Source organism: Rutidosis leptorrhynchoides, chromosome 2 (assembly GCF_046630445.1).
Source record: "Rutidosis leptorrhynchoides isolate AG116_Rl617_1_P2 chromosome 2, CSIRO_AGI_Rlap_v1, whole genome shotgun sequence".
Lineage (NCBI taxonomy): Eukaryota > Viridiplantae > Streptophyta > Magnoliopsida > Asterales > Asteraceae > Rutidosis > Rutidosis leptorrhynchoides.
This window is the reverse complement of record NC_092334.1, coordinates 65,238,433-65,310,521: the sequence shown is the minus strand read 5'-3', so window position 1 is coordinate 65,310,521 and position 72,089 is coordinate 65,238,433.

Here is a 72,089-nt window from a genome sequence, read left to right as displayed (position 1 = left end):
CAATACAAAGGTTGGTCAGTTCAGAGTTTTAATATTGCGCATAATCTGTATATAAAGGTGGACCACAAGACTTCAGTTGTTTCATCCAAAATATTCTACGAAATTGAGCACCTTGGCAACTAAACTTAACGTATATATAATAAATACCCCTGTTTTAACATACATGCAACCAACATGTACAATACACGCAAACCAACGTGTACTAAACTCAAATAGCATACATCCGCTTTATATTTCAGGCTAGGGTCTCTATACCTGGAACGGACGGGGATGTCAAACCCTATGGATCCATATACAACTATTCGCGCCCACTAGTCCTTATAACCGGCAGCTACTAGTTACCAAAGCTAAAGGATTTTCGGTTCAAACTCAATGTAGAATTTAGTATGTACTTGTGTACATTGCGTTTAAAATAAAGTGCATGTATTCTCAGCCCAAAAATATAAATTGCAAAAACATTTAGTAAAAGGGGATCAAATGAACTCACATTTCAATATTGTGGTTCAATATTGCAGGAAAATACGCAGACGCACCGGAAATGATAAACGCTAAGTTGGCCTCACGAACAATACTCATATTTTCCTTAGTTTCAATCGATTTGAAACCCGTATTAGAAACACTCTTGTATAACCCGTTTATAGAATATAACTACTAATCTTGAAGTTCATCTTGATATTAATAATAATAATAATAATAATAATAATAATAATAATAATAATAATAATAATAATAATAATAATAATAATAATAGTAATAATAATAATAATAATAATAATAATAACAATAATAATAATAATAATAATAATAAAAATTGATACGGAGTGTAACTGGAATGTATGTGTGCATCTGGTGTCGACCACAAAGAGAGATATATATAGACTTAATAAATGAATATAATAATATGATAATTTTAATATAATAATACAATAATATAATATAATAATGTATAAAATAAAATAAAGAAAAAAAACGTGGTAAATGGATCTAGACATCACCTTTATAATCTTGTGAGTTTTTGTCTACTTTATTTTTTATATTTTTTTTAATAATTAAGATAAATATAATATTATAATAATTATAATAAATAAATTATAATTAATTAAAAACGTGGTAAAAGCTATGACTTGCCACAATCCTATTTTTAATCCGTGACATCTTTATCTTGTGAATTATTTTTATCCCCATGTTTTCATGAATTGGTATTTCGTGCTCTGTTGGCAATAATTGACGGGTAAAAATCTAAAAATATGTGTATATTTATTTTTAGGTTTAAGTTTTATAAAAGGACTCATAAAAAGGTTTGTCCATCCCATGTCTTCCGTCCCAATTAAAATATACATAGTTCTTTTTAAAATGTAATATATATATATATATATATATATATATATATATATATATATATATATATATATATATATATATATATATATATATATATATATATATATATATATATATATATATAATTTTATTAGTTTAAAAGTTTCATAATTTTTACTAACTTCCGTCCTATATAAAAAGAAAATATTATAAATTTGTTATTGTATATATATAATCAATAGAAAACATGTAGTTACCGTTCACGTTATTATTTTATCTACCCACGTCTTAATGTGGTTGCATAATTTATTTAACTTGTCAGTTGAAAAATGAAATGTTGCCTCACTGGTCGTGCGTGCCATTTGTGTCTCGATCACCAAGAGTTCGAGCCCCATATATAACCTTTATTCTTATTTTTATTTTTAATTTTTTTTAAAAAAATGGGACAATATTTACATATATATTTTATTATAATTTATTGTTCATGAATCTTCATAAATAGTCGAAGTTAAATGAATGCATGAAAACATTTCAAAATTTTTGAGACTCAACATAATAGACTTTGCTTATTGTTTCGGAAATATTAAATCATTTAGACTTTTGATTTGAAAATAAGTTGAAATTTTCCGGGTTCTTACAGATAGGTTTCCTGTTCCAACAATAGATGAACTCATTAATGAGTTACATGGAGCTGCATATTTCACTAAATTGGATTTGAGGGATGGATATCACCAAATCAGAATGCAAGAAGAATATGTGCATAAAACTGCTTTTAGAACTCATTCAGGTCACTATGAGTTTAAGGTGATGCGATTTAGTTTGACTAATGCCCCATCCACTTCTCAAGCTACTATGAACACCATCTTTACTAGACTTTTGAGGAAATGTGTAATTGTGTTTTTTGATGACATATTGGTGTATAGTAAAAGTCTAGAAGCTCATGCACAACACTTACAAGAAGTATTGGAGATTTTGAGAAAACATACTTTTATGTAAAAGCAGAAAGCAAGTAAGTGTAGCTATGCAGTAGCTAAGATTGAATATTTAGGGAATATTATTGATTCCCAAGGTGTGTCTCATGATCCAACAAAGATTCAAGCAATGGTTGAATGGACAAGTCCTCAAAACACAAAACAATTAAAAGGGTTCTTGGGCTTAACAAGGTACTACAGGAAATTCATCAAAGGATATGCCACTATTGCTGGGCCTATGACAGACCTACTTAAAAAAAATGCTTTCATTTGGACCAAAGAAGCAGAGGTGTCATTTCAAGCATTAAAGGCTAGTATGGTCACTATACCAGTTTTGGCATTACCTAATTTTGAGAAACCATTTAAAATTGATACGGATGCCAGTGGTATAGCAATTGGGGAAGTTTTGATGCAAGAAAAGCACCCAATAGCATACTTTAGTAAGAAAATGAGTCTCAAGTTGCAGAGATCATCAACATATATCAGAGAATTATATGTTATGACTTCAGCAATTGCCAAGTGGAGACAATATTTGCTAGGAGGTACATTCACTATCTTGACTGACCACAAAAGTTTAAAAAATTTAATGGAACAGATAGTACAAACACCACAGCAGCAAAACTATCCGACAAAGCTCATGGGTTATCAATATCAAATAGTGTACAAACCTGGCAATACTAATTCTGCAACTGATGCCTTATCAAGGTCACCTGCTCAAACAAGTTCTTTTTTAGTCTTGAGTACTGTGCAATTTGTTTTCATTAAGGAATTGAAGCAGTTTATTAGTCAAGATGAAAAAACCCAAAAGATTATCATTGGACTATCAACTTTGAGTTTTCAAGATAACAATTGGAAATTGGTGAATGGATTACTCTACTACAAGCACAAATTATATATTCCTGAAATCAAGACATTAAGGAATAAACTAATGGAAGAATTCCACTCTAGTCTAATTGGTGGTCATGCTGTAATACAAAGGAGTTTCTTGAGAATAGCTACAAATTTTATTAGAAACGGATGAAGCAAGACATGGAGAATTATGTCAGGAATTGTGTAATATGCCAACAAGTTAAGACACTGAATATTGCTCCTTATGGCTTATTACAGCCTTTGAATGTGCCTGGAAAAGTGTGGGAGGATTTGGGCATGGACTTTATCACTGGGTTACCTAAATTAAATGGTTATACAGTGATTTATGTGGTGGTTGATAGGTTATCAAAAGGTGTTTCTTTTGGTAGACTTACTACTAGATATACAGCAACTGCAGTGACAAATTTATTCTTTGAAATTTTATTTAAATACCTTGGTATGCCAAGGTCCATAGTATTTGATAGAGATATAGTTTTGTGAGTAGATTCTGGACTGAATCATCTCAAATCAGTCAAACAAATATGAGGATGTCATCTGCTTACCATCCTCAGTTGGATGGCCAAACTGAGGTTATAAACAGGTGCTTTGAACAATATCTGAAATGTTTTGTCGCTGAATGCCCAAAGTTATGGTACAAATTCTTATCACTAGCTGAGTACCATTACAATACAGCAGTCCACACATCAATTAGGTTGAGTCCATTTGAGGTGGCGTTTGGTAGATCACCTCCAGTAATATCAGATTACTTGAATGATGCTACTATATTGGATGCTTTGGACAACTTGATGCACGAACGACATGAAAAATTGAAGCTTTTAAAAATGGTATTAGCACAAGCAAATGAAAAAAATGAAGCTTGTAGCTGATAGACATCGTATAAAGCATGCTTTAAAAGAAGGTGATATGGTGTAGGTTAAGCTACATCCATATAGGCAAATTTCAGTGGTCAAAAAGATCAATCAAAATTTAAGTACGCGCTATTTTGGACCTTATAAGGTGGTTAAACGAATTGGAGCTGTCACATACAAATTGGCACTACCTGTCACTTCAAGAATCCATCATGTTTTTCATGCATCATTAATTAAGCAATTTCGTGATGATGAGGCTGTGCAATGTGTGTTGTTACCGGAAAGTGATAATTACAGTGGTTCAATCCTCTGACCACAACATATTTTGAATCGACGAGACATTTTAAGGGAAGGTATCTTGATTCCTCAAGTCCTAGTGAAATAGGAGCTACTTCCGGCTGAAGAAGAAACATAGATTGATGAAACCGATTTTATTCAATTGCAGAAATGTATGCACCATGAGGACATGGTGCTTTGAATGGGGAAGGCAATGATACAGATGTTAGAGATGATGAAGTTGAAACGTCTAGCCCAATAACTAAGTCCATAGAGCACAGGCCCAAAAGACAAGTCGGTCCACCAAAATGGTCCAGAAATTATAAGCTAAGTTAGTTAGCGATGAGTGAGTTGTTAAGCATCAGTTAGGTCGTTAGGGTTTGTAACATAATAATAATTACATATACTGGTAATCGATTTGTAACAGATCATAACTACTTTTTTCAATCAACAAAATTTCTAATTCTTTCCCCAATTTCTGGAGATTTGTGATCGTCTCGAATAGATCATAACAAACAGAAGACTCGATAAAGACTCTAAACAAGAAAGCATACATGAGAAACAAAACTAACAAAACAAAACACTCAAAAAACCATTGTCTAAACACGAGCTTCGCGGACCAACCTAAACAAACTCAGCCACTCATGAACCAAACAACAAAAACTAAAAGAAGCAACATCCAAAACAAACAAAAGATAACTTAAACATAACGTAACTAAACCCACCAAACGAAAGCTAATCAACTAACTTATAATTAATCCATCATGATCGAGTTTTCGAATTTTGGAGCCCGATTTGACAAGATTTCCTTCCACTAGCTCAAAGTTCACACCCATGACCGATCTAGATGAAAAGGAGTATACTTTCGGAGATCGGGATGCTTTGTCTTTGAAGTGGCTACAACATGATCCAATTTTAAACCATCAACTTGATTACCACAAAGTCTTTAAATCGTCTCCCCGAAGAAATATTATCAATTTAATGCCGAAGGACAAAAGATCCTATTTTACGCGCCACTTTCTTTTCATTACACTCTTAGTCTTGGACTCAACCCCTTCTACAAAGCTTAACCCGTCTGCCATAGAACCGCCGTCAACATTCTATTTTTTTCTACAAATACACTAAGCGACCCAACAAATATCTTTGCAAACCTGACCCTTAAACTCTCGCTAACGCAATGTGAACGGTCAAAATTTCCACCATCACGCCACCATAGCACCACCAACAAGGTATAATGGAACTAAAAAAACCGTGGTGCGATGGTGGCCATCACTGGAAGAAAAGGGTGCGTTATGGGTGATGTGGCACGTGCCTATTGGCTTTAACAATTTGAGCCGTTGAAATTTTAATAAGAATTGAAATATAACGGTTATAATTTTCAAAAATAAATAAATTTTAGTATTAAAAATGATGGAATTTGACAATCTTTTAAACAAACATGTTCTACATATTATCAAGTTCATAAAACCCATTTTATGAAGATTAAAGTAAGCGGAAGCATGCAAAGTTCATGTTATATGTTAACCATTTTGAAAGACAAATTCCATAAATATATCAAGTCATGAAGATATGCTTACAAGTATATAAGAGAAGATATAGAAATATACCTCCTCAAAAGTTTGAGGGTTGTGGTTCTTAAATGGATGAAGAAGATGATGAATGCAAGCTCCTTACTTGAAGCCTCAAGCTAGTGATACCCACAAGCAACCAAGAATCAACACCACCTTATGTATGGTTAGGATTTTAGACACCAAATGCAAGAAAATCAAACTTGAAGAACCCTTCTTCCTCCTCCAAATTTTCGACCAAAAAGGGGTGAAAGGGAGAGAGTTTTGATTTTCAAAAGTAAGTAATAATGTGTGTGTGTAAAAGTGTGTAAGCATGCATTAACCTTGAGTGTAAAATGCATTTAACCAAAACAAGCATGGGTGGGGTGTCTTGGGACTCCAAAACCGCCACCACCACCCTTCCCCTCCTTTTTTTTTTTTTTTTTTGCTTTTCTTTAAATAAAATGTCTTGCAACATTTATTTGATACTTACATATTTATACATAATTTTATAAACCACTTTATAAAATTATAATACACATATAAGTTTAATCATATAAATAATTAAACTTGCACTTATAATTATCCAAATAATTATTTCTTGCATTTTATCTTTAGAAAACCAATTTCTAAAGTCTAAGTGTCAAGTATTTATTTTAAAGATCCACTCATTAAAACAAATACATAAAAGTGTTGACGGCTTTTTATTGGGTATGACCCGACTTGGATCATAACATATTGGCCACATTAATTTACTATGTCTCTTGGGCATATGAAATACCTTCAATCTCCCACTTGCACGAGAAACATAAGGAATTAATGCAAGTGATGGATACCACCTAACGACTGTCCATCACCCCCAATGTGTTATGACTTGGTGCCATTCAATAACATCATCCCTTTCGAGTTCCCATCTCGAATATGATTAGGTGAATCTTTCAATATATCCTTTTGTCCTAGATGTCATGTTAAATCCAAGAGACATAGAGTGATCACTCTCTTATAGATTTAACTTTATCAGGCCTTAGACATCTGACTCTCAACGAATAGGAGGGACAAATTCCATCTTGGCTACATACGTCCTAGACACTACACTTTGTACCATACCTGAAGCCTCCCTTATGAGCTACCTTTTCAGAATAGCGAAGGAAAGAATCAAGGCACAATATTCGGTGAATATCTGAACCCAATATGTATCTCAGGTCAGAGGATACAATGATATTTTCCTTTACTCAAGATTACATGTGATCAACCACAAGGGCTCCATACAGTAAATCTTGAGAGCGGGTCTTCCAATATTTGTGTCCCACAAATATCTATGAACCTTGGTTGCAACCTTGCCCCACATTCACCATTTGAATGTTAACCAATCCAAGTTCATAATAGTCTAGACCTCACACTTGTTCCCACAAATGTGATCAACAACGGAATTTAGAATAATTATTTATTCATGGATAAAATATGCAAAATTGGAACATGACTCATAATTAAATTAATACCATAATTATATTAATGAGTTTGAACTAATTCGTTCCGTTACAATACATAAAATAGATCATTTCCAATCACTAGAATATCGAAGCCCTAATGCACAAACATGTCCCTCATGTTTTGGCCCATGTAAAAGCTTCGTGAGTAGATCCGCAACATTATGATCTGTGTGAACTTTGTGAATACATATCTTTCCATTTTCAACTTCATCCCTGATGTAGTTGAATCTTCGCTCAATGTGACGAGTCTTTTGATGAGCACGAGGTTCCTTGATTTGAGCAATCGCACCCTCGTTGTCACAAAAGATCTCAAGAGGGTCCTGAATGGAAGGGACCACTCCTAAGTCGTCGATGAATTTCTTCATCCATGCAGCTTCCTGAGCTGCCAGTGAGGCGGCAATGTACTCCGACTCTGTAGTGGATAACGCAACAACATCCTGTTTTGAACTCTTCCAAGAGACCGCACCACCATTTAACATGAAAACATAACCGGATTATGATCGAGAGTCATCTCGATCAGTTTAGAAACTCGCGTCCACGTAACCTTTTACAGTGAGTTCCTCCTCACCAGACCCATATATTAGAAACATATCCTTAGTCCTCCTAAGGTATTTCAATATACTCTTAACAGCAATCCAATGACTGTTTCCTGGGTTATTCTGGTATCTACTTGTCAAGCTTAGAGCGCATGACACGTCCGGTCTAGTACATATCATCGCATACATGATAGACCCAATAGCAGATGCGTATGGGACATTTTTCATCCTCTCTTGTTCATCTTTTGTGGTGGGACACTGGGATGAACTGAGAACGGTTCCTCTTTGAATAGGTACCAAACCTTTCTTAGAGTTTTCCATCTTGAACCTTTTCAAGACCTTATCAATGTATGTACTTTGACTTAAACCTATCAATCTCTTGGATCTATTCCTATAGATCCCTATCCCCAATATGTATTGTGCTTCTCCAAGATCCTTAATGGAGAAGCAACCCTTTAGCCAAGTTTTGACTTCTTGCATTGTGGTAATATCATTCCCAAATAATAATATATCATCTACATATAGCACAAGGAACATTATGGTGCTCCCACTAGCCTTCTTGTATACACAAGCTTCATCACCATTTTTAATGAAGCCAAATTTCTTTGCCTCCTCATTAAAACGATGATTCCACATTCTCGATGCTTGTTTCAATCCGTAGATTGATTTCTTTAACTTGCATACCTTTTTAGGATGTTTCGGATCAACAAAACCTTCGGGTTGTACCATATAGACATCTTCCTCAAGATATCCATTTAGGAAGGCGGTTTTGACATCCATTTGCCATATTTCATAGTCATAGTGAGCAGCAATGGCAAATAATATCCTAATAGACTTTAGCATTGCCACTGGCGAGAAAGTTTCATCATAGTCAACCCCTTGAGTTTGAGTGAAACCTTTTGCTACAAGTCTAGCTTTGTATGTATCCAAGTTTCCATGTATGTCGGTTTTCTTCTTGAAAAGCCATTTGCAATCAACTAGCTTAGAGCTAGGAGGTTGCACAACAAGTTCCCAAGCTTGGTTTTCATACATGGATTGCATCTCGGCGTTCATGGCTTCCTGCCATTTGTCTTTATCAATCCTTGATAAAGCATCTTCGTAGTTTGTTGGTTCATCCAAATCAACCGTATAGCAACCATCCACGAGAAAACCATATCTCTCAGGAGGATTACTAATCCAACTAGATCTTCGAACGTCTTATGTACTTTGATCAACGACTTGATCATTCTCAACATTTTCATGTTGAGTGCTAGTGTCAACCAATTGTGTATCATCTATTTGATCTTGAACCTCTTCAAAATCTATCTTCCTTTCACTATTTCCTTCCATTAGGAACTTAGCTTCAAGGAATTCCGCCTTTCGAGCAACAAATACATTTTGCTCGATCGGATCATAGAAATAGTATCCCATATCATCCTTGGGATATCCTATGAAGATACACTTTGTGGATCGAGCATGCAACTTATTAGCATTATAGTGCTTTGGATAAGCTTCACATCCCCATACTTTTAAGTATGAAAGAGAAGGAGGTTTTCCAAACCACATCTCGTGAGGAGTTCGTTCCACTTTCTTAGTTGGGGCCATATTTAAAATACGAGCCGCGGAGCATAGACAATAACCCCAAAATGATAGAGGTAACGAGCTTTTTGCCATCATAGATCGAACCATATCCATTAGGGTTCGGTTCCTCCTTTCTGAAACTATATTAAGTTGGGGTGTTTCGGGTGGAGTAAGTTGTGAGATAATCCCAAAACTCCTAAGATGATCTTGGAAAGCATCGCTTAGGTATTCACCTCCTCTATCGGTACGAAGTACCTTGATTGTCTTATTGAGTTGATTTTGTACTTCGTTTTGATATTCTTTGAATGCTTCAAAAGTTTCGTCCTTGTGTCTCAATAAGTAGACATATTCGAAACGACTAAAGTCATCAATGAAAGTAACAAAGTATCTTTCACCATTCCTTGTCATGGGCTTAAAGGGTCCACATACATCCGAATGTATTAATCCCAATAAGTCTTTAGCCCTTTCATAGGTCCCTTTGAAAGGTGCTTTAGTCATCTTTCCTTGTAAGCAAGATTCACATACATCAAACGAATCCATTTCATTTGATTTCAAAAGTCCATTCTTTTGAAGTGTATGCATTCGGTTCTTGTTTATGTGACCAAGGCGACAATGCCATAAGTAGGAATCACTCAAATCCCTTTTGAGTTTCTTGGTGCTAGTATGGTATATTGAGATACTAGATGATGTGTCATCATGAACCAATTCATAAATTCCATTTGAGGGTGAAGCCTTGAAATAGAATACATTATCTAAATAAACGTGGATATCATCATTAACAAAATTAAGATTAAAATCACATTGTTTCAAACGGGAAACGGAAATAATGTTTCGACATAAATGGGGAGCATACAAAACATCATTCAAAATAAGTTCCAAACCACTTGGAAGCTTTAACACAAAGTCTCCTTGAGCCTTCACTTGCACTTTGGCTCCATTACCCATAAAGAGACTTGATGTTCCCGCTTGCTTGCTACTTCTTTTGAACCCCTGCAATGAATTGCAAATGTGAGTTCCACATCCAGTGTCTAATACCCATGTATTAAAAGAAGTAATACTAAGCTCTATATATACCATATATATATTACTTGAGGATTGCCCCGCATCCCTCTTTTCCTTCAACTCCTTAAGGTAGACCGGGCAGTTTCATTTCCAGTGACCCATTTCACCGCAACCGAAACATGGGTCTTCCTTGGGGTTTGCTTGTCCGGCAACCTTTTGCTTCTTGTTCTTGTTTTTGGTTGAGGTAACCATCTTCCCCTTTCCTTTGCCTTGATGAGCGGGTCCTTTCCTCTTAGCCGCCTTAGGCTTAGAAGTGTTGTTACCTTTAGACCCACCATCATTGATCATTAGCACGGGTGAAGCCCTTTTACCCATGCTAGTTTCGGCCGTCCTTAACATGCCATGAAGTTCACCAATGGTCTTATCCATCCCATTCATATTGTAATTAATTACAAATTGGTCAAACCTCTTTGACAAGGAGTTTAGGATAAGATCGGTGGCTAGCTCATTAGATATGTTGAGGTTAAGACGGTTTGCGCGATCAATGAGGCTTTTCATTTTGAGGACATAAGAGGATACAGATTGGGTGTCATCCATACGACATGCATGTAACGCTCGAACCGTTTCGAAGCACTCGACACGTGCTTGTTGAAGGAACATCTCCTTCAATTGCGTAATCATGTCATATGCACTATGATGTTCGAAATCCTTTTGGAGTTCGGGTATCATAGTCCCAAGCATTAGGCAAGCGACTTGCACCGAATCGGCGCAATACTTGTCATAATAAGCCATGCCCTCTAGATCTTCCTCATCCGGTTGGTCGGGAATAGGGTCCTCCAACACATACGCTTTATCCTCAAGTTTGAGGACAATTCTAAGATTACGGAACCAATCCATAAAGTTCATATGGTTGAGTTTGTCTTTCTCGAGGAGAGACCTTAATGATAGGTTGTTTAGGTTAAGTGGTGCATTTTGCATCTTGTTGTTATTTACGGCCATCTACAAAATTAACAAAGTTCATTTAAGTATCGATTTTAAATTTAATAAACAACACCCTTTTATAATTAATTGTCTTATTAAATATTAGAATCCAACGATAAATCAAATTTCGGTTAGGTGACCTTTATCCCGTTATTTGATTTAGCTAGGTAGTCATTTATATGACATTTGCAATCCTTTTGCAACTTCTAAATTATGGGATCATGCAATCCTTTTGCATGGCATATTTATCCCATCTACGCCTATTTGTTCCTCATGCTTCGGTGACCCTAAGTTCATGATTCCCAAATCAAGTCGTCCTACTTGTGTAAACATGTAAAATCAACATACAAGTGGTTAGGTGACCTTTATCCCACAAGCATGCGAATTTTACCTTAACCATATTAGTTAGTTCATAATGGTTAGGTGACCTTTATCCCATTATGAGTTCCCTACTATGTTCAAGTGTTTCCACAAAAGGATGGCGTTTAACTTGTTTACCTTGTTTTAGTTAAGGGATTTTAAGTTTTCATAAATTCTAGTTTAAGAAAACATTTGCCATACACCAACATGCATTTGGTGTATAGTACATTATGAAAAACTAATTTTCATGTCATATTAGTAAAGCCAATTATATGATATAAACCATTTTATATACATTAACATCATGTCCTTAATAACCATTTATTAGTGTCCTTTTGTTGTTTTAATTATAACTAATTATAATGTTATTTTGCAAGTTGTAAATATGTGATTATCTTGTATCAACCAAGCATACAAACACAATAAACATGCAAAACAAACAAGTCCACAATCAAGCCAATTTGGTAGACATTTGTTTAGCCAAAACAAATGTCACCTTCTAAGGGTTATGACAAAGTAGGAGATTTATAATCTCCCACTTAATCTTGCATCCAAATGCTTCCAACTTGTATTCATCTTCATCATCTTCATTCTTCATTCTCTTTACAAAAAAAATATATCCTAATACATTTTTTCTAGAAAATGAAATTACAACCTAATCTATTTTACATACCAAATATAAAATAAATTACAAATGAATAAATATTACAAATTATTACAAACCAAATGAATGAATTAATATTACAAACCATAAGAATGAATAAAACAACCACATCATACACACATGCAACCACAAGGCCAAGGCTTGATTGTGAACAACAACTAACAACAAAATTTGACCAAAAAATAAGTTCCAAACCCATTTTGGAACCTCCTAATTTTCGGCCAAATAAGGAACCCTCCCAAAATATAAAAATTTTTACATTCTAGTTTCATGCATGTTACTAGATTATAAGATTAGTGGATTTAAAAGTCATAAACAAGAAGCATATTTCAAAGACCTTGGCTCTGATACCATTGATGGAATTTGACAATCTTTTAAACAAACATGTTCTACATATTATCAAGTTCATAAAACCCATTTTATGAAGATTAAAGTAAGCGGAAGCATGCAAAGTTCATGTTATATGTTAACCATTTTAAAAGACAAATTTCATAAATATATCAAGTCATGAAGATATGCTTACAAGTATATAAGAGAAGACATAGATATATACCTCCTCAAAAGTTTGAGGGTTGTGGTTCTTAAATGGATGATGAAGATGATGAAGAAGATGATGAATGCAAGCTCCTTACTTGAAGCCTCAAGCTAGTGATACCCACAAGCAACCAAGAATCAACACCACCTTATGTATGGTTAGGATTTTAGACACCAAATGCAAGAAAATCAAACTTGAAGAACCCTTCTTCCTCCTCCAAATTTTCGGCCAAAAAGGGGTGAAAGGGAGAGAGTTTTGATTTTCAAAAGTAAGTAATAATGTGTGTGTGTAAAAGTGTGTAAGCATGCATTAACCTTGAGTGTAAAATGCATTTAACCAAAACAAGCATGGGTGGGGTGTCTTGGGACTCCAAAACCGCCACCACCACCCTTCCCCTCCTTTTTTTTTTTTTTTTTTGCTTTTCTTTAAATAAAATGTCTTGCAACATTTATTTGATACTTACACATTTATACATAATTTTATAAACCACTTTATAAAATTATAACACACATATAAGTTTAATCATATAAATAATTAAACTTGCACTTATAATTATCCAAATAATTATTTCTTACATTTTATCTTTAGAAAACCAATTTCTAAAGTCTAAGTGTCAAGTATTTATTTTAAAGATCCACTCATTAAAACAAATTCATAAAAGTGTTGACGGCTTGTTATTGGGTATGACCCGACTTGGATCATAACATATTGGCCACATTAATTTACTATGTCTCTCGGGCATATGAAATACCTTCAAAAAACACTTTATCTGTTTTTACAATAAAAATCATTCAACCATTTTTTATAGACATTTCATAAATATTCATTCAAAATTTTATACATTTTCTCTATCATTTCATAACCATGTCAAACCTAAACAAAACCAAAATCAAATTCTCAACCTAATGACTTTCTTTCTTCCAATATATACAATTTCAGGTCACCAAATATGTCCGGTTCAGGTTCAAATTCACCTCAAAATTGTTCGGGGTAATCGACTTTGTAGCGACTCGACAAAATCGTCATTGATGGTGCCGACTACTTAGGTCCCGTTACGTAGTCATAAGTCTTTAAAATAACGTTTGACCAAAATATGTCGCCTTCATTTCAAAAGTAAAGATTGTTTCCAAGTTTACAAGAATGGTTCAACCAAAAGTTACGTTACAAAGTTAAGTACAAATGAAACCTATGCGACACAGTTTTAAATAGAGTCAAAAGACGCTCCATGTATGCACATATACTCGACATCCAATGCAAGTATCAAAGTAATAAGCAGAAGCATGTATCACATATCGTTCAAAGACATGAGAAAAATATAGAAATCTGTCAACGAAAACGTTGGTGAAATCATAGGTTTAAGTAAGTAAGTGAGTAAATAAGTAAATTGAACCATAAGATTTGCAACATCAAAATAATAGTTAATCATTCCAAAATTTGTTTCACGAGCACCCAATTATCAAGGCTTAACATTCCTTCCATAGAACCCCATCACAATAGTGTTAGAACATACACTGTTTCTTGAAAATATATTTCATTCGTAGACGGTAGCGAACCGTCTGAATGAGGGTTTGTCAAACCCATATGGATCCATACAACATAAGTTCTCGCTTACACCCGGCAAGTGTAACTAATGATAATCGAATTGAGGATTTTGTTCTAAACTCGTAGGTAGAATGTTTGTTTTCTTGTACTTGTGTTCACTTAGTAAAAAGAAACGTTTATGTTTTCTCATCCCAAATGTAAGTTCAAAAGAGTAAAAGTGGGACTATGATCTCACCTTGAGTGCAAGAGTAAAAAGATACTTCAACAAGTAACGTGCAAAGAACAAACGCTAGTCTTGACCTAAACAAGTAAGTAGTATCAATAACGGTAAATACGATTGGTCAAAGTTGTTCAATTAGTCCTATGGCTCGTTACGACTCGATTATGTAGCATGTGAAATAAATTGTCAAGTTTCATGCAAGATACAAATATAGAAGCAAGTTAGAAAGATTGCATAAGTATTCGGTTAAGTTTGATTAAAAGTCAACTTGGTCGGGTCAAAGTCAACATGTTCGGGTCGGGTCTCGGACTATTTTTCTAAGTTTCATAATCATATATGAGCATGTTAGAACAAGTTACATGTGAATCGGAGGTGCGTAGCATAGCAAACATTTTTCGTAAAAAGCAAACCAAAACAGTCTCTGGTAGTGCATCTGGACGGCGTCCAGCATTGAAGGACTGGATGGCGTCCAGATCAGTATGCAGGTCCTGTTTTGCTGCAACACACAATTGCACGAACAAAAACTCAAACAAACTCAAATTGTAAACCGAAAACACCTAGGACATGTATCATACACCGTTGGAAAGGTATTTTGACGAGAAAAATGACTAAACACATTTCATCAATCAATTCAACACTTACAACAACCCAAATCACATTCAATGCTCCTCATTTATGACATTCAAGTTCAATAATCTCATACTATGATTCGGTGATCCAATTTACACATATGATATGCCGTTTCGAAGATAATTAAACATGAAATACAACTAAACACTTACTAACAACATCTCATGTCATTTAAGGCATCAAAAGTTCATTTCAAGTTCATCAAACCCTAACCCAAAGTTCACAAAATCAATATTTATGTGTTTGAAGTTTTCTTAATCAACCTATACCTCAAAACAAAGTTAGTGATACTAGTAACACAATTAAAACATGAACCTTAATAATTTAACAACATTAATTCATCCAAAATCAAAGATTAAGCACACCCATTTCAAATGTTCATACTAGTTACTCAAAACAAAAAATCGAGTAAGTAAATTATGTATTCATGCTAGACACGAGCCATAGACACTAACTAATACCATTTGAAGTCAAAAACACGAATTTAGAGAAATCTAGTGTTTTTACAAACCTTACCCCAAGTAGTGAAATTGGTACCAAATCGAAGAGGATGAAGAGAGGATCACGAAAATGTAATTTGTTTTGATGTTTGCTTCCTAGATCGAATTTAGATGATGATTTTGTGTTGAGAAGATTAGAGAGAAAAGTGGAAGTATGAAGATGGTGGTGGTGGTGAATGAATGGTGGGGAGGATACCTTGACTAGTTGACCTAGTCAAGAGTTTAGTCTCTTGGAAAGTTTAGTCCCTCAAGTTTGTTGTCGGGTGCGGAAATTAACCGAACGAATTATTTTGAATTACACGAGAGTACGGGAGACGTTATAATCCGATAACGAAAATATTACGAATGTTAGCTAACGGAGTATACGAATCTAGATACGAAGGATATTATTAAAATAAAAAGACGGGCGTTAAAATAATTTAACAGAAAAATGCGGGATGTTACATAACCCACACTTTAAAAGAAATTTCGTCCCGAAATTTAGTTGGAAGTAACAGTCGATGTCTCTTACTCGAGACCTTATGTTGTCCAATCTACGAATAAGTGTAGATACATCCTTGGGCATTTCCACGATTCTGGATAGTTAGGGTTTACATTGTATTAAGGCTTGGTTTTACGATCCACAATTTCAACCGGTCTTTCTACGAAGAGGAGTTTGTCATCAATAGAAAAGTAGCACGTTCCTGTTCCGTAGGACACGTCTCTAAGTTTGTTATACGGAACGTAGGGTAAACGGAAACTTAATTGAGTCGGAAGTTCTAAACGGTAGGAAGCGGTTCCAATACGCCCCAAGATTTCAAAAGGATCAATATTGCGGATATAACTTTTCTCGATTTCCCGAAACGGATTACACCTTTCCAAGGTGCGATTTTTCAATATTACCCGGTTATTGACTTGGAATACGGAAGGTTTACGCCTAACATCGACATAGTCCTTTTGGCGACCCACGGGCCGTCTTGGGTCCTTCTTGGACTTGTACTATCTCAACGGTTGTTTCTTGAATAAGTTCGGATCCTGTGAATTGCTTGTCACCTACTTCGGTCCATCGAATAGGAGAACGACATTTTCGGTTATAAAAAGTTTCGAAAAGTGTGCGTTAACACGCGAGTGGTAACTACTGTTGTAAGAGGGTTCAACTAAAGGCGACAATACAAATTTGTAACATGTCTTTCCAAGATGTAAATCGTTCGTTTGCTTGGTTCATCAGTTTGTGGATGATACGCGGTACTCATGTTTAAACGTGTTCCTAAGGCTTCTTGTAAACTAGATGTGTAACGAGTATTTCGATCCAGGATAATTGATAAATGTACACCGGGTTGGAATAGAATCCTTTAAGATATGTTTGAACAAGTTAGTTAGGGCTCGAAAGCATTTGTTGGTACAAGTTTCTTATCGGCTACCGAAAATGTTCATCAGGGATATTCTCCCTCGTGGCGAGCACCAGTAATACGTGAAGAGTCTCTCTCTCCATTGAGAAATTATATAAAAGATTTCCTTATACGGAAGTACGAGCGAAAAGATAGGAGTGAATTGAGAACTTAGAATAGGATGAGTTTTATACCTTGAGGTAGCCATATCGCGCATCTAGTGGCCAAATGTTGAGACTTGGTGGGATACGAGACAACACACATAGTCGTATAGTTCGGGGTTGAGTGGTAGATGGGCAATTATCAGAAGCATAAGGATGATAAGTCAAGGAAGAAAGAGGTATCCTTAGATTATGTGTTATCTTGGGTCCCAGTAATATCATACGATAATAGTGAAAAAGTAGAGTTATGTAACGTGGTACGTGATGATGAGGAGATTGATGGGGTCCATACATAAGTGTTCCAATTTTTCAGGCATAATAACGAATTTCAGTTTCCTTGATTTTGAGTCAAGAGGGTATGCCTTTCAGGCGTCCACGTAGAAAGATTTCCATGTTGTGCTACACGAATTTAGCTAGTAAGGTTGGGGTGAAAAATCACGTTCAAAGTTCGGACACGGAGAGGTTTAATTCTTTCCTCAGTGAGTTAACGGGGTTAAAGGACGAGCAACACGAGAAAAGTCGGAAATGAATCTGTGGTAACGAATGGCGAGTTCTAAGATTTTACGAATACAAGTCAGAGTGGTGAGGGTTTCCCGATTACGTGGGGCTTCAATTTTTGCAAGGTTTACTTCAATACCTGGACCACTAACAACGTGGTTTAGGAAATTGACTTCGTTTAGCCAAATTCACACTTAGAAAATTTGGCGTAGAGTTGCTCTTTTCTCAAGAGTTCGAGTGTATGACGGAGATGTTGTTCGATTTTCTTCCTTATTGTTGAATAGATTTAGACATCATCTATAAACACGATAACGGATTTGTCTAGATACGTTTGCATACGCGGTTCAGGAGGTCTATGAATACAGACGGAGCCTTGGATCAACTGAACGGTTACTAAAAGGAATTCACAACTATCGTAACGAGTTCGAAAAGTGGTTTTGGAGACATCTTCTCCCTTAACCCTCATTGATGATAATCGGAATGGAGGTCGACTTGGAATACACACATGATCCTTGCAATTGACCAAGAGGTCATCGGTATGGGGAAGAGGATATCAGTTCTCGACCAAAAATTACTTAGTTCACAATAATCTATACAAATTTGTAGGGAAACATTTCTTCTTAACGAATAGGTTTTGAGCTCCCTAGTTCTATAGGTATCAAGTCAAAATTTAAATTATCCACCCAATAAGTTTAACGTACACCCTCCGATAAAATTTGTCGGTACGCAATAGTTTTCTGTTGGACACTTGAATGGCCTAAGTAATATCTAGGGGGAGTGGTGGAGTGCAAAGGGTAGGCTCCAACGCCTTGGATACAAAACATTTTATCGGCACCCGAATCGAATAAATATGAAACATAAGAGTTGTTGAGAAGGAACGTACCCGTGACTAGTTCATTGTCATCTCGGGCATCCTAGGTGTTAAGGTCGAAAGCTCATTCGCGTACATTGGTGTTTTCTTTCTTCTTTGGACATGCATTCTTAAAATGACCCGGTTGGCCACATTTATAACAAACACCCGTTTTCGGTACATTGGGCTCCTTTTGAGCGACGGAGGCGGTACTTTTACAAACATGGGCCACATGGCCAATTCTTTGACACTTGATGCAAAATGGTTTGCCACATTTTCCATAATGATGTTTGTGGCACTTGTTGCAAAAAGGTCGAGTCCCGGCATAACTTTTCCTGCCACCGGGGGTGAAAGGCTTCTTGGTGGAGTCGTTGTGGTTGTGGTTGTTTGATGGAGAGGCTTCCCATTTTCTTTTGTTGTTGCCCGGCTGGGCCTCGACCGTTGGTGCCGGTGCTTCAATTTCGTCCACCGTTTTTATAAATCGGCGGGCTATCATCACAGCCTCTTGTAGGTCGGCGGGTCTTGATGGCATTACCCCGTGTGGAATGCTCTTAGGGAGGCCATCCATGTAAAACTCAACTCCTTGGGGCCTGGGAGCCCGAAGGTTTGGACAAATTAAGGTTAGTTCGGCAAACCATTGATTATAAGCTTCGAGGTCATTTCGGGCTATTATTAAATTTTTTGGCCCCTGTTCGAGCCTTCGAGTCTCTTCGCGCGGGAAATATTTGGTGATCATTCTTTCTCTTAATTCGGTCCAAGAGAGTGTAAGGGCTTCATCGATACCCACTGATTGTACATACGTGTTCCACCATGAGATAGCAATACCGGTGAGAGTGAGGGTGGAAAACTTGACCTTATCTTGGTCCCGACAACCGCTTATGCTAAAAACGGCTTCCGTTTGTTCGAACCATCGGGTGAGAGCAACCGGTCCCTCAGTTCCATCGAAAGTGGGAGGGTTGTACTTCATGAAATTTTTGTAGGAGCACCCCTCGTTTGAATTACCGGCTCCCTGATTGTTGTTGTGGTTGGAGAAGTGATCGGCCACGGCCTCACCCACGGCGGTGGCTATCATTCGTTGAAGAGCTTGTTCGAGAGTTTCGGAAGGAGTATTGTGTTGACCTTGGTGAGCCATTGTTCCTTCATGACACAAAAATACCATTGATTAGTATTATCAATAATACTAATCGTGATATGGAATCAAGATAAAGAGAAAAAAATTTCCTTGACTCGCCTTAAATTCTTTATGTCATAATGTCGGAACGTTCATATGGGTCACCGTAATATAATCCCGGAAATTATATTACCCTGATTCATATGTGCATTCGACATCATTTTATATAGTCAAGGTGGCGCGTCAATCAAATCTACCACGTGAGATTAAGGTAGAATAAGAGTTAGATGTGAATAAAAGAGTTCGAGCATAAATGCACAAGTAGTCAAGTAATTCCTACTTCAAGTCTATATGCCGGTTGTAGTCTAGATTCACTAATGTACCCTATGACTCGGGGTTGACACCAATGAACTCTAAATCCCTACAACCAACGCTCTGATACCATCTGTAGCGACCCGACAAAATCGTCATTGACGGTGCCGACTACTTAGGTCCCGTTACGTGGTCATAAGTCTTTAAAATAACGTTTGACCAAAATATGTCGCCTTCATTTCAAAAGTAAAGATTGTTTCCAAGTTTACAAGAATTGTTCAACCAAAAGTTACGTTACAAAGTTAAGTACAAATGAAACCTATGCGACACAGTTTTAAATAAAGTCAAAAGACGCTCCATGTATGCACATATACTCGACATCCAATGCAAGTATCAAAGTAATGAGTGGAAGCACGTATCACATATCGTTCAAAGACCTGAGAAAAACATAGAAATCTGTCAACGAAAACGTTGGTGAAATCATAGGTTTAAGTAAGTAAGTGAGTAAATAAGTAAATTGAACCACAAGATTTGCAACATCAAAATAATAGTTAACCATTCCAAAATTTTTTTCACGAGCACCCAATTATCAAGGCTTAACATTCCTTCCATAGAACCCCATCACAATAGTGTTAGAACATACACTGTTTATCGAAAATATATTTCATTCGTAGACGGTAGCGAACCTTCTGAATGAGGGTTTGTCAAACCCATATGGATCCATACAACATAAGTTCTCGCTTACACCCGGCAAGTGTAACTAATGATAATCGAATTGAGGATTTTGTTCTAAACTCGTAGGTAGAATGTTTGTTTTCCTGTACTTGTGTTCACTTAGTAAAAAGAAACATTTATGTTTTCTCATCCCAAATGTAAGTTTAAAAGAGTAAAAGTGGGACTATGATCTCACCTTGAGTGCAAGAGTAAAAAGATACTTCAACATGTAACGTGCATAAAACAAACGCTAGTCTTGACCTAAACAAGTAAGTTGTATCAATAACGGTAAACACGATTGGTCAAAGTTGTTCAATTAGTCCTATGGCTCGTTACGACTCGATTATGTAGCATGTGAAACAAATTGTCAAGTTTCATGCAAGATACAAGTATAGAAGCAAGTTAGAAAGATTGCATAAGTATTCGGTTAAGTTTGATTAAAAGTCAACTTGGCCGGGTCAAAGTCAACGAAAAAGTCAACATGTTCGGGTCGGGACTCAGACTATTTTTCTAAGTTTCATAATCATATATGAGCATGTTAGAACAAGTTACATGTGAATAAGAGGTGCGTAGCATAGCAAACATTTTTCGTAAAAAGGCAAACCAAAACAGTCCCTGGTAGTGCATCTGGACGGCTTCCAGATTTGCTGGACGGCGTCCAGCATTGAAGGACTGGACGGCGTCCAAGAATCTGGACGGCGTCCAAATCAGTATGCAGGTCCTGTTTTGCTGCAACACACAAATGCACGAACCAAAACTCAAACAAACTCAAATTGTGAATCGAAAACACCTAGGACATGTATCATACACAGTTGGAAAGGTATTTTGACGAGGAAAACGACTAAACACATTTCATCAATCAATTCAACACTTACAACAACCCAAATCACATTCAATACTCCTCATTTATGACATTCAAGTTCAATAATCTCATACTATGATTCGGTGATCCAATTTACACATATGATATGCCGTTTCGAAGATAATTAAACATGCAATACAACTAAACACTTACTAACAACATATCATGTCATTTAAGGCATCAAAAGTTCATTTCAAGTTCATCAAACCCTAACTCAAAGTTCACAAAATCAATATTCATGTGTTTGAAGTTTTCTTAATCAACCTATACCTCAAAACGAAGCTAGTGATACTAGTAACACAATTAAAACATGAACCTTAACAATTTAACAACATTAATTCATCTAAAATCAAATATTAAGCACACCCATTTCAAATGTTCATACTAGTTACTCAAAACAACAAATCGAGCAAGTAAATCATGTATTCATGCTAGACACAAGCCATAGACACTAACTAACACCATTTCAAGTCAAAAACACGAATTTAGAGAAATCTAGTGTTTTTAGAAACCTTACCCCAAGTAGTGAAATTGGTACCAAATTGAAGAGGATGAAGAGAGGATCACGAAAATGTAATTTGTTTTGATGTTTACTTCCTAGATCGAATTTAGATGATGATTTTGTGTTGAGAAGATTAGAGAGAAAAGTGGAAGTATGAAGATGGTGGTGGTGGTGAATGAATGGTGGGGAGGATACCTTGACTAGTTGACCTAGTCAAGAGTTTAGTCTCTTGGCAAGTTTAGTCCCTCAAGTTTGTTGTCGGGTGCGGGAATTAACCGAACGAATTATTTTGAATTACACGAGAGTACGGGAGACGTTTGATAAGGCTAAAAAGGAACATATATTTCATAGCAAAATCCCCCAAGAAAGACAAGATTTTAGTTGCAATTGTTCCATTTTCAAGTAATATTCGTTTATTTTAAATAAGTGCGAAGACAAAAGGCGAAAACGACGAATTGAAGACACAAAGGTCCAAAAAGCTCAAAAGTACAAGATACAATCAAAAAGGTTCAAATTATTGATGAGGAACGTCTAAAAATGACAAGAGTACAAGTTACAAAACGCAAAGTACAAAATATAAAATTGTACGCAAGGACGTTCGAAAATCCGGAACCGGGACCAGAGTCAACTCTCAACGCTCGACGCAACGGTGTAAAAATTACGAGTCAACTATGCACAAGAATAAAATATAATATTTAAATAATTCATAATAAGAATAATATTAAATAATAAAAAGTTGTTAATTGAGCATAGTTCAGGGGTCATAAGTGAAAATTCAATTTCTAAATTCGCCTATAAAAGGCTTTGTAATCGTAATGTAAAAACACACCTTTTTCTATCTTTTTCTTATTTATCAATATCAATTATCAATATCTATATTCTATATCTCTATCATAATGTTAACTTAATAAGATATAACAATAATCTTAATTTTAATTTTAAATTATGATAATAATAAGATTTATGATAGAGATCGTTTGAGTGTGTAAGTCGAAATTCTGTCCGTGTAATGCTACGCTATTTTTAATCATTGTAAGTTATGTTCAACCTTTTTACATTAATGTATCGTAACTAAGTTATTATTATGCTTATTTGAGCCGAAGTAATCGTGATGTTGGGCTAAAATATTAAGAAGGGGTTATTGAACTTTGGACCATAATTAAGGTTTGGGCAAAAGACCGACACTTGTGGAAATTGAACTATTGACTATTAATAGATGGGGGGTATTGTCTAATTGAGTGACAACTCATTGGAGTCTGTCGAACCTATCTTCAAATTAATTAACCTAATAATTAATAATGATTATGGTTGTCCTATTTAGTGATGTTCATATGGAATCTGTTATAATCATTTAATTAATCAATTGGGTTGGGTAATTGATTATTCATTCTGATCAAGTGGATGAATTAATATTCATAAACTAATTAAAACAGGGGTGGATTACATACAGTGATAACTGGTGTAATTGTTGACAGAAGTGATAACTGCGTCACAGTTTAAATCCTTAATCAGTTGGAATATTTGACTTCGGGTATAAGGGTAATTTGACGAGGATACTCGCACTTTATTTTTATGACCGATGGACTATTATGGACAAAAACCAGATAGACGTATCAAATAAACCAGGACAAAGGACAATTAACCCATGGTAATAAATTAAAATCAACACGTCAAACATCATGATTACGGAAGTTTAAATAAGCATAATTCTTTTATTATATTTCTCATCGTATCTTTATTTACTGTCATTTTATTACTCGCAATTTTATTTACTGTCATTTTATTTATTGTCATTATTTTACGCACTTTAATTATCGTCATTTATCTTTACGCTTAAAATATAGAATCTACAAACCGGTCATTAAACGGTAAAACCCCCCTTTTATAATAATATTACTACTTATATAATTATATATATTTTGTATAAATATAGTTAAAAATATAGTAAGTATCACCAGCTCCCTGTGGAACGAACCGGACTTACTAAAAACTACACTACTCTACGATTAGGTACACTGCCTATAGTGTTGTAGCAAGGTTTAGGTATATCCCATCCGTAAATTAATAAAACTTGTGTCATATTTTGTAGTATTTTGTATTAAAAATAATACTATTTCGTACCCTCACGCTACATCATCAAGTTTTTGGCGCCGCTGCCGGGGAGCGCTAAAACGCTATATTTTTAATTATAATAATATTGAAATAAAATATAATAATATAATAATATTGAAATAGAATATAATAATATAATAATATTGAAATAAAATATAATAATATAATAATATTTTAGAATATATTTTGAATCGTAAAAATTTTAAAAAGTCGTATTTATTAAATACTTTAGGGGTATATTATGTAACTTGTAATTAATAATATCTATCATGTCGCTTTCATGTGAATAGTAAATTAATTAATTTCTTTTCATTTACTATTCATGAATAGTAAATGAATTAAAAAAAAAGTTTTGAAAAAAAATAATAATTATAAAAAAAAGTATTAATTTGTAAAAAAAAAATCATTTTAAAAAAAAAAAAAAAAAAAAAAACGTTTTTTTTAGAAAAAAAAAACATAAAAAAAAAAAAAAAAAAAAAACGTAAAAAAAAAAAATTTATTAAAAAAAAAATATATTTTTTTAAGATTTTGTCTATAAAAAAAAAAAATATTTTTTTTAGTTTTATTACCTTTAGATTTTTAGACTATAGTCGCAACTTTTAGTATTAAGTTTAGTTTTGCCATAGTTATTTTTACTTCTAGAATTTTTAGGCTTTGCCGTAAAATCCCTTAAGTGCTTATTCCTTAGACTAAGTTTTAGGTGCTTTAGAATTTTACGACGCCGTATTTCGCACTACTTTCTTATTTTTATTTTTCGACGCCTATTTTTCGACCTTTTTATTTTTCGACCTTTTTCGACGCGCAATCTTTTTCTTTCTTATTTCTCGCCATTCTAGTTTTTAGGACTTAGATTTTTTTCTACTTCTTCTCTAAATTTCTTAAAATTACGAAAATTTATTTTAAGTGGTTAAATTGATAGACATCAAAATTTTCTGGTTCGTAGTAATAGTTGGATTTGTACGTGGACCGGGTTATTGGAGCCAAACAGTACTCAATTATATTGAGACCAAACGAATCCTGCCCCTCTGCTGCATCTTTTGGCTATTCGAAACGTGGGCAAAATCAGAAAAGTCTATTGATTGGACAACTTATATAAGTTTTTCTTATTTTTATAACTAATAGGATATTCTGTGAATGCACCGAGCAAAACGTTCACCACCTTTCATACGTTCACCACCTGTAACTCGATCAAGACATCTAGCAAATATTGTCGCCGTTGATTTTTCTTTAGAATCGTCATCCAGTCGAACAAGAACTCCAACTCAAATTTCCGATAATCCATCTTTTGAACCCGACTTCACAATTAAGAACCCGGAGCATATTCAAGGACAATTCCAAGATCCTGAACCACTAATTATTCCTCCTGAGCCACAAACCATTAAATCAGAATCCTCTAGTGATTCGTATTCAACAAATTCAATTATGGAAGTAACGGAACCTCTAAGTATGGAAGATCGAATGAGAGCCACACGCACGGGCCAAGGTCACGCCATTATTAAGCCAGAAGTTAATGCGCCAGATTATGAAATCAAAGGACAAATTCTACACATGGTAACTAACCAATGCCAATTCAGTGGTGCACCGAATGAAGATCCTAACGAACACCTTCGTACGTTTAAAAGAATTTGTACACTATTCAAAATCCGAGAAGTGGAAGATGAGCAGATCTATCTCATGTTGTTTCCCTGGACTTTAAAGGGAGAAGCCAAAGATTGGTTAGAATCTTTACCTGAAGGGGCGATTGACACATGGGATGTCTTAGTTGAAAAATTTCTTCAAAGATTCTTTCCGGCATCTAAAGCCGTGAGACTTCAAGGAGAAATTGTTACGTTCGCGCAAAAGCCAAATGAAACATTATATGAGGCGTGGACAAGATTCGGAAGGATGTTGAGAGGATGTCCTCAACACGGTTTAGACACTTACCAAATAGTACAAATATTCTACCAAGGTGTCAACGTTGCTACACGAAAAGACATCGACATAACAGCTGGTGGTTCCATTATGAAGAAAACCGCAACTGAAGCTTACAAAATTATTGATAACACAGCCTCCCACTCTCATGAGTGGCATCAAGAAAAAGATATCTTTCGTTCATCTAAAGCGGCTAGAGCCGATTCTAGCCATGACTTTGATTCCGTTTCAGCAAAAATAGATGCTTTCGAAAGACGAATGGAAAAGATGAATAAAGATATTCACGCAATACGAATCAGTTGTGAGCTATGCGGTGGACCACACTTATTGAAAGGTTGTCACATTGAACCAACATTGGAACAACGAGAGAATGTTTCCTATATGAACCAAAGGCCTGGAAATAATTATCAAAATAATTATCAACCGCCAAAGCTAAACTTCAATCGAAATCAAAACATTCTTTACAATCCAAAAGGACCCGACAATAACTCGTATAACCAACAAGGTCCGAATAACCAACCAACTCAAAACAACACTTTCAATCAACAAAGACCTGGCTTATATAAACCACAACAACAAACCGAAAAGAAAAAGTCAAATCTGGAAGAAGTGGTATTAAAGCTAATGGAATCTCAAACACAATTTATTACATCTCAAACCCAAACGAATGAGAGGTTTGATCAGTCATTAAGAACTCAACAAGCTTCCATTTTGAATCTAGAAAAACACGTAGGTACTCTTGCTAGCATGATAAGTGAAAGGGAACAAGGAAAGCTACCGAGTAATAATGAAGTAAATCCTCGGAATGAAAATGTTAACATGATATCAACAAATTCTGAAAAACCAATACCAGAAGATGGGAAGGTTTTAGATGAGAGTAACAATGAAGAAGTTACACCACCACCACCCGAGTATGTAAAGCCAGTGGTGGCACCATACAAACCACCCATCCCGTTTCCAAGAAAAGGAGTTGAGTACGAGCAAGTGATAGGTAATAAAGATTGTGATACCTCTGGAAAGAAGAAGAAGAAAAAGAATAAGAAAGTGCAAGAAACAAAAGCCGTAAATATAAACCCGGTGAATACAGTTCCACCAAAACCTCCATCTAGGGTAGGTGATCCGGGTGAATTTATTGTTCCTTGTCTACTTAGTGATTGTGTCATGTATGATGCACTAGCAGATTTAGGTGCAAGTGTGAGTGTTATGCCTCTTTCATTATATAAGAGATTAGGTGTAGGTGAGTTAAGTCCAACGGATATGAGTGTTCGACTCTTTGATCAAACCATTAAGCACCCAGTTGGAATTGCTGACAACCTACCCGTTCAAGTAGGTAATTTAACCTTTCTAGTTGAATTTATTGTCATTGATATAGAAGAGGACCCAAACGTTCCTCTAATTTTAGGTCGACCATTCTTTGCGTCCACCGGGGCGTTATTTGATGTAGGAAATGGAAGAATGACACTTAAAAGTGGTAACAAATCAATCACCTTTATGATTCGAAAGTCTAAATCTCCACCAACTAAAACCGTTGAACCAGTAAAAACGATTGGTAATAACCATGTTGTTTTACCAACTCCAACGGTAGTGCTTAGCAATAATAAAACGCCTAAGTGTGGGGAAAATGAAGTAAAACCTAATGATGACTTGATAATAAAGAACCCCGTTGTTGATACGAAATTAAATGACTCCGTTATTAACAGTTCAATGAAGAAACTTTTTAAACGGGCTATCGATGCTAGAAGTAAGGGGAACTTTAAGTTATGTAACCGGTTAGTATCCAATCTGTCGCCTAAAGAAAAGGCGAAACTAGTTGAATTTTGGGATATTACGGAAGAAGCCGGGCACTGGCTTAAAGAAAAAGTCACAGATAGGCAAGTTGATTATGGACCAAAAGAAATTGACGATGAAGTTAATCACAATTTCGACACCACAGCTACCTAAGTGTGGGGAGATTCAAATGTTCTAAGAAAATGTTATCTAGAGTTAGTTGTTCTGTTCTCGTGTAGTTCCGAGAATGGAATCCGATTGGTCTTTTCCGCTAGCAGACACTAAAGAACTAGTTTTCTCCCCCCATTCTGAATTTTTGTTTTTTTTAGGTTTTATATGAAATTAATATGCTTTTAAGTTTTGTGTGATATTTAAAAACAAAATTTACTTTAATTCATTAAGTTGAAAAAATGATTTATAAAATTCGTCGTGAGTTGAAGACTAGGTCATTAAGCCGAAATTGCTTTACCCGAGGGTGGGACGGCAAATTTTGTTATCATTATTTTTAATTTTATTGATCTAAAGTATGCCAAAAAGATATTAGACTTTATAAATTTTTGAACGTGGGGTAATATACCCAACTTCAAAAATATGTATATATATGTTTGTATTTTATATTATGTACAAAACAGGGTAGAACAACGCACTTTCAAAGACTAACATTAAGTTCAGCAATAGCTACTGATTTTGACGACAAGAAGCAAAATATCAAATGTGATGTAAAATAATATGCTTACAAACTAGGTATTTTTAATCACTTTTCTACACTAATCACCCTCATGAATTTATAATTATAGTCTGATTTCATGCAAATGAGGGCATTGCATGATCTCAAGTGTGGGGAAGGGTTATAAATTCTCTCGGGTTTGCACTTAGTTTATTTGCCAAATTTTGTGAAAATTTGAAAAATTTTCAACTAAATGAATTTAAAATCATGTTTATACATATTTATGAACGGTGAAAACTAGGTGATAATACCGAAATTATCGTTACCTCGAAAAGGACATAAATTGAGAAACACCCTAAAACGCTTGAATTCATTTAAAATGAAATAAAAGAAAATAAAAAGGCAAAGAAAGAAACTAAGTGTGGGAAGAATGTACCAAGTTATTCAATTTAAAACATATATCACATATTTTTGTACAAGATTATTGCAGGTACTTTTGCTTTGGACGATACTAATCAGTTTTACCCGGTTTACTGTAATACATTTGAAAGAAAGATGGATCTACACGATGAATCAATTCCATCATTAAAAGGAAGTAAAGTCTTCCGAAAAAGACACGCGCTTCTTGATTTAGGTCATGAAGTTGTCGTCCAGACCAGCTGTAGGTTGACGAAAAATCTAGAAAAGTCATCTCTAAAATCAGCAGGAAATCCACGGACCTCAGCATCAAACAGGGTCGCCAAGTGGTCAGATTTATCCTAACCATGAGAAGGATTTATCTCGTACAATGGGGAGGCACCGTGCAAATTAGCTTGATAAGACTAATGAATCAGATCCCCAGAAAAGGATAATCTCTTTAAAGATTAAAAATCAGCTTTTAAGACTGATAATACTCAATCCTAGAGATTGACCTTAAAGATTGAGAATTCAAACTCATGGAATTCAATGATATCTAAACTCGAGCTTGAACGAGAAAATATTTTGATCAAAAATACAAACCGATTTGTTTTCTGAAAACCCATTTTCAATGCGTTCATTACCATTGAACGTAAAATCCTAGGAATTCACCTGGAATTCATTAGGTCACCTGAACCAAATCGGGTGTCAACCGTAAGAACGGTGGTTGCATAGCATGGTCGGAGATAGGACCTTGTGCCAGACCGAAAAATCATAGGATGATCTTTACTATCGCTCCTACCAAGGATAGTTCTAGCATCCGACACGTTAAAAGACCATAATCATCTGCATGTCACGGGACATTGCCTTAACAGTTTCTTGTTCATCGCTTTCCTTTACAACCGGACGGTAGTTTACCGAAAGATAATATACGGAACAAGTAAACTGGATGTGTACTTTCCGATACCGGGATAGCAGTGGATTACACGAACCTAAAAGTTTTAGCCAAAATATTGATCCACAAATATATTTTGCAACACTGATGATGGATCAAATCAGAAAACTTGTCTAGGGTAAAATCTAGCTTGAATTTTCAAAAGATCAAATGTTTTCATAAAGATCCAATTTCCTTAAAGGATCTAAATTTTTATAGTCATGTGGGACTGTAAACCGCCTTTCAAATGTGCACTTTGCTTTGGAAACCGAAAGTAAATCGGCTATTTGATTGCAAGTGTCGTTGTCCTAAACCCAAGGCAACTGTGGATGACACACCCACCTTTAACCATATCGTTACTATCATTGTTTATATCGCTCTATCAAAATCACTGATGTACAAAGTGTGAAGAATAAAGAAGTGATTCGTGTGATGTATTATATTATTTCAAGACTGTATTGCTTGAGGACAAGCAACGCTCAAGTGTGGGGATATTGATAAGGCTAAAAAGGAACATATATTTCATAGCAAAATCCCCCAAGAAAGACAAGATTTTAGTTGCAATTGTTCCATTTTCAAGTAATATTCGTTTATTTTAAATAAGTGCGAAGACAAAAGGCGAAAACGACGAATTGAAGACACAAAGGTCCAAAAAGCTCAAAAGTACAAGATACAATCAAAAAGGTTCAAATTATTGATGAGGAACGTCTAAAAATGACAAGAGTACAAGTTACAAAACGCAAAGTACAAAATATAAAATTGTACGCAAGGACGTTCGAAAATCCGGAACCGGGACCAGAGTCAACTCTCAACGCTCGACGCAACGGTGTAAAAATTACGAGTCAACTATGCACAAGAATAAAATATAATATTTAAATAATTCATAATAAGAATAATATTAAATAATAAAAAGTTGTTAATTGAGCATAGTTCAGGGGTCATAAGTGAAAATTCAATTTCTAAATTCGCCTATAAAAGGCTTTGTAATCGTAATGTAAAAACACACCTTTTTCTATCTTTTTCTTATTTATCAATATCAATTATCAATATCTATATTCTATATCTCTATCATAATGTTAACTTAATAAGATATAACAATAATCTTAATTTTAATTTTAAATTATGATAATAATAAGATTTATGATAGAGATCGTTTGAGTGTGTAAGTCGAAATTCTGTCCGTGTAACGCTACGCTATTTTTAATCATTGTAAGTTATGTTCAACCTTTTTACATTAATGTATCGTAACTAAGTTATTATTATGCTTATTTGAGCCGAAGTAATCGTGATGTTGGGCTAAAATATTAAGAAGGGGTTATTGAACTTTGGACCATAATTAAGGTTTGGGCAAAAGACCGACACTTGTGGAAATTGAACTATTGACTATTAATAGATGGGGGGTATTGTCTAATTGAGTGACAACTCATTGGAGTCTGTCGAACCTATCTTCAAATTAATTAACCTAATAATTAATAATGATTATGGTTGTCCTATTTAGTGATGTTCATATGGAATCTGTTATAATCATTTAATTAATCAATTGGGTTGGGTAATTGATTATTCATTCTGATCAAGTGGATGAATTAATATTCATAAACTAATTAAAACAGGGGTGGATTACATACAGTGATAACTGGTGTAATTGTTGACAGAAGTGATAACTGCGTCACAGTTTAAATCCTTAATCAGTTGGAATATTTGACTTCGGGTATAAGGGTAATTTGACGAGGATACTCGCACTTTATTTTTATGACCGATGGACTATTATGGACAAAAACCAGATAGACGTATCAAATAAACCAGGACAAAGGACAATTAACCCATGGTAATAAATTAAAATCAACACGTCAAACATCATGATTACGGAAGTTTAAATAAGCATAATTCTTTTATTATATTTCTCATCGTATCTTTATTTACTGTCATTTTATTACTCGCAATTTTATTTACTGTCATTTTATTTATTGTCATTATTTTACGCACTTTAATTATCGTCATTTATCTTTACGCTTAAAATATAGAATCGACAAACCGGTCATTAAACGGTAAAACCCCCCTTTTATAATAATATTACTACTTATATAATTATATATATTTTGTATAAATATAGTTAAAAATATAGTAAGTATCACCAGCTCCCTGTGGAACGAACCGGACTTACTAAAAACTACACTACTCTACGATTAGGTACACTGCCTATAGTGTTGTAGCAAGGTTTAGGTATATCCCATCCGTAAATTAATAAAACTTGTGTCATATTTTGTAGTATTTTGTATTAAAAATAATACTATTTCGTACCCTCACGCTACATCATCAACGTTATAATCCGATAACGAAAATATTACGAATGTTAGCTAACGGAGTATACAAATCTAGGTACGAAGGATATTATTAAAATAAAAAGACGGGCGTTAAAATAATTTAACGGAAAAATGCGGGATGTTACAGACCTTTTGACAATTTCACTCCTCAATTTTTTTCAAGATTTTATAACAACCAGCAATTTTTGAGTCAATTTTTACAATCGCAAAAACAATTTCCACAACAACAACAATTTCAACGACATCTTACAAAACAATTTTCACAATTCGTACAACCACAATTTATGTTGTTTCAAGTTCCTTTTACTCAATAATTTTCACAACCACAACAAAATTTTTCAACAATACAAGATGAAGAAGTAGAAGAAATTCATGAAGAAATTTAACAACAATAAATATGAATAAGAAAGGATCATATGAAAAAGGAAACGAGGTTGCGAAAGGACAACAAAATAAAATTTTGTGAACACCAAAAGCAGAAACAGGGGTATTGATGCTACACCGAGGAGGAACGAGTACGATCGGCAAAAGAAGTCGTCAAATTACTTAAATTAATGTTGATGATATTGTTGATCCGCGTGAAAAGAGAAAAACTATCAAGTTAAAAAAGAAAATGGCCGAACGTTACAAAGAATTGCTCGAGTCTAGCGACAATGAGTGATTTTATTATTTTATTATTTGCGTACGTTTTTAAGTTTTTACAACTTTAAGGTTATTGTAATTTTTTATTTTTAAGACTTATAAATTATTATAATTTTCTATTTTTAAGACTTTTAAATTATTATAATTTTTAATTTTTAGAGCATTTTAATATTTACAAGTGTTTAATTTTATAATTATCAATTATATAATTAAGTATTAGTTTATAGTTAACGAATTCGCGAGACTTATATAGTTATACATAATAAGTTTATGTTAGGTTGAATATATTTTTAAAGGAAATGTTTATGAATCATAGTACACACAAACTTGAAATTGAATGATATTATGTAGTTTTGTAGACGAATATGGTATAAATATAACACGTAAAATAATGTCAAATTTATATAATGTCGTAAAAATAACTATAAAAATAATTTGAACTTTAACTAAAAAGATAAAATCATTGTGATTATAGATTATCAAATTTATATAATGTCGTAAGTATGTTAACATAATATTTTATGATAACTTTGATGACCACGGTTGATATCAAGTGTGTAAATTCTAAGGAAAAGTTATATGGTGTTTCACAAAATATTTTTTTTACTCTTCGGGGCCCGTGTAGCCATTAACCGGTTAGTTTTTTTTACCCAAACGCGTAATTCGTAGATATAAACAACCCGCATATCAAAAAAAAATATATACAATATAACCAATCAAAAAGGCTAACAGATATATAAAAACTAAAAGGTATATGCAAATTCTTCAATAATTATAATATAAGTACAATAAATAATCATATATAATATACAATTAAATAAAACTTGTGGGATATATATATATATATATATACACCTGCAAGTTGTTCAAACGAGTACACATATTCACGAGTTAAATTCTACCCGTTGCAGAGATGATACATTCCTGTCGGAGCTATGTATGATTTTGTTAATGATAATTAGTAGTTAAATTAATAATGATAATAGTAATAATAATAATAATAATAATAATAATAATAATAATAATAACAATAATAATAATAATAATAATAATAATAATGTATTAAGAACGTATGCTTATCATATATGTATTTTTATTAATTAATATTTATGTTTAGGTTTAATATTCATATTATAATAATGTTAATATATTTATATATTATTAATAAAATAATTTAAAGATAAACTTTAATGATTTCCTTAAAGAATTTAAACAAAGCTTTTAGAATTATTTAAAAATAAATCATGAATTTTGATCTAATGGTCCAAATTTAATATGAGTTTTTGATCTAAGGGTCACTATTTTGAAATGGTAACTTTTTTGAAATCTTACTTTGCTAATATTTCTTTTATTATAATTATAATATATATATAGAGATAGAGATAAAGATAATTCTAGTAATAAAATTACTAAAAGAAATAAAAAATAAATAAAAATTGTGGACCATACTCGTCATAACACTCTATCACTCCATAAGCACTATAAACTTCATCACTTCATCACTCAATCACAACAACAACAACAACAACGACAACAGTAATAGCAACAATAACAATCAATTTATATATATATATTATCGGTTGTAAATATTAGTATTTTGGATATATTTCGGAAACTTTTGGATCGTACGTGATTAAAATGAAGAGTTATGTTTAAGGAAGTGTTAATTATATTATTGTTGAAGATATTAGCAGGAATTCAGCTCAAAACGATGATAAAGCAAAATTTCAGCATGTGCGTTAATGTTTAAGCTTGATCTGCATGTTGAAGGGATTTTGCAGCCGCAATGATCTGCCTCATGGTCACGAGGTATGAATGGTGCCTGGGAAGTTATAGTTCGCACCCGCAAGAAAGGACAGAAGTAGCTCAAATTAAAGACAACCACCTTGTGGTCGCGAGCTAGGTGGGGCTCCCGGTCACGAAGGTTGATTTTTAGCAGCTCGCGGTAGCAAAATTTGGTGACGTGGTCGTGAGATTTTGATGTACAAGACAAGTTTTAGTTTCCTATAAATACTCACTTAATCCCCTAATTGGGAATCACTTTATTTTATGAATTTCTAGAGTCTATGGTCGAATTTTAGGGTTTTTCATCATTGTTCTTAAGGGTTTAACACTTTGGATTCAATTTTGGTCACGTGTAATTATTAGGTAACATTATTTTACTCTTTCGATTAGTACAATGGTTATGAATTATTTATTTTTGTGTTTATCTATATTTTAAATGATAATGAGTAGCTAAATTATTCGTATCCACTTAGATTATTGAACCTAGGTGATGGATTGTCTATCTTATAAATTTATATAATTGATTAATTGCTCATGATTATGTATGATAACCACTATTACTTATGAATGTTAATTAGGTTTATCGTGAGTTTGTTGGTTAGATTAACGATAGTTAATTTGATTAATGAACTTTGCTAGATTATTGATAAATAATTTAGGATTCATTCAGTTATATTGTAACATCCTATAATCGGGTCTAGGTGAAATGACCATTTTACCCTTGGATATGGCGTAATTAGTGATTTTAATAATTATATGTTTATAATTATTTGTGTATTTGGTTATGACCAGTTTGTGATGAGGGTCACAGAACATGTTTGTTTATTTAATTTGGACCTCGTTAGGGTTGCTTTTTGATGTACGAAAGATTTCAGATTACTAATAAATACCCGTGTGTTATGAGATATGGGATTTTAACCCATTTCATACTATATGGCTGCTCATTTCTTGATTTCTCTAGAAAACTCCCAAAACATCCTGTACTTACTTTCACTCCCAAATCTCTAACCCTAAGTTTAATCTAAGAGTGAAATTGAATCAAGTTAAGCTAGCTACTGAATTCTTGCATCATCTATAGCTTATATTCAAGGTTTGTGCTTCAGATTCTTGTTTTAATTCTTATTAATTAGGGTTTTGTGTTCAAGATAGAAATATGCATTTTATGCTTGAATCTTGCTAATTGATGTTAGTTAAACTTGTTACATGCTCAATATATGTTGTATGTATGTTATATGAGCTTTGTGGATTGTCAATCGATCATAAACATCTTCAATTTGGGATTCATCTAAGATTTTGTACAAAAGTGTGTTCTTGAAGTTTTGGTTGAATTCTTGCCTAAATCTTGCTTAGAAGTGTTTGTTAATGTTGTTGGATGCTTGATAATCGATCTATATATGTTAGATAAGTTTCGTGTACCTTATATTGACCAAAAACAGCTCGAAATCTTCGTTTTGGTGTCAAAATCGGTCCAAACAGCGTCCTGGTGCTGATGAACAGCACCTGTGCGATTGCAGGGTGCAACGGTGCAACCGTATGGTTGCAGGTGTTTTTGGGCGGTTGCAGGTGCAACCGTACGATTGCAGGTGCATCCGTGCGGTTGCGTCTGGTCAGCTTTTTCTAAAATTTGTTTTGGTCGTAACTTTTGAACCGTAACTCCGTTTTTGATGAATAAAATATCGTTGAAATCGTAATGAAGAGTACTTTATAATGGTAAACTTTTAAGAAGTTAGATCAAACTGTATTTTGGTTGGAAAAAGGGGTTTTAGCGTGTATGTCTTGTTTTGCACGCACTTGAACGTCGTTATTGAATGAAATTAGGTTGTAGACTTATTCAATGATGAATATATGATGTTATGACTTGGTTTAAAGTTATGATTGAATATATATATATATATATGTATGTATATATATATATGTGTGTGTGTGTGTGTATGTGTGTGTGTGTGTGTGTGAATATGCATATATATGGGTATGTATACATATTGTCTAGATGTATATGTAAGTGTTAGTATAGATATACTGTGATTGTGATATAGTTAATATTGGAATACGATTACTAACTTATTCAGTATTTGTTCTCAGGTGATACGGACGAGGAGAAGACTCGATGATATTAGACTACCGAGTCATGTCGGTATCGGTGAGTGGGACTAACTGGAGTATATAGTATAGAGTAGCATGTTATATTATGATTGCCATGCTTATTTGATATACTTGCTACTGCGATTAGTTAGTATGTTGTGATGACTGCATGTTAGTTGATGTTTGTCTGTTGGAGCTCAGTGCGTCCCTATTGTGTAGTAGCCTCGGTAAGAGAGATCAAACTGTGGGTTGGGTTCCTCATGTGGTAGCCTAGACAATCATGGTGTATATATGTGTGAATGACACGTCCATCGCGTGTGGATTATATATATACAACAAGGTGGTGGAGGAACTTCTGGTAAGCCCCAGTCCGATCAACTGGTGGTTAATGGTTTGGTCGAGCTGCCAGAGTCTCTGTAGGTGGCACTTGGGCGATGTTTATGTGTTAGATTATGTGACATGACTAGTATGATGGTTTCTGTATGCTATTACCTGTAGTTAGTTGCACTCACTTAGCTTCGTGCTAACCCCCCTCCTCTTCCCTGCAGGTTGACTGTTGCATACTTGATAGATTCAAGGGAGGCGGATTGTTGGGAGATATGTTTGACTAGTCGAAACTCTGATGTCGCGTCTTTTCCATTAAAGCTGTATTAATGTTTTAATATAACGCCCGATCATTTATTTATTAACGTGTTTATTATTAAGTAGATTATATATATATATATATATATATATATATATATATATATATATACACATGTTTATATAATGTATCTGATAAATTTGTCTTCCGCTGTATTTAAAAAAAAAATCTGGGGTGTTAAATATATGCGAGACACCACTGTAATTAGACGTTAGCTATTTAACTAGTGATTTACTAAAGTAAGCGTGACGTTAAATAAGGACACCGAATAAACCTAAGATCAAATTTTAATCTTGAGTAGTTAAACATTAATTGATTGTGTGATTAGAATCAAAACACCGATGTAGTTTATGTTTTATGACGGTAAAAACTATAATTCACATAGTTATTTAATTAGTAGTGAATTAACTTGTATCTATGGTAATGCCATATTCTAGGATAAATATTTGTTAAGAAATTATGAAAATCGACGGATAATTACATTGTTACCACATTATCAATAATTATAACAGGTTTAACAAAGCAATATTAGTCTAGGGAATTGATTCTAAGTCGATACCTTTGTCTCAATTGAATTCATGTGTAATTACTTTTAACGTTAAATTTAGTTTTAATTCAAATTTATTTCAGGAAAATTCCCCTTTTGCTTAGAATAATTACTAATTTTAAAATTTTAAGTTAACATGCTCCCTGTGGAATGAACCGGATTTGTCATTGACTTATTACTACATGATTAGGATAGTTGCATACTTATGTGTTAATTGTTGATAGTAATTCTATAGAAAATGTAAAGGTACGATTTAACACAACAATATATATATATATATATATATATATATATATATATATATATATATATATATATATATATATATATATATATATATATATATATATATATATGGGTAGGATCAATGAGGAAGTAACCAATTGGGAGAAGCAGGGGGAAGTGGATGAAGTAAATTTGTTTTTTTTTAAATTTGGTTTTTTCGAATTTTTTTTCAGGCATAAAGATCACACGAAAATATGAACATTAAAAAAAGAAACTTCATGATGAATGTTACTCCCTCCATCCCATATTAATAGTCCAGTATTCTATTTTGGGATGTCCTAAATTAATAGTCCACTTTCATAAATAGAAAAGAATAAGAAGCTTAAGTTCTATTATGCCCTTGATGTATGTGGACAAGATTAAAGGAGAAAGAAAAGGTAAGGGTAAAACTGAAAAGTAAACAGAAAGTACAGTACGTTTATGATATTTCCTTAAACTGTGTGTTTTTTGTCTGTGGACTATTAATATGGGACGGAAGGAGTATTATTTAACCGGAAAAAAGATCGATAAAAGTAACATTCAAGATAATATTGATCGTGAAGAATGTTAATATTCGAACATTTTTTTTCATGTTTTGTGAAGTACTTTTTGTCAAAATTTAGCCCGATTTAGAGTTTAGGGTTTAGGGTTTAGTGTTTTGGGTTTAGTCCCTAATCCCAAAACCCAAAACCCTAAACTCTAAACCATTCGTGTTAAAAGCTCAATCTAAATCCTAAATCTAAACCCTAAATCTAAACCCTAAACCCTAAATTTCTAAACCATATTATCTAAACCCTAATATCTAAACCCTAATTTCTAAACCCTCAAAATACGCTCGAAAAATACGATAATTGTTATATATTATTTCTTCGAGTGTTTTCCCGCCAAGATAAAAACATTTATCACAAAGTGTATTTTTTAAATGTTCATATTTTAATCCAATCTATAATGTTCGTAAACAAAGTTTTATATATATATATATATATATATATATATATATATATATATATATATATATATATATATATATATATATATATATATATATATATATATATATATATATATATATATATATATATGAGGTTCAATACGGAATCAAAAAGCTACAGAACTAACTAACGTGCACAGATTTACACTCGTGCACATTAAAAAAGTTTTGTATTTGTTGTTAGGAATTCGGTAGGCCCTAAAAAGACAAGTGATTTATGCGGATCACTAACCCACGAACGACAAACGAATTAAAATGATAAATAAAGTACAAACGACGTGAGTATTTAACGTGGTTATATCCCAACTCCAAAAAACACGGAGAAGGGTTTACTCCACGGGCGCAAACCAGATTTTCTTATATTATTGTGCACACATTAAAATGAGGCTAGGGGTTACAATTATAGAAAGAGTTAAACTTGTCCACCAAGTTAAACTTATCTTTCAAGCAAAAGACATTCCATAAATATCTATTACTTGCTCCATACTCCATTCCTACTAGAAGATTTAATTAAGGCAACAGAATCTCTACGACTTGTTCACCAAGTCAAGCTCCTTACGACTTGTTCACCAAGTCAAGCGCCTTGTTCATCAAGTCACGTCTTGTTCCTTTGATCAAATTCTTCACACCTTCAACAATCTCCCACTTGAAGACTTTGAGCAAACTCTTCACTACTCAACAATCTTCCACTTGAAGATTTTGAACAAACCCGAACATCAATCTCCATTCCATCCAAGAAATTCAAACCACCATTATACCGCCAAACTCCATTTGGGACACGCACACTCATCACATAAGTCGAATGAGTAGACTTTCGATACAAGGTCTTCAACACTACTTGTCCGAACTAGAAACCAATAACCGCCTCAACTGTTAATGTTGTTCAAACACCAATAGCAACTCCCGATCTCCTCTCCGCTACGACTTTTGATACCGCTGGAATCAAACATCCGGGTCACACCGCTCTTCCACACCGGAGGGAAGGAAGTCTTTCGACATCAAAACCGCTAAGCTTCAACCCGATCTCCAGTTACTAACTTGAGTACTCTCGGTTCCTTGCACCACCATCTTCTTACCCGAAGATCATCTTCTTACACCAGAAGACCAATTGAATTATGCAACTCTTCAATTTTAGGATTCTTTCATGAGACAACACGGCCTCACCCATTGCTCTAGACACGTCCAATCCCTTCAAACCCGTGTCAATGATCACTCGTACATAATTTCCATCTATCGATGATTTGCCCTCCCAACAGTCAGAAAACCCCAACAGACGCCATTGTAGACTATTCATCAAGGCTCCAATGAGAACACAAAACCTTAAAATCTACACCTTTGAACTTTTACCGCTTTCACGCTAGTACACTGACCCACCTCATAGCTATGAATTTCACGAACACATCTTCTCATTCCCAAGCACGCTCCCACTGTACGAGTAAGAAATAAATTGCGGCTACCCGAGAAGAATATGGTTCATACCATGGTCAGTTGCTAATCTCTTTGCCATTCAAGGGTATACTTGCAGCATACAAGTACCCTAGTGTTATACGCACTAATCATGTGAATATCAGAGACCCACGTTGCATAACCGTCTCCATAACTCCCATTAGTCGTCAAACTCCCACTAGCTCAGTACTTTCGTCGGTTACCAAACTCCCATCGAATTCCCGACACCCTCTAGAAAGCTCAAGTTTCAGGACTTACACGATTGTCCACTTCTACCATCACCTAAAGATTCCTAATTGGTTACCCCGAACAAAACACGCTTGCATAGTTGCACCAATGTCAACCAACCCCAAAGCGTCAGTTGAATGCGTCCTTTACGACAACTTCGTCAACTAATTTCCTTAGTGAGAGAAGCTCTAACTCTGCCCACATATTCCAAATACCCTGGAATATTCGACCAATACATTGGTCGACCCGTTCAATAATCTGATGTTGGACTTTGGTTTGAATTCCAACAAACCTCCCCTCAAACCTAAGTTTAACTAGGTCTTCCCTCAATGATAGACAAGATCTGACCTTCTTTAGTACCTGCCGCAACCTCGAAACATAACCTGACTGGGACCACATCAAGTCGACTTACGGTACAAGACTCCAAGATCGACTCATCTATTGAGGGTGCACAACAGCGTGTGCCAACCAAGGGGTTAAGCCAACCGTTGACATGCTGCAAATGTCACGTTGCACTATCCACACATCCAGACTACAACCTGCGAGTATCCAACCTTCTCGATAACTCCTACTTTCGATTTGTCCCACTGTTCGATACCTTACCGCCAAAACTAGAGAGAGACCACCTTTTAAGCACACATTTGTTTATACCTCATATTTGATGTATGACTATTGTTTTCACTATAACAAACATCCCCTTAAACCCAAATCCATATGGGTCTCCCTTCCAACGATAGTTCGGACCCAAACTTTACCGCTGCCAAACGGAACTCTCAAACTGTCTGTGTGCGTACCAGTGAGATTTCGATACAAGACTTCAGGATCAACTCAACGTTACCAAGGGAACGCATGCACGCTGAGAGGTGCGCCCACATCGCCGTCCATCACATCCGAAATATATTTTGGCTTCCGTAACAAAGCTACATCTCTGAAAAATCACAGCCTTTATCACCTGAAGATTCGTAAAACAAATCGTCTCGGCACTCGCAACATCATAACCGAAACTCTCTCATAAAACTGCCGCCTCTTAAAAAATCGTATCTCAAGATCCAACGGTCCGAACATCACCAAAATTTTACCACTCTTAGATCAGTACTTCTGGAACCTACAGTTCAAGTTCCACATCGATCCAACGGTAGACGAACCCTTTATGAATTTTGTCTCACTGCAGCTCCAAACCCGAACAACTGCAACTTCGAAAAAACATAACTCCAGATCTAACGGTCTGATCACTGTAAAATTTTGACCACAACTAGATCTGTACGTCTTCTACTTACAACAATATTTTCTAGGCGATCCGACTGTTAAAGAACCCGTAATGATTTTTCTTCTCTAACAGCTCCGTAATTAAACTTTGAACAGAAGCATTCGAAAAATCATATCTTGAAATCTAACCGTCCGATCATCATCAAATTTTTATGTTCACTAGAAATATGTATCTAGAACCTTCGATAAAAATTTCAAACCGATCCAACGGTTAACGAAACCGGTACGAATTTTCTTCTGCAACAGTTTCTGAACATCCGAATTTAGAAAAAATCTCTAGACCCGTCGCTTGTTCAACATGCTTTCAATTCGCCATCGTGCCCATACTCGAATCTTGAGCTCTGATACCACTTGTTAGGAATTCGGTAGGCCCTAACAAGACAAGTGATTTATGCGAATCACTAACCCGCAAACGACAAACGAATTAAAATGATAAATAAAGTATAAACGACACGAGTATTTAACGTGGTTATATCCCAACTTCAAAAAACGCGGAGAAGGGTTTACTCCACGGCAACAAACCAGAGATTTTCTTATATTATTGTGCACACATTACAATGAGGCTAGGGGTTACAATTTGTAGGAAGAGTTAAACTTGTTCACCAAGTTAAACTTGTCCTTTAAGCAAAAGACATTCCATAAATATCTATTACTTGCTTCATACTCCATTCCTACTAGAAGATTTAATTAAGGCAAGACAATCTCTACGACTTGTTCAGCAAGTCAAGCTCCTTACGACTTGTTCACCAAGTCAAGCGCATTGTTCATTAAGTCACGTCTTGTTCCTTTGATCAAATTCTTCACACCTTCAACATTTGTGCACAAAAATATACTTGTGCACAATGGTGCACATTAAAAAGGTTATGTATTGAACTTTTGGCTATATATATATATATATATATATATATATATATATATATATATATATATATATATATATATATATATATATATATATTCCGGCCCTTCGAAATTTTAGAGCCTTAACGCGCGCGATTGCCCATCTTGCCCCTATTCGAAGACGCCTCTGTTCACCTTTCTTGTCTCAATAAAAATGGACAAAGAATTATATTATCAAGATAAGCTGGATGTTTAGCATCCTTCAACCCGACACCAAACATAACAGGGATCTTATGTATATTATCGCAAGAATCGTATTTGGCTGCAACACATCTTAGTTCTATCTACGCAAACAGAAGGAAAATCTCATCATTTTCAAAAAACGAACAAACCATGACAAATTCGTTCAAAGGAACAAAAGGAGAGGTAATCTTCAAAATCTATCACCATCAGCACAAACAATAATACAGCCATACATGCCCAGTTTGCTCGAGTGAGAGACAAAAGCTTGCCGACTAACTAGGAAGTTTTTCAGTTTCTCCTCCGAAATATGACCAAAATCCACAACAATGACCCTCAACCTTAAACGATTAACATTATTATTAGGAGCTAATTTAAACCGTAATCTGGGAGTCACCGCCACCTGATATCGATCGGATACAAAACTAGAAGCACGCGATGTGAGTTCAGAATTCCATGAAACTATAAAAATAAAAGTTGTAGCCCTTTACGTTATAAGTGTCTAGGTTTTAAATCAACTCAAATGGTGACTGGAAAAATACGTATGAGATTAATGACATCAACTCGCAATGAATGTGAATCTCAACTATTTGCTCATTGTTCTGCAAATTCTCCGTATCGTACCTGGATCAAGTTTTAAACAAATAAGTATCGAAAGTTCAATTTCAACTCATATAAAGCATAAACTTAACGGACCGGTATTGCCACCAAGAATATATGATAATAATGTGTATCAATTAAGCAATATCAGATTTTCATAGACTTAAATTTTTATTTGCCCACAAACAAAATATTAATTAACCGGTTAAGCTTATTCATCTTACAATTTCACCCAACATTAAATAATGTACCCCATAATTAAAAATGACCAATAGTCCAATAATAACGGTCAATCTCTCAAAACCACACAAACAACCTAAACCTCTCAAGGATAACGGGCAAGTTTCCTCGAATCTATTTTTAAGACATCCAATCGATAAATAAAAATTGTTAATTGACTCGAGAAGTACAATCATCCGAGGATAAGAGATTAATATTAAAACCGGGCGTATTTTAGTGCATAATCCCGAGTTCTATAATTGTAATATGTTCTATTCGTATTGTCGTTAATGTTTCAGTCGTGTATGAATATTGTCATTGATACATTGTGTTTGAGTTGAATAATCAAATGACATGAAATGGTTTAGAGCTGATTGGTTGGTAGCTCAGACCCTCGATCGATGGTAGGGACCATCGCTCGAGGGACAAACACCATCGGCCGTAGGTCAGAGACCACCGGTCGATGGTCACTGTAACTATATATATATATATATATATATATATATATATATATATATATATATATATATATATATATATATATATATATATATAGGGAAGTTGGGTTACATTGTTAGGTTACACACCCTACACCCTATTTGCCGTCGTATTTCGCTATTGCAGTCGTCCTAGACCATACCACAACTGAATACAGTCTCTAAGGCATCGATTATATCAACATATTGTTGGTTAGATTGATCCCAATGTGAACTAGTATTCGATTCATCCTAGATTAGTGTATTCTGCCTCTAATCTAGTCATAACATTTAATCTAAGATCTTTAGTACGTCTAGAAAGTGGTATCAGAGCCTAGGCTTGTTGATTTAAACATTTTTTAGTCGAATTCATAGTTTTTGACATTAGGGTTTTGGTCAAAACGAGTTTTTTTAATTCAAAGTTGTAATCTTTACGTGTTAATTTTGTGTTTTTGTGGTCATTAGTGTTTCTGGGTGAGTTTAATAAGTTTCCATCGGTCTAGTTTGGGTTTTGAACGTCAATATTCTGTCAAAATCGAAGTTTTTGGTGAAAACCCTAGCTTTTTCTGCCCAATTTTCGTAAGAACTACCCTCGACAGATCGTCTCTGACCATCGACCGTTAGTCTCGACCATCGACCGTTAGTCATCCTTGCTATGACCGATCATCTCATACAGAACTAGAGGACAGTTTGTCATACCTTAGAGCAGTTTGTCTTTACCTTTGGCCGTTCGTTTAAAGACCATCGATCGTCTCTTACCATCGACCGATTGTAACTTCCATCGATCGAAGGACTTGATACTTGCAATTTGTTACTTAAGTTTACACCATCGACCGTTCGTCCACGACCTCCGACAGACCGTAACTGACCTTCGGCCGACAGTCATTGTCCATCGACCGACAGTCTTTAGTTACAGAATCAATTAAATCATACATAATTAATTAAAATGTCGGACACTAATGAACAAGTGGCTAATGAACTCAGTGCTTTAGTGATTTCACCAGGACTTCACAAATTAATACTTTCCGAGAATGAGTCTGGAACTTCCAATAAGGTTCCCAAGCTTGATAACCTAAAGGACTTTTTGGACTGGAAGGCGCGTTTTATGATATATTTGAATGGTATTGACTCTAGACTATGGGAGTTTATTGAGACTAAATTCGCATGGCCAAATGGGGCGGACGGTGAACCTAAAGAGACCGCTCAGTTTAATCCTACTGAGCGTGAACAGTATAATCTGTAATGTAAGTGCTATGCTCAACTTACTTAGGCACTGTCAAAGGAGATTTTCTCATAGTTCAAGAACAGAAATAAGACCTCTATACCCTTTGGCTTGCTCTTCAATCAGCCACAGAGGGTACAGCTACTTACCGTACCACTAAGGGTAAGGTTCTCAAAGATGAATGGAGAGTGTTTGCTGCTCTTCCTTCCGAGACTCTTGGACAAACTTTGGAGAGATATCGTCTACTGGTTGCTGAAATGATAGATTATGGAATGGATTTATCTGATGATAAAGCTGTCAGAGTTTTGAAAGATGGTCGTCCTGAGAAATGGGACAATGAAATTGAAAAGATTCAGAACAGGTACATTGCATCAGGTCGCACGTTAACTTTGACGGCCTTTACATCCAAGTTGATGTAAAAGGATATTCAGGTTGAAGCAAAGAGGAAGAGACTTGGTACAGTAGCTGGTTCGTCCATTATTGGGTCATCTTCAGGAGGTCATGCTCCTTTGCAAACAGCTTACATTTCCACCAATGCATCACAGACCTCGGCTCCAGTATCAGAATCTGGTTATTTCAATGCCAAATCTCAAGCACAGAAGTCAACTGCTAAATTGATTGATTCCGGCGTTCTACAACAGACACAATCACCTGTGATTAAGACAGAAAATATCAAGAAAAGGCCTCTAGAACTGATTCGGGAGGATATGGCTTTAGCAGCTATCGTGGTTAACTCTTACAATGATATGATCAGTGGGCAGATAATTAATGGTCATCTGGAGAATGAAGACTATGATCAGATCGACGAGGATGAGATTGAGAGAATGGATATCTTGTATGCTATGGGAAGTGTTGTGAGACGTGCTAGAAAGTATTTGAAAAGGACAGGTCAGAGTACTTTGAGTTTGAACCGCAATACTAAATTTGGTTTTGATATGTCCAAAGTGAGATGCCATAAATGTGATGAGCTTGGTCATTTCAAGAGGACATGTACAAGACCACCTAAGCCTGGTTTTCATAATCATTTTTATAATACTTCAATTGAGGTGACTCCTGGACATGCTGGTCCAACAGTAAACAAGGAGCAACTTCTAGTGGTCAATCTAAAACTTTGACTACTAATTATGCTGATGAAGTGTGTGATTGGTCGATCTCTGTCGATATTGAGAAAGCTAACGTGGTTTTTGTTGGTAAGAGTGAAGCTGAAATAGAAGAAGAAAGGATTATCAGAAGAAATGCTGGTTGTATAGGTAAAGATGATCCTGCTTGCACATGTTACGTATGCAAATGTGACGCACGAATGAAAAGGGTAAAAGCAGTAATGAAAATGTGTCTTAGGAAGAGAATTAGTGATAAGTTGTATGATAAGTTCCGCAAAGCTAAGGACTTGTCAGATCTTGAATTCACTATCGATTCCTCAGATGATGATGAATCCTCAGGAATGAGCTATTATACGGGTACCTGGTTTAGAAAAGAGCTTGCATACTTGATCAAGGATGATGTTGAAGGTACTGATGAGAAGGTAGTCATGACTCACGGTGATAAGTTCGGATAGTCCTGCAAAAGTTGAGAGCAACGGAGGCTATGATGCTGATTATTCGGATAGTACAAGTTCATAGTCAGAGTCAGAATCAGATACAGATTCACAAGTTGGTAGAAAAGATTACGCGTTCATGGCTAACACATCCAGCAATGACAAGGTATGTAATGATTCAGATTCTGTTTGTTTAAAATGCGCTGACCTTGAAAAGGAAATAGCAAGACTTGAATGTGTAGTTTCTAAGCTTAATGAGATACCTGCTACTTGTGAAACTTGTCCGAAACTTCGACTTGAACTTAAGAATTTGGATATAGAAAATCAAACAAATAGGAAGAACTATGATGATGCTCTCTACTACCTTAATAAGCAGAAAGAGTATGTTGATGTTATTAAGTCCTTAGAGAATCAGGTAGGTCATCTAAAATCAACTATTATAGATGATGAGAAAGGATTCACTTGTATTTGAGCCAGATAGAAGCACTTAAGTTAGAAAAAGATTCATACAAGTTAAAATATGAGTCAGAAAAGGCTAGGATTGATAATTGGCAAAGAATGTCATACGTGACACAAACTTTGAAACATCCTAGAAATCAAGGGATAGGCTATAATCAGGTTGCACCACCGCTTTTGGGAGAGTTTGTCAATAAGCCTGTTGAGAAGTGTAAGGATCCGGTTGTAGAACCAAAGTATGGTAAGCCTGAGAAAAATCATGTTGAGAGTAAAAGTGAGAATGGTGAGGGTAAGAAGCCCTTAGATGTAGTTTATGAGACGGAGTGCGACACCGATGTCGACACCGAAAAAGACGGGAAACTTTTTGTGGTTGTGACTAAGACCATTACTATTTTGAAGAATCCAAAGAATGAGGCAAATAGGAGTGAGAGTCATAAGACTGAGAAAAGGAGTGTTAGAAAACCGAAACAATCTAGGAAAAAACACTCAGCTCACCCCTGTTAAGTTTGTTAAGGATAGTAGTACTTTGAATTCTCAGGTTGTTGACCACATCCACCAAAAGGTGAGAGTTCCAATTCTGGAAGCGTGATGAAATATGTTCCGCTTAATCGTCGACAGACTGTTAAACAGCAATTCTCCTCACCCCCTCCAACTAGGCAACAGACTATGTCACGACCCGGAAAATTTCGACTAATTTTGAACCAAACTCAAGATACGATTTCATAATTCTGACATGATAAGCAAAGTCCATTATGTTGCGTCTCAAAATTTTTGAACTATTTTCGTACATTCATTTAACTTCGACCATTTCCGGCCATTCACGAACAACTAATTATAAATAGATGTATATATATTTAAATATATATATATATATATATATATATATATATATATATATATATATTAATAATTTAAAATAATATATGATTTAATTGATGGAAATAAATATGTAAAATAATATGTGATGTAACGAAAACTATTATTATAAATATATAGTTATATATATATATATATATATATATATATATATATATAAATATGTATATAAAAATTTCCTATAAATATATATAATTATATTAAATCTAATTGTTTAAAGATATATAATATATTTATTTTAGTAATTAAACTTGCTATTTAAAAATGATTATATATAGAAAGAGAATATATTAAAAATAAGTGATTTCGAACCTAATTAATAAACGTCAGTAACACTCGGTTCACGTTTCATTAGTTTTAATATAGATATAATACATGTTCATGAAGGATTAAAATAAAAGTTGGACTATAAATTGATTACGAAGATTCTAGATTTGTTAAAAATATTTTTACCTTTTTAGTTTAAATTTTAGTACTCCGTACATATTATTTTGTACAGAAAATAAATAATTACCGAACCTTTTTGATCAGGTTCCAAACAGTTAATGACTGAAATAACTAAATATTTTTACACTAAAAATTTGGGATTTTTAGGAATACTTTTATACGTTAACTGTTTAGCAATAGACACGATATAGCCATCCGTGATAAACAGTCGGTAATTAGAATCCAAATTAAACGATGGCTTTACTATTTTCAAATGAAATCACACGTTTCTATACATTAGTATATTATTTATTATTATTATATTATTACTTTTGATTATTGATTATGTTATTGAGCTGTCTCATTCTCTTACTCTCTATATGTATAAGGCATATTCAATTGCATATATAGATAGATACACACGAGCATCACCACCATTAACACACCTTTTGTTTCCATTTTTCTTTAACTCAAACACCATCACTTCACCATCTCAAACCCAACAACAAAAATCATTTACATGTTGTCGTTTAACGACTACTGCTACAAAAACTGAAGAACAAACAACCCTTTAGCAGCTCTTTCTGCTGCTGCTACGATGTTTCTACTTCTGAATTTCTATTTCAAGTACAACCCAAAACTGCCAATACCCCATTAAACTACAACCTACTGCTACAGCTGTTTTTCTTTTCTATTTCATGTTTCCTTCCCAATCAATCAGAAATCTTAATAAACCAACCCGACATCTCTGTCATGGTAACTTTTATTCCATAACTTGATTCCAAAGCAATTGAAAAAATCTAAATACGCAGAAGTGTTAGGAATAATCTAATTAAACTTTCTGCAAGTTTTCAATCACTAATTCCTTTGATTGCTTTCGAATTTCGAAGTCAACGTTTGAAAATGAAAAAGTCAACTGTTTCTTCTTCCTTCGAATTCACGAATTATATGTTGTTTCCAGTTCTATTGATAATTTATGAGTATTATAATGGTGATTTGAAGCAGGTCTCATGAAGAAATGAAAATCTAAAACTCTTTAGATTTTGAGTTTCGATTTTGAGTTTAATAATGAGAAAACGGTTCCTGTTCTTTTATTAATTCCACTTTGTGATGTTGTTATGAATCAAGCTGATTCACAGAGAATGTTAATCGCTACCCAAGAGTCCTATTTCAATCAAAATTGTACATCAATTGCTCGATTCACACTTTTGGATTCATCCCTGCTCAGGCTTGTATTTTTTCCTTTCCTTGTTCTGTGTAATTAAACCAGACTGGCACCATAAAACATTTGAAGCTACTAATCGATATGAAACCAGATGATTGTTTACTATTGATGTATCCTGTTCGAATCACCTCAACACCGGAACACCTTCTAACTCCTTCAAATATTCCTATCGATTAAAACACAGATTTAAAACTTAAATAAATTAGGTTTAGTAAAATGGACTTTTGGGCTTGTCACTTGGGCTCATTTTAATACTAAAAACATTTAACTTAGGCTTCTTGATCAATTGGACCTTTGATGGACTGAATTTTGGCCACAGCTACCGATCGTGGGCCTGATGCATTTTATAACAGCCCAACAACGTTCGATGTTCCATTTGTTAGCCAAATCAAAACCTACCAGTGTTAACTGCTGTTGCTCGTCGACCTGATGCTGATGTCGGACTTCACTTTCAAACATTACCCGTCTCTCGCATTCGATTTAACCCGAGGGTATAAACAATAAACCTTAAGTTTTTATTTTATTTTATTTTATATTATAGTATATGTATATGTATATACACTCCACTATAACTATAATTATTATAGATAAATTTTGGTTATGATTATTAAACTTGTTAAACATAATAGGTTGGTTAAGTTATAAAGGAAATCGTTATAATATTTAACCAGGTAAACCATACATATACATATGTACATAAAATTTTATATATATATATATATATATATATATAGAAAAATTTAAACTTTATTATAATTATTATTATGATTATGATTATAATTATGGTTATGAATAAGTGAAAATAATTATTAGTTGAGGTTATGATTATACATATATAGATTATAAATACAAATATTATTATAAAAACGATTAAACTAATAATTAAGTTATGATTTAAAAATGAAATATTATTATTATTATTATTATTATTATTATTATTATTATTATTATTATTATTATTATTATTATTATTATTATTATTATTATTATTATTATTATTATTATTATTATTATTATTATTATTATTATTATTATTATCATTATTATTATTAGTATCATTCTATTAGTATTATCATTATTAGTATTATCTTTATCATTATTATTAATGTTCTCATTAGTTATAACAAATAAACATTTGTTATACAAAAACATATTTAATACATATAACATAATTATATTAATATTTTTATAATAAATAAATAAATTATTTATCTGAAGTATATAAAATAAATATATTTAATGAAACCTATACTTTACTAAATATAACAATTATATCACTAATAAATATATATAAATTTGTTCAATTATGATTATATGTTTTAATATATATATATATATATATATATATATATATATATATATATATATATATATATATATATATATATATATATATATATATATATATATATATATATATGAATGATATAGGTTCGTGAATCCAAGGCCAACCCTACACTTGTTCAATGTCTTCATATGTATTTTTACTACAAAATACAGTATCGTGAGTTTCATTTGATTCCCTTTTACTCTTTACATTTTGGGACTGAGAATACATGCGCTATTTTTATAACTGTTTTATTAAATGCCTTTGAAATCTATATTTTTGGACTGAGAATACATGAGATGCTTTTATAAATGTTTGACGAGATAGACACAAGCAAAATATTCCTCGAATGAATTATTATACAGACAGAAGTTCTGTTGATTATTATTGAATTAGTTGGATGTTATAATTGCCACTAATTGATGTGAATATTTCCCCTTGATTATTATAGCTTGGTCACCTAAGTATTAGGAAACGGGTATGGCCCCTAATTCACGTGAATCCTAAAGGTAGCTACCGGGTTTAACACCCCCACCCAGAATATTCACTAGACGGAAGAGCTAGTGGGCGTGGTGTTTAGTACTTCGAGGTTTATATATTTATTACAGACTGAAAGTTCTGTTTATTTTGGGGATATTTATGATGCGCATTAAATATTAAGGTCGGTTACCAAGCAAAGAAAGTAAAGTGAATGTTATATATCGAGAGAATGATTTTATACACATGTTATGTGTATGATATTTTGTACACGAGATATGTGTACGGGTATAAAGAATTGTTGAAAAATGGTTTTGTACACGAGATATGTGTACTGTATTTAAAAGAAATCACATGTACATTACAGGTAGGTATAGGATTCGGGCCCATTTGTACCATGCATATTTAAATCTTGTGGTCTATCAAAATTATGAATTTTATTGTTTATGATAAACCTATGAACTCACCAACCTTTTGGTTGATACCTTAAAGCATGTTTATTCTCAGGTATGAAAGCAATCTTTCGCTGTGCATTTGCTCATTTTAAGGATATTACATGGAGTCGTTCATGGCATATTTAGGACAGTACCTCGCAATGGGACCAAATGTTGAAGTGTTCGTCCAGGTGGATTAGGACTGGCTATCACAGTTGGTATCAGAGCGGTGGTCTTAGCGAACCAGGTCTTGCATTAGTATGTCTAACTGATAGTTGTTAGGATGCATTAGTGAGTCTGGACTTCGACCTTAGCTGCATGTCAAAAGTTTTGCTTATCATTTCTTGTCAGAAATTACCTACTTATCATTCTTAGTCTAGACACGTCTTATTGCATTTACTGCATAGATAGTGCATAGACAGATTCATATCTTAACATGTCTGTTACTATAAACTTTGCCTGACAGCTTTCGAAAGTTCCTCCGTAATCTACGGGATCTTCTGTACTATATATAGGTATTCTATGTAATTAGAATATCATCCGAATCCAAAAATCATTTCATATAAAAAATCCTTTAGCTGATCGTGTCAGATGGATCCTGTACTAAATTCGAATTCATATAATTCCGAAGGCGATTCTGAAGACTCTGAAGGTAGTGTGACCGAAGTGCCCCAACTGGTTGACTGCACTTCTTTCTGGAGGAGATAGGGATGGGTTCGAGACATACTCACTCGCTGGAGAAATGAAGAGGGAGAACCCTACCGCGAACCAAATTTACCTCCCAACATCATAGAACTTGACGCTCTCACCGGTCAACCAATCCGTAATACCATTTTTACACTCTTTGCCAGAATATTCTGCCTCGAAGAACGCATTCATAGAGTTATGTTGGTGATTCAACCTCTACTCCCGACTACTAATCAAGTAGGATTAGTGGAAGAAGTCAGGGAGCTTCATGCTAGGTTTGAAGAAAGAATGGAGTCTCTGGAAAGTACAGTACGCAATTTGGAAGATAGACTTACGTCTACAACATCAGCATCAACCGCACCAGTACCACCACCAACAACATCCGCATCGCAAGTCTCAACATCATAATCTATACCTTGAACATAATCCTCGTTCTACATATCGTTCTACGTACTGTTCTACACCATCTAGCTTGTTCTACATATCTCTCTACATCAATAAGCCTCATGGAATATTCACAACAATAACCGATGAAGTATTAATTTATAACTTCATTGGAGAAATATTAGGCGGCGATTATGTAATCTCTAAAGTTTTAGAGATTATTTATTCTAGTTCCAACCGAAAAATCAAATGAGATTAATATCATATTAACTCATTAAATCTATATTACATCGGAAGAAAATATATATATATATATATATATATATATATATATATATATATATATATATATATATATATATATATATATATATATATATATATATATATATATATATGTAAGTATATTTTCATAAAGACTGTAATTAAAAATTCTTGTGTACAAACTGTTAATGGTGAAAATATTTTAACGGATAGGTAATACCCTAGAAATATTTAGATTTCACATTAATAAGTTACACTGTACATTCTTTCAATTTGATTCAACAGTCATTTACTATCCTACTTACATCCACAGATATACGTATTCGTTCACCGCAGAATAATCATTTTCTTTCAATTTCATATTTGGATTTTGACATATCAGAATCCAACAAGTGACATAATGAAGTAAACATTGGACAAAATAAAATTTGTTAGAAACAAACAAATTAACTATGAGAAATTCTGTTAAGAATCCATGCTAACTATTCCTAGCTAACTGTTCCTAGCTAACTGTTCCTAATTCTCTATTACATTTTAATTATCGCAATTTTAATTATCGCAATTTAATTATCGCAATTTATTTATCGCAATTTTAATTCTCGCAATTTTATTTATCGTCATTTAATTTCTGTTATTTATTTTTCGCACTTTAAATATCGTCGTATAAATCGGGACACGTATACAATGTTTTGACATATCATATTGACATCATCTATATATATTATTTTGAATAACTCATAAGTCACTCTATATGCGGTAATGCTCGAGTTAGCATATAAAGGGTCGAGGTTGATTCTAAAATAATATATATATACCTTGAGTTGTGATCGAGTCTGAGACATGTATAGAATGAGTCACGATATGTATTAATTAATTCGAATATTATATATTAAACTATATATGAATTATTAAACTACTAACTGTGGACTACTAACTGTGGACTACTAATATTGGACAATTAAAATGAATTAAAATATTGATTATAACATATGAAACTAAACATTTCTTCAAGTTTCCACTTGATTTCATCTTAAACATCATTTGTATCTTGACGATTACAATCTGCGTTCAAATCCTTCGAAATTCTTGAAACACCTTATATTGATAACCAATGGTTTAGTTATGATAACTTTGAATGCCGATGAAGCAGCAAAACTGTAGATGGTCTTAATGACCAACAGTTTGATGATAAAGAATTGTGTGTTGAAAAGGCTCACTTTTGGAACTGAAAAATGGATTGAGCAGACTATGAAGGAGGCTGTGGATTAATCACAAAATTTTTACTTACAGAATCCATATGATTCAGTATCTGCTGAAATCTTTAGCAAATATTTTGCTCATTATTTATTCTAAATCCTTGCGAAAAAGTTCTGCAACATCCTTTGATTCTAGATATTTTAAATTCTAAGATATCATCGAATCTTTCGTTATAAATATCTATATCCAAAATTATCTATCTCCTCGTGCTATCTATGTTACATCATAAAAGAAACTGTTTTAGTTTCTATCCTTCTATAAAATTTGAGTTTAAATTATGGATGATTTTTGGAGAAGTGTTGGGAATTGAAGCATGAGTTAGTATAATATAATGACGTCAGGCTAACGTGGTTATATTACAGTAAGTCATGCTGAATTTCTAATGAAACGTGATGATTCACAGACAATACCGTTATCATGTGCCATGTTACATAACTCTTTCATTCTACTTAATCTCTAAACGTAACAAGAAAGTATTTTTCTTGATAGTCCTATCTTTTTCGCGATTCCAGCAGTTTGCTAATTAATCATGCTATTACATTTCCTTTCTGCTTAGAACATTTTCTTTAAATTCCTTGAATTCCGAAAATCCACCGTGACTACGCCAAAAGTTAAATCTCTATCTCAATCTTTTGTGACAGCTTCACTCATACGTTTCACATAATCAAATCGTTTTAGCTATATTACTCCATAATGATAAAACTCTATTTATCAACTCATATTCGTCATGAAAACATTCTTATTGTTAGCCATGACGACCTCGATCAAATTTCGGGATGAAATTTCTTTAACGGGTAGGTACTGTCACGACCCGGAAAATTTCTACTAATTTTGAACCAAAATCAAGATACGATTTCATAATTCTGACATGATAAGCAAAGTCTGTTATGTTGCGTCTCAAAATTTTTGAACTATTTTCGTACATTCATTTGACTTCGACCATTTCCGACGATTCACGAACAACTAATTGTAAGTAGATGTAAATATATTTATATATATATAATAATAATAATTTTAAATAATATATGATTTAATTGTTGGAAGTAAATATGTAAAATAATATGTGATGTAACGAAAACTATTATTATAAATATATAGTTATATATATAAATATGTATATAAAAATTTCATGTAAATATATATAATTATATTAAATCTAATTGTTTAAAGATATATAATATATTTATTTTAGTAATTAAACTTGCTATTTAAAAATGTTTATATATAGAAAGAGAATATATTAAAAATAAGTGATTTCGAGCCCAATTAATAAACGTCAGTAACACTCGGTTGACGTTTCGTTAGTTTTAATATAGATATAATACATGTTCATGAAGGATTAAAATAAAAGTTGGACTATAAATTGATTACGAAGATTCTAGAGTTGTTAAAAATATTTTTACCTTTTTAGTTTAAATTTTAGTACTCCGTACATATTATTTTGTACAGAAAATAAATAATTACCGAACCTTTTTGATTAGGTTCCAAACAGTTAATGACTGAAATAACTAAATATTTTTAAACTAAAAATTTGGGATTTTTAGGAACACTTTTATACGTTAACTATTTAGCAATAGACACGATATAGCCATCTGTGATAAACTGTCGGTAATTAGAATCCAATTTAAACGATGGCTTTACTATTTTCAAATGAAATCACACGTTTCTATACATTAGTATATTATTTATTATTATTATATTATTACTTTTGATTATTGATTATGTTATTGAGCTGTCTCATTCTCTTACTCTCTATATGTATAAGGCATATTCAATTGCATATATAGATAGATACACACGAGCATCGCCACCATTAACACACCTTTTGTTTCCATTTTTCTTTAACTCAAACACCATCTCTAACGACCCGTCCTAATCCATCTGGACGAATACATTACATTTGGTTACATCACGAGGTACTTGACCTCTATATGATACATTTTACAAACATTGCATTCGTTTTTAAAAGACAATCTTTCATTACATCGAAAGCTGACTGCATGCATACCATTTCATAATATATCCAACTAATATTGACCTAGTAATAATCTTGATGAACTCGATGACTCGAATGCAACGTCTTTTGAAATATGTCATGAATGACTCCAAGTAATATCTCTAATGTGAGCAAATGCACAGCGGAAGATTTCTTTCATACCTGAGAATAAACATGCTTTCAAGTGTCAACCAAAAGGTTGGTGAGTTCATAGGTTTATCATAAAATAATAAAGTTCATCATTTTGATAGACCACAAGATTTAAATCCTACATGGTACAAATGTGCCCGAATCCTATACCCACCTGTAATGTACATGCGATATCTTTTAAATACAGTACACCTTTCTCGTGTACGAAACCATTTTTCATAAATCGTAGTAACCGCACACATATCTCGTGCATAAAAATAACATACACATAACCTGTGTATAAAATCATTCTCTCGATACATAACATTCACTTTTCATCACTTTCATAGCTTGACTTGGTAACCGACCTTAACATATAATGCGCATAATAATATCCCCAAAACAGAACATCTCGTCTGTATAATAATCATATAAACTTCGAAGTACTAAACACCACGCCCACTAGCTCTTCCTTCTAGTGAACATTCTGGGTGGGGGTATTAAACCCGGTAGCTACCTTTAGGATTCGCGTCAATTAGGCGTGCACTAATTCTCAAAATTAGTGATGTTCCCTAATTCTTAGGTTACCAAGCAATAATAATCAGGGGAAAAAGAGTGGTTTTATATAACTCATGTATATGTAAATATTTAATATAGATAGATAAAGATGGATTATGATGAATTAATTGTGATTATGGAATGGTAGCCAGTGGAAGGTGATGGTAGTACAGAGAGCTTAAGTAAAGAAAAGAAGAAATAATGTTTTGCCTGTACAAAGTCATATATGCATGTATCTAAATATAAGTTGTTGAAATATGATAAGAAAGAACAAGTAACATCCACTTAATTCAACTAACGTGTTTTAATCAATGAAAAAAAATATAATATAATATTAATCACACAGTAATAATTGATTTAGCAGCCTCAGTTTTGGTTTCTTATACCGATAATATCGTACCCTGTTGTTAATCAATGGCGGATAAAGTATTCAGAAAAATTCCAAATTTTTAAATTAACTATATTTATTTATTTTGGTCCTTATGGTATAAAATTTAGTCAATAACTATTAAATAAAAATTAAATTAATTATTCACTCCCACCCCCAAGTAAAATATAATTTTTTTTTATTTACCAATAGTTCCTAAATATATTTTTAATAAGCCTAAAAATTATATAACTCATTTTTGAATTACCGTTTATATTAAAATCATATAAGTTTGAAATTTTAACTTGCTTAATATCAATCGAAACATCAAACGGGTATTACAATTATTTAATATTTATTTTTAATTTATTTTTTATTTATATATATAGGTATGTTTTATTATTATAATATCATATTTCATAACAACAACATTTAATATTTTAAATTATACTACCAATTATTATTTATATATATACACACATCAATTCATCAATAGTTGTTCGTGAATCTTCAGGAATGGTCGAAGGTCAATTGAAAATATAACAATAGTCCAAAATTTTTGAGATTCAATTAAATAGACTTTGCTTATCATGTCGAAGTTATATAAAGATTAAGTTTAAATTTGGTTGGAAATTTCCGGGTCATCACAGTACCTACCCGTTAAAGAAATTTTGTCCCGAAATTTGAGTGAGGTGGTCATGGCTAACAATAAAAATGGTTTCATGATGAATATGAGTTGATAAATAGAGTTGGATGTAACATCCGTGTTACATCCGTCCCACATCGGTTGGAGAGGGGAACAAAGCATGCCTTATAAGGGTGTGGAGACCTTTCCTAGCATGACGCGTTTTGGGACCACAAGCGCAGCAGATCTCATGAGAACTCTGCAGTTAAGCATGCTCAGGCGAGAGCACTACCAGGATGGGTGACCTCCTGGGAAAGTGCTCGTCGTGTGTGGTTGCCAAGAAAAATCCGTGCGCCTACGGGCAAAGCGGACAATATCATGCTACGGGGAACGTTTACCTGGGATGTTTCAGATGGTATCAGAGCCAGGACCCGGACCAAACGTGCACAGTGAGGACGCTGTGTCCCATTAGGGAGGAGGATTGTAACATCCGTGTTACATCCGTCCCACATCGGTTGGAGAGGGGAACAAAGCATGCCTTATAAGGGTGTGGAGACCTTTCCTAGCATGACGCGTTTTGGGACCACAAGCGCAGCAGATCTCATGAGAACTCTGCAGTTAAGCGTGCTCAGGCGAGAGCACTACCAGGATGGGTGACCTCCTGGGAAAGTGCTCGTCGTGTGTGGTTGCCAAGAAAAATCCGTGCGCCTACGGGCAAAGCGGACAATATCATGCTACGGGGAACGTTTACCTGGGATGTTACAATGGATAAAACAATTTGTTTATGCGAAGCGTACGAGTGAAATTATCACAAAAGAGTGAAATGATAAATTAAAGTTTCATCATAACTTTTGACTAGTCATGGTTGAATTTAGGAAAATAAGGTTCATCTTTAACTTTTGACGTTGTCTTGATTGAATTCCGGAATTCAAGGGATTTGAAGAAAATCTTCGAAATCCAAAAGATTTGATTCTTCGGGATTTAAGGAAATTAAGATCTCTCTAATTAAATGTGATGATCTGCCTCGATTACTCTGTCTGATATTTCCATTATAAATTAAACTTTTCCGTTCCATTATCCTCACCATTCCTATACTTTCTTTCTTAGTTCATACATCCAAAATATTGCGAAAATGCTTAATCCCGTTCTAATCCTTGAAATTTTTCTAATTATCAATTCTGTCATCCTTCTCTTCCACCAGAAAAATCTGTTTACTTCTACTATTACCTTGGGTGATACTATTCTTAATTATACCGTGTCTTTATATCGCTATTCGTATTAATATTCACGGTTTGTAACCTCCGTGTTGTTATTGGGCTTTATATTTTCTCTTATATTTTGGAGCTCTTTGTCTTTTTATTCTCCTATCGACTCCTAGTAAAGCGAGTAATGGTCCAGAATTCGTAAGTATGGAGTTTCGAATGATTATAATGTTCTAAGCGGGAAGGAACGTGATAGCACAATTTGATTTTCAAATTTATCAAAATCACTGAGAATAGAACTATCAAGAATATACTTTCTTGATATGTTCAGATGTTAAGCAGAATGACAGAGTTATGTAACATGGCACATGATGATGTTATGATCTGTGAATCATCACGTTCCATTTAGAAACTCAGCATGACTTACTGTAATATAATCACGTTGATCAAGTGTCATTATATTATACTAACTTATGCATCAGCTTCCAACACTACTTCAAAATCATTCATATTTTAAACTCGACTATTTTACGGAAATTTCCAATATAATGTGTTACAGCTAGCACGCGGAGGTATATAGTTTCGGACGAGAATATTTATGATAATATCTTCCGAAATATCGAAGATATTTATGATGATATTTTGGGATTTCTAAGTTCGATGGTTGATGAAGAAAGATTTTCCGCAAGATTTTAACATGACTTCGGAGCAAGATATTCTCTAAAGATTTCATCGGATTCAGAATTACCTGGATTCTTTGAATATAGGATTTGGTCCTTGTATTTATCCTTGGTTTCCTTCATGGTTAGCTCAATCCGTTTTTCAGTACCAAATTTTCTATCGAACGTTTTCAACACTCCATTCCTTATCATCAAACTCTTGGCCATTTAGGCCATCTACAATTTTACTGTTTCCTCTGCATTTAATGCAGCCATATCTGAATCGTCGATTACCAATCCGAGGTGGTTTCAGGAGAATTGTGTTTTTAAATGATTAAACGCTGATGGTAATATGGTGGAACATAAAAGGTTCCCCGATAGCAATAAAGAGCATGCATATATATCAAAGTTATGATAAGGTTGTTTTGAACGAAAAGTCGAAGTTGACTTGCTGGAGCTATGACAAAATTTGCTAATTTGAAAGGAATTACCAAGTTATTTTGGGTAATAACAACGCCAAAGAAGCTAGCACAGATACGTGTTAAATGTTTTTCTCAGGTTCCGAGTGCTTCCAGGTGCATAATTATATGCATAAATCTTTCCTTTCGTAAATGAGGTGCAGTTGGTTCATCCTCTCTATTGGGGAGTTTTCAAGGATTATGAAAGGTTTGAACGCAGATTATAATCGTCAAGATTTAAATGAGGTTTAAGATGAGATCAAGTGGCAAACTTGAAGAATTGTTTAGTTTCATATGTTATAATCAATATTTTAATTCATTTTAATTGTCCAATGTTATTAGTCCACAGTTGATAGTCCACAGTTAACAGTCCAATAATTCATATATAGTTTAATTTATAATATTTGAATTAATTAATACGTATCGTGACCCGTATACATCTCAGACTCGATCACAACTCAAAGTATATATATTATTGTAGAATCAACCTCAACCCTGTATAGCTAACTCCCGCATTACTGCATATAGAGTGTCTATGGTTATTCCAAATAATATATATATATATATATATATATATATATATATATATATATATATATATATATATATATATATATATATATATATATATATATATATATATATATATATATATATATATATATATATATATATATATATATATATATATATATATATATATATATGCGTCGATATGATATGTCAAAATCTTGTATACGTGTCCCGATATTTAAAATGCGTAAATAACAGTATTTAAATGATGATAAATAAAGTGCATAAAATAAATAACAGAAATTAAATGACGATAAATAAAATTGCGAGAATATAAATTGCGATAAATAAAATAAAATGTAATACGGAATTAACAGTTAGCTAGGAACAATTAGCTAGGATCTTGTTAGTGTAGTTTCTTAACAAAATTTCATATTGTTAATTAGTCTGTTTCTAATCAATTTTTTTTGTGTCCATTATTTCTTCATTATTCCACTTGTTGGATTCTGATAGATCCAAAATCCAAATATGAAATTGAATTTGAATGAAAATAGTTATTCTTTGGTGAATGGATACGTATATCAGTGGTTGTAAATAGAATAGTAAATGATCGTTGAATCAAATTCGAAGAATGTACAGTGTAACTTATTAATGTGAAATCTAAATATTTCTCAGGTATTACCTACTCGTTAAAATATTTTCACCATTAACAGTTTGTACAAAAGAATTTTTAATTACAATCTTTATGAAAATATATATATATACATATATATTTTCTTCAGATGTAATCATGGATTTAATGAGTTAATATAATATTAATCTCATTTGATTTACCGTTAGAGCTTGAATATATAATCTCTAAAACATTAAAGATTACATAATCGTCATGTTGAACGAAGATAATTGATGTAGAACGATACGTAGAACGATGATTATACTTGAGGTACAGAATAAGGTGTTGAGACATGGATTGTTGATGGTATTGGTGCTGTTATTGATGGTACTATTGGTGCCGGTGATGTTGCTGAAGCTGGTAAATTTTGCACCATATTCTCCAAATTGATTACTCGAGCGAGAAGTTTGTTGACTTCTTCTATTATTCCGGAATGATTGTTGGTCGGAACGAGCGGATGAATAAGGTTTAGAATTGTGGATAGAATATAATCGTGTCGAGCTACTCTGAAAATGAGGGTGAAAATGGTGTTTCGGACTTATTTACCGGTAAGTGTTTCAGGTTCATAGCCAAGAGGGAAATTTAGTTGGTGGAAAGGATCGCCTTCTTCGCATCTCCATTGATTAAATCGACTACGAACCTATCCTCAATTCATCCAGAATTGAAGATGACTAGTTAGTTAATCCATTCCGGTTACACTGCTTTCGCAGCTTAGGTGAATATCCATGTTGAAATAGCTGTCAGAATAACTATCAGAATCTGAGGGACTCGAACTGGTTGAGAGATTCATCTCGTATGATCAGATGAAGGATTTTCGATAAGAAATAGATTATAGGATGTAGATTAGTACCCTACAATACACAATTTACATATGCATATATAATACTAAAATCCCATAAGTTACGGAGGAATCTACGGAAGCTGTCAGACAAAGGTAACAATAACAGATACGCTAAGATATGAATTTTTTCTATACACTATTCATGCAGTCAATGCAGTAAAACGTGTCTAGATTAAGAATGATACGTAGGTAATTTCCTAAGGATGATAAGCAGGTAATTTTCGACACGAAATGATAAGCAAAACTTTTGACATGCAGACACGGTCGAAGTCCAGACTCACTAATGCATCTAAACAACTATTAGTTAGACACACTAATGCAATACCTGGTTCGCTAAGACCACCGCTCTGATACCAACTCTAACGACCCGTCCTAATCCATCTGGACGAATACATTACATTTGGTTACATCGCGAGGTACTTGACCTCTATATGATACATTTTATAAACATTGCATTCGTTTTTAAAAGTCAATCTTTCATTACATCGAAAGCTGACTGCATGCATACCATTTCATAATATATCCAACTAATATTGACCTAGTAATAATCTTGATGAACTTGACGACTCGAATGCAACGTCTTTTGAAATATTTCATGAATGACTCCAAGTAATATCTCTATTATGAGCAAATGCACAGCGGAAGATTTCTTTCATACCTGAGAATAAACATGCTTTCAAGTGTCAATCAAAAGGTTGGTGAGTTCATAGGTTTATCATAAAACAATAAAGTTCATCATTTTGATAGACCACAAGATTTAAATCATGCATGGTACAAATGGGCCCGAATCCTATACCCACCTGTAATGTACATGCGATATCTTTTAAATACAGTACACCTTTCTCGTGTACGAAACCATTTTTTATAAATCGTAGTAACCGTACACATATCTCGTGCACAAAAATAACATACACATAACCTGTGTATAAAATCATTCTCTTGATACATAACATTCACTTTTCATCACTTTCATAGCTTGGCTTGGTAACCGACCTTAACATATAATGCGCATAATAATATCCTCAAAACAGAACATCTCATCTGTATAATAATCATATAAACTTCGAAGTACTAAACACCACACCTACTAGCTCTTCCGTCTAGTGAACATTCTGGGTGGGGGTGTTAAACCCGGTAGCTACCTTTAGGATTCGCGTCAATTAGGCGTGCACTAATTCTCAAAATTAGTGATGTTCCCTAATTCTTAGGTTACCAAGCAATAATAATCAGGGGAAAAATATTCATATCAATTGTGGCAATTATCACGTCCACATAATTCAATGGTTGCAATTATCACGTCCACATAATTCATTCGAGGAATGTTTTGCTTGTGTCTATCTCGTCAAACATTTATAAAAAGCATTTCATGTATTCGCAGTTCAAAATGTATTTCAAAAGCTTTTAAATAAGTAGTTATAAAAGTAGCGCATGTATTCTCAGTCCCAAAAATGTAAAGAGTAAAAGGGAATCAAATGAACTCACGCATATAAATATTGTAAAACAGTTAATAAAGCATTTGCATGTATTCTCAGCCCAAAAATTTAATGAGTAAAAAGGGAGCAAATGAACTCACTATACTGTATTTTGTAGTAAAAATACATATGACGACATTTAACAAATGTAGGGTTGATCTCGGATTCACGAACCTATATCAAGTATATATATATATTAACACATTGTGATATTAATCAACTAAGTTTATATATATATATATTTTATTGTATATATATAGATACATATCCTTATATATAATTATATTAATCCTTATAATTTGTTGTAATACTTTTATGATATATACACTTTATTAGATGTTATATTAATATAAATAATATTATATTAGTTAATATATTAAAAATCTAATATTATTATATTTATGATATATGTAATATATATATATATATATATATATATATATATATATATATATATATATATATATATATATTATATAGATATATATTATATAGATATCTTTTGTTTGTAAAATAATAATTATAATAACAATAAAATAGTGATAGTAATAATTGTAATGACCCGGAATTTTCCGACCAAATTATACTTATGAGATTAATATTTACATAAATTAAACCATACCAACATGATAAGCAATCCAAATTGTTGAGACTTGTGTTTTTGAAAAGAGTTTTACACAACGTTTGACCGTCCAATATGACCGATGATATCACGAACTATATAACATACGATAATTATACGTTTGTGTATATATATGTATTTATATATATTTAACATTATCTAAGGATGGTTTAACATCTCATTGTGTACTAATGACAATGAGTTATAAGTATATTTTGAAACTACTAACTTAAGTTTTCAAAACGATAACTATACGTAACATTCTTTGATATATATACTTATAATCTATAATGCTTATACATGTATCGTATATATAATGTATTTAATCACTTTTTAAGGACTTAAATACATAAAACAATATAAGTATATTCACAAAAGATAGCTATATTTGAATTCTCGTTCCGTTTCCTCAAGATTTCTATACGTATATCTAGGGTATATGTACCCGTATCATACCCAGCTTCTATACGTATTTACTATTGGTATATACACATCAAATCAACATCCTAATCAACATTATTACTGCCCTAGATATTAGGTAACTAGGATTTATCAAGTAGTATGAATTATTAGTAAGAAAACAAAATTAGGAATCCTTTTCTTTCTTTATAAACTAAAAACGTTTTTATAAATGAACACCATTTCTTCACTCCATTTTCTCATACCTACACCCTCATTTCTCTCTCAAAATACTCCTAACTTCATACTTGATCATCTCCAAGAATTTTCCCCATCATTTAGCTTCAATTACAAGCCTTAAACACCATAAGAAAACTCTTTCAAGAACATATCAAAATAACCACCCATTTGAAGAAGTTTACTTCCAACCTTTTGGTTGACACTTTAAAGCATGTTTATTCTCAGGTACGAATTAAGTCTTCCGCTGTGCATTTGCTCAATATAAGGGCATTACTTGGAGCCGATCATCGCAATGGGACCAAATATTGATGACTTCGTCCAGGTGGATTAGGACAGGTCCTTTCAGTTGGTATCAGAGCGGTGGTTGTAGCGAACCAGGTCTTGCATTATTGTGTCTAACTAGTAGTTGTTAGGATGCATTAATGAGTCTGGACTTCGACCGTGTCTACATGTCAAAAGTTTTGCTTATCATTTCTAGTCGGAAATCATCTGCTTATCATCCTTAGGAAATTACCTGCTTATCATTCATAAGTCTAGACACGTTTTCCTGCATTTACTGCATTGATAGTGTATAGACGAATTCTTATCTTAGCATATATGTTATTGCGAACTTTGACTGATATCTTTTCAAAGATTCTCCGTAATTTACGGGATTTTGGTATTATATATACATATGTAAATTATGTATTGAAGAGTACCAAATCTAACTCCTATAATCTATTCCATACCAAAAATTCATTTTCCCCATTATACAAGATGGATTCCGCATCTAGTTCGAATTCTTCAGATTCCGACAGTTATGCCGATATGGATTTCCATTCGGGCTCCGAAAGCAGTGTCACCGGAATGGATCAACCAATTTCCCATCATCTATTCTGGATGAATTGAGGATGGGTTCGTAATATACTAAATCACTGGAGACAAGAAGAAGGTGATCCATTCCATCCACCAAATTGCCCTCTTGGCAATGAACCTGAAGCACTTACCGGCGAACCTATTCGAAACACCATTTTCTCTCTCATTTCTAGAGTATCTCATCACGATTATATACTATCCCATATTACAAATCCTGTTCATTCGCTCGCTCCAACCGCCAATCATCCCGGTGTACTAGCAGAAGTTAACGAACTTCGCGCTCGCGTGACGGCTTTGGAGAACATGGTGCGAAGGTTGCAAACACCAGCAGCAGCACCAGCAGCATAATCAGCACCACCATCAATAACATCAACAATACCATCATCACCACTAACAAACAACATCCGCATCACACGTCTCGACATCATAATCTGTCCCACAAACATCAACATCATACGCACCATAGATACCAAGGAGTACCAACAATAATGAACGATGAAGTGTTGATCCATAACTTCATTGATATTCTGCGAAGAATATGTGGTTTCAAAAAGTTTTAGAGATTTCTTATTCTAGCTCAAACCGAAAAGCAAATGAGATTAATATCATATTAACTCATTAAATTCATGATTTCATCTGAAGAAAATATATATGTATATATGTTTTCATAAAGATTGTAATTAAAAGTTCTTTTGTACAAGATATTAATGGTGAAATTTTTTTTTAACGGGTAGGTAATACCCGAGGAATAATTAGATTTCATCTTAATAAGTTACATTGTACATTCGTCGAAGCTGATTCAACAGTCATTTACTATCCTACTTACAACCACCGATATACGTATCCGTTCACCGCAGAATAACCATTTTCATTCAATTTCATATTTGGATTTTGACTTCCCAGAATCCAACAAGTGGCATATGAAGAAAACATATGACAAAATAAAATCTGTTAGAAACAAACAAATTAACTATGAAATATTTTGTTAAGAATCCACGCTAACTGTTCCAGCTAACTGTTCCTAGCTAACTGATTACATTTTATTTATCGCAGTTTATTTATCGCAATTTAATTATCGCACTTTTATTTATCGTCATTTAATTTCTGTAATTATTTTACGCACTTTAAATATCAGGACACGTATACAATGTTTTGACATATCATATCGACGCATCTATATATATTATTTGGAATCACCATAGACACTCTATATGCAGTAATGACCGAGTTCTCTATACAGGGTTGAGGTTGATTCTACAATAATATATATAGTTTGAGTTGTGATCGAGTCTGAGACGTATACGGGTCACGACACGTATTAATTAATTCGTATATTATATATTAAACGATATATGAATTATTGGACTGTTACTGTGGACTATCGACTGTGGACTAATGACATTGGACAATTAAAATGAATTAAAATATTGATTATAACATATGAAACTAAACATTTCTTCAAGATTGCCACTTGATTTCATCTTAAACCTCATTGTATCTCGACGATTACAATCAGCGTTCAAATCTATCATGATTCTTAAAAACACCTCAATCGAGAGGATAAACCAACCGCACTTCATCTACGGAAGAAAAGATTGATGCATATAGTTATGCACCTGAAAAACCCTCGAAAACTGAGTAAACGTTTGACACGTATCTGTTCTAGTTCCTTTGACATTGTTATTACCGAAGATCGTTTTGCAATCCCTTTCCAAAGTAGCTAATTTTATCACAGCTCCAGCAAGTCAACTCCGACTTTTCATCCGAAACAACTTTATTATAACCGCGATATATATGCGTACTCTTTATTGTTACTGGGGAACCTTTTATATTCCACAATATTACCATCAACGATTAATCATTCTAAAAACACAATTCTCCTGAAACTACCTCGGTTTGATAACCGATGACCCAGATCAGTTAACTTTGAAAATTCTGATGAAGCAGTATGTTGTAGATGATCTTAATGGCCAAAAGTTTGATGATAAAGAAGGGAGTGTTAGGAACGCTCGATAGAAAATTTAGTACCGAAAAGCGGATTATGTGAAACTATGAAGAAAGCCGTGGACAAATCACAAAGAATAAGTTTGCCTTCAAAGAATCCAAATGATTCTGTGCCTGCTGAAATCGTTAGCAAACATCTTATTTCTCATTCTAAACCTTCACAGACAAATCTTCTTCATCATCCATTGATATTAGAAATTCTAAGATATTCTCGTATGTTCTATTATAAATATCCTCCATATTTCTGGCGATATTTTCACAACTATTCTTATCTGAGATCATTTATCTCTCCGTAATATCTGCAAAATAAAAGAAACTGTGTTAGTTTCTAAATTCTAAAACCTTCGAGTTTAAAATATGAATGTTTTGAAGTAGTGTTAGGAATTGAAGCATGGATTAGTATAATATAATGACACTTGATCAACGTCATTATATTACAGTAAGTCATGCTGAGTTTCTAATGAATCATGATGATTCACAGTACCGTCATCATGTGCCATTTACACGACTCTTACATTCTATCTAATCTCTAAACATATCAAGAGAATATTTTTCTGGATGACTCGGTCTTCTCCAGGGTATTCTGGTAATTTAACAAATCAAAATCGTTCTATTACCATTTTCTTTTTAGAGCATTAGCTATGTTCATTCTGAATTTCATATCTACGAATTCCGGACCATTACTCGCTTGACTCGAAGTCGGGAAGAGAAAACGAAAGCATGAAGCTACGAAAAATAATGAAGAATATAAACTTCGATAATAACCCCAAAATTACAAACCGTATATATCGATGCAGATAGCAATATAGAGATACGGGAGAATTAGAAACACTATAAACACAAGAGTATAGTAGAAGTAAATAGATTCTTCTGGTGGTAGATGAAAAAGAAGAATGACAGATATAAAAATTAGGAGTATATCAAGAATCAGGACTGGATGGAGCATATTGATGAATGCTTTAAAGTAAGAATCAAGGGAGAAAGAATAGAAGGTGTGAGTCGTGGAAAATAAGGAAACGAAGGGGTGAATTTATAGTGAAATATCCGACAGAGTAATCGAAACAGATTATTGCATATAATAAAAGAAGATCCTGATTTCCTTAATCACCAAAGAACCAAATCTTATTACGTAAGATTCTCTTTAAATCCCTTAAATCCCGGAAATCAATCATAACTACGTCATCGGTTAAGACGAATATATTTTACTCATCTCACTCTTTTACGATAGTCTCATTTATATTCTTCGCATAATCGAATCGTTTTATCTACATTACTCAAAGATGATAAAACTCCATTATCACCTTATATTTGTCATGAAAACCTTCTTATTGTTATCCATAACAACCTCTATCAAATTTCGGAGATGAAATTTCTTTAACGGGTAGGTACTGTAATGACCCGGAATTTTCCGACCAAATTATACTTATGAGATTAATATTTACATAAATTAAACCATACCAACATGATAAGCAATCCAAATTGTTGAGACTTGTGTTTTTGAAAAGAGTTTTACACAACGTTTGACCGTCCAATATGACCGATGATATCATGAACTATATAACATACGATAATTATACGTTTGTGTATATATATGTATTTATATATATTTAACATGATCTAAGGATGGTTTAACATCTCATTGTGTACTAATGACAATGAGTTATAAGTATATTTTGAAACTACTAACTTAAGTTTTCAAAACGATAACTATACGTAACATTCTTTGATATATATACTTATAATCTATAATGCTTATACATGTATCGTATATATAATGTATTTAATCACTTTTTAAGGACTTAAATACATAAAACAATATAAGTATATTCACAAAAGATAGCTATATTTGAATTCTCGTTCCGTTTCCTCAAGATTTCTATACGTATATCTAGGGTATATGTACCCGTATCATACCCAGCTTCTATACGTATTTACTATTGGTATATACACATCAAATCAACATCCTAATCAATATTATTACTGCCCTAGATATGAGGTAACTAGGATTTGTCAAGTAGTATGAATTATTAGTAAGAAAACAAAATTAGGAATCCTTTTCTTTCTTTATAAACTAAAAACGTTTTTATAAATGAACACCATTTCTTCACTCCATTTTCTCATACCTACACCCTCATTTCTCTCTCAAAATACTCCTAACTTCATACTTGATCATCTCCAAGCATTTTCCCCATCATTTAGCTTCAATTACAAGCCTTAAACACCATAAGAAAACTCTTTCAAGAACATATCAAAATAACCACCCATTTGAAGAAGTTTACTTCCAACCTTTTGGTTGACACTTTAAAGCATGTTTATTCTCAGGTACGAATTAAGTCTTCCGCTGTGCATTTGCTCAATATAAGGGCATTACTTGGAGCCGATCATCGCAATGGGACCAAATATTGATGACTTCGTCCAGGTGGATTAGGACAGGTCCTTTCAATAATAATAAAAATTTAGATTGGAAATTAATAATAATAATAATAATAATAATAATAATAATAATAATAATAATAATAATAATAGTAATAGTAATAATAATAATAATAATAATAATAATAATAATAATAATAATAATAATAATAATAATAATAATAAAACTACCTCAAGTATAAGTTCCAAGTAAAAAAATGCCTTTGCCCGAACTCGAACCCGCGACCTCCCGCTCACCCAACACCACACAATACCACTTAACCATTTATGTTTTTCTATCATTATTACGGATCCATTATTTAATTATCCCGTAACTTCGACCTCCACAGCAAAAGAAGTCGACCCATATATATCACACAGTTCACGGCCCAATTGGTATATCTCTTCAGCCCACTTAACATCTTCATTTTTACGAGCCTAATAACTAAACTATTTTCTTGGTCCAACAAGAAGGAAAATAACAAACGCTTTCTATATATATTCACGATGGCCTACCAAAATTTTCGGTAGTTATCAACTACCATCAAATATATATGCGTTATATATATATATATATATATATATATATATATATATATATATATATATATATATATATATATATATATATATATATATATATATATATATATATTTAATATAGACAAGGATTAAGTGAAAAGTGGGTGTCGGCCACCATTTGCTGTTTGTTATCCAATATGTAAACAAGTACCATAAATACATATTTAATCTCCAAGTGGTCGAATATATATACTCTAAAATCGTAAACTTAACATACCCTTTTCAATTATTAAAGTGTTCAAAGTGAAGGATTTTGGTGACGTTTTTCCCGAACATAAACAGATACATAATAGCAGCGAGTGATGGG